The following is a 72,089-nucleotide window of genomic DNA, read 5'->3' as shown; positions in this document are numbered from 1 at the left end:
CAGAATTTCCGGAGGATGAGGCCCAGAAATCAGGATTTTAAAAAAGATTCCCAGGTGATTCTAATGTGCAGCCAAGGTTGAGAACCACTGCAGTAAACCATAGTCATGCACTTGAAAAAAACCCCGATATGGCTAGTTAGCATTGGGCAAATCACCTCTTTGTCTCATGGTCTTTGTTAAATAAAGGGGTTAAATCCATTGTGAAAAATCAAAAGATTGAATCTAACATGATCTGGCTCTGGGCTCCTTAAAAAGATTCCATCTGTTAAAGAAAGATAAAACCCACTTCCCCCTTACTTTCAAAAAACAAACGACCACAATTTGACTTACTTCCATAGTAACCTATCTCATCATATGCCTGACTGTCAGCAAGACCTTTGCCTCCACCCTGGCTTCCTCCCCTCATCCTGCAAATCGCCATTGGCTTTAATTAAATTTAATAACCCACTGGGAAGTGCCGTCAGGGAAATGGGGAGCAAAGTTTATACAGTGTAGGCTTACTCTTGCATGTTGAGTACAGCATTTCCCTGGAACTCTCATATCCCAAGGCTGGGACAATAACGAATGCCAAGCATATGGAAAGACACGCTGCTGCTGCTGCTGCTGCTGCTGCTGTCCAAATGTGAAACGTGGGTGGAGAGAATCATTTAGAAAAAGAGAGTGAGGGAAAAGAGAAAATCAACCCCAATCCCCAACAGCTGCAAAGAACGAAGCATGTGAAGCTTGTTACCTTGGATGAACTCTGCTTTCCTGCTCACAGAAGGCAGGGTCCTGTTGAGGCCCAGGATCCTGTCCAGGTGGAAGGCGAACACCTCACTCATGTCCAAGGGCTGCCTGACCAGCCCGCAGGGGCTAGAGCCGCAACCAGGCACAGAGCCAGCGGCGCTCCCCTCCAGCACCAGCAAACGCGCTTGGCTCTTAGAGGACACTGGCTGGAAGCCCACCACGGCACCATCTGCCAACAGGCGCATTCGGTGGATGTCTTCTTTGCTCAGCCACGAGGGGGCGCTCTCACTGTAGATCCTGATGTTGCTCTCCCTGGCCTGGGGCAGCTGGAAATCTGAGCCCCCAACTGGTCCTCCCGGACCCCTTATCAATCTCCAGGATCTTTCCCCAACCTTGGCCAGGTTTCCTCTCTGGACGTACCCAGGCACTTCAGCCTCAGCTGCCCCTGCTGCTCCCTGCGGCTGAAGGGATGGTCTGACCAAAGCCTCCTGTGCTGGGGCCAGGGATGCCACTGCGTACTTCTTCCTGCGCTTGGGTTTCACCGTGCCGCGGATATTGGCGGGCTTGCTTCGCTTGGAGCGTAGGGTAATGTACACCACATTGGGCAGCAGGGTGGTTCCATTGTCCTGGGACTCGGGAGGGGCCAGGGTACCATCCAAGGGTATCTCAGGGAAGGGTGCCTCGGCGGTGTCTCGGCGCCGGTGCGGCCCCTTTTCCGCTGCGGGTCTGTGCTGGAGCGATGCGCGCCCCACCTGGCTCACGAGGAAGCCCAGGTAGATGGCACAGGCAGTGCCCAGCAAGAGGTTCCTCCGGGTCCTTGGGCGCCGGCTGCTCCAGAGTTTGCGCACTCCCGGGACGCACAGGGAGCAGATGAACCAGTTTATGAGCTGCCCTGGCTTGTCTGGACAGGTCATTTCTCGGCCGCATCCGCATGGTGAACGGAGTTTAAAGTCTGCAGCTGTCTCCCGGTGACATGATGCATGGTTTCCTGAATTCTGTTGTCGCCTCCGCTTAGGTGTCTAAGTGGTCTCCAGTGGGTAGAGGTGGAAGCAAAGGGTTGGTGAGGGAGTTGGGAATGTCTGTGATACTCGCCACAACAAACCTTTTAAACTCCTATCAGCCTCCCCAAGGAGAAGTGTGGCTTGTTTCTGAGAATGAATGGAAACGAGAGTTAATTGAGTCACAACCCCATACTATCTCAGTTCCTCTACAAGAGTAAAGAAAAAAGTAACTCTTTCCTGTCATTAATATCACCACTAACATTTTTAATGAAGTTTAAAAAACAGAAACAAAATAGATGTATAGGTTTGATATTCAGTTTAAACAAGTGAGAGCAAGCCACAAAAATCCAAGAATATTTTATAATGTGTAGCTAGTCTTATAATTTGATTCTGAAGGAAAAGCATTAAAGTTTGACAAATTCAGGCTTTTCCTTTTTGAAATTCAGAAATAATTAAAAATAAGTAATAGATGGTTTTTTAAAAATATTTATCTAAATTCCATATTTATTTTTTAAATCCTGCACTAATTAGTTAACTAAATAACTAGCATTCAAATTCAAAAATATATCTTAATCTAACAGTACAGTTTTTTCTTCATAATATGTTCCATTATCTTACATTAATAGTTAATATAAAAATAGTTAACATAATATAAAGTCATAAATGCCCATATATCTTGAAAGCAGTTACATTTTTAGTCACACACACAAGGAGAAACACAGCACACAAATCTGACTACTTTTTATCCCTTTTCTTTCCACCAAAGTCAGCTGAAGGAAAATTAAAGGATCCCTAGCTCTATTTATTCACATTATTAAAAAGAAGAAGAAACTGTAAGCAACCTTACTTACACAGCTGGCCCCATGCTCAGCTCCAGGAACAATGTAATCCCTGACTCTAATGCAAAGAACTTTTAAAGGCTGAGGCATGTAAGTAGAACATATTTCATGGTCAAGAGTGTTCCACATTTCAAATACTTCAGCTCGGCTTTAAAAGCTCCCTTGCAAACTACTGGGCAAAAGAAAAAAACAATCCAGTTGGCTTGTAAACTGGCTTCTTGTAACCCGATTTTAATACAAGTAAATTTTTTTAAATGTTTAGGAAATAAGCTTTAATTTTAAATTCTGAAAGAGCAAATGCCTTAAAGAAGCAGTTTTCATTCCATAATTTCCCACGTATTTTTAACCCGTGGGCGCCCTCTAGTGTCCGGTTTGGAAACAGACTCAGAAGTGTCAGTCTTGGGAGGTTAAAACTGAGAGTATTTGCTTAGCTGCAGAATAAATGCCTTATAAAATGAGGAGTGCTATCACCTCACCCCACTGTCCGTCCCACTTAGCTAGGGACTAGGGTTCCTGGGGACTATAACTCACCTTACTATCTTGGCTTTTTGCTGAGGAACGTTGTCTCCCACCACTTCTGAGAAGTCCTGGAGGTTCAAAAAAAGGTGAGAAAGGGTTAATGCAAATGAGGAAAAAAATAGAACAGCGAGATAAGGGAACACACAGATAGGGAAAGACATTTGGAGTGTGCAGTTGCATGGAGCAACAGTTCACAAAAAGTAGCCGAGGAGTCTCTCTGATTGGAGGTTTTTTTTAAAAACCGGTTAGTAATTGGCTTAGGTTGTTTGCTTGTCCTGGCACAAAAGCAGGGGTGGATGACCTCCGGGCCTCGCTTAGGCTTATTCTTTTTGCTTCTATGGCAAATAGAATCAGAAGGCAGGAAGGAGACAGGAGTGTCCCCTGCCCCCCACCACCAGCCCCCAAAAGAAGTCTGTGATACCGGGGTGTGGGTAAGAGATCAGAGTGTGGTGTACAATCCTAAAAATACTCTTTACAAAGCAAAAGAGATTAAGGAGTTGGAATATATAGAGAAGGAAAGAATAAATTTCCAAGAGGTAAAAGTGCCAGAAGTTACAATAGAGCTGTTACTCTAGCACTCTTAAGCTCAGACCTCTCTTCCTCTGCAAACGTTCTGCGCCGTGGAGGAAAGAGACGGAGCAATTCCAACACTGACTGAGGCCTAGAAGTAAGTACCTGTTGATTCGGGACAAATGTCCTAAGAACTCAAGCACCACAGCAATTTTCTTTGTGCTCCAAAACTCTTGAAGCACACTTTCAGAAGCATGGACTTATTTTCTAGATGCTAAACGTTAACTTCTTGAAAGGAAACCAGGGCTGAGCTGTTTTATTATAACTATCTTCTTGTTTTCACATGTTGAGAAGAATAAATGACCTGACTTAGAGGGAAGAGGGGACAGGAAGAGATTAACCAAAGAGCTTGTATGCATTAGGCCTGGGGAGTGTAAGATTGGAGTCGCTCAAGGAATTAGGCAGACACAGCGAGAAAGCAGGAGGGGTTCATTAGAGGGAATGGAGCCAACCGAGGAAGGTTATGACTCGGCCTCCGCTGTCCTCGGGTTGAATTTTATGCGCCCAAATTGCAAGGGGCAGAGGCTGAGGGATGTAGGTGTTCTAGTCTGATTAGATGGAGCTTGTTGTCCTTCAAACCGATTAGTGCTGGTGGTTGAGGCTGTGGCTGTAAGCGGCGTTGTTATCATTGACCTGATGTCTGGGGCCACTTTCTCGTTGGGGACTTTCTAGTCCTCTGGGTCAAATGTCCTCTGCTGGCCTGTCAGGGAGGGGGAGGGGGTGGAAGCGGGGCGATGGGGGGACCAATGGGGGGGAAAGGAGGACATCTGTAATACTTTCAACACTAAAAGTAAATTTTTTTTTAAAGTAAGTCTTTAGCCTTAGCTAGTTTGGCTCAGTGAATAGAGTGTCAGCCTGTGGACTGAAGGGTCCCGGGCTGCAGGCTCGGTCCCCAGTGTGGGCATGAGAGAGGCAGCCAATCAATGATTCTCTCTCATCATTGATGTTTCTGTCTCTCTCTTCCTCTCCGAAATCAATAAAAATAAATATTTTTTAAAAATTATAAAAGTAAGTCTTTAGCAGAAGCCAGGTTATAAGAAGCAGAGCAGAGGCCTCTGCTATCTGTTTATAAAGCAGCTTTTTTAGTGAAGAAATGCTTAGAAAGTAGATAAGAATTGTATGACTTAGTAAATTTGGTTGACTGACTCTTCACCCTCCTCCCCCACCCCCACCTCCCCCCAAAAACTGCCTCTTTATTAAAAGACCAATACATTGCCTTCCGTTATAGCCACTAGAGAGAATAGTGGAGACTAAAGGCTGTAATATTTAGAGAAGGGCTCCAGGGGAAGAAAGCCCTGGTTTGAAGTTTTCCTCCTCCACTGCTAGCTCTGGTCCCTGTGGCAAGTAATCTGACCTTTCTGATCCTCCCTTTCCATCTCTAAGAGAAGAAGAATCTTACTACTTACCCCAAACTTTCTTGTGATGATTTAATGAGGTAGTGGTGAGGGAATGGTGATCAGGCAATGGGTTGTTATCCTGCTAGAAGCCCTGGCCTGGACAATAGACAACTAAAGTCTCTTTCAGCTGCAGATGCTGAAGGGCTCAGTACTTAGCCTCCCACCCCCGCTCCCTGACCACACACTCAGAAGCCAGGACAGACACCTGGCCCAAGTCATTCTTGGCTTAAGATAGAATAATCCCAAGCATCAGTGGTTTTCAGCCTGTGGAGAGGAGTAAAGATTGGATAAAGCTGTCTTGATTCTTAAGCTCCTTGTAGGAAACTAGTGCAGAGCTACAAAGGATCTCTTCTCCTCACCTAAGGAATAGTTTGTGTAAAAGAAATAAGCTGCAGAGTACATTTAAAGGAAGGAAGGCCCCTGGTTACATTAGAGTAAGTAGAAGTGCATCAGGATTATAAATAAACACCTTCAAAGGCCAGGAAAAGGTAGAGAGAAACTATTATTTCCTTCATATCTAGTAGTTTTGAGTAGTTCAGTTGGGTCCCCCACTGTGTTTCAGACATGTGTGGCACATCTGAGAAGTTGTTGGGGTATAGACACTGCATATGCATGTTTTATGAATTGATAGAGAACCTAGAGTAGAAAAACAGAACGTATGAGTATCACATATTCTGCCCATCCATCCATTGCCACCTCCCCAGGCCTATAGAGTCAAGCCCCAGGGAAGAACTATAGGCAAACACTGATGGAGAGATTTATGTGTATAATTCTGTGAGATACTGAGGCATGTGGATGAAAAAGGGGCCACATGCTAACCTGACAAGCTCAGGGAAGGCCTGCATGGCTGTCTTGCAAACTCAAAGACCTAAAGTAACCGCAAAAGATGGTCTAAAATTAAAACTTTAAAAGCAGTTATGGTGGGTAGTCACATCCTAGGCCGGTATCTTCCCTAACAAAGGTCAGTCTTTACTAACAAAGCCTATAGTCTTTTTGCATCTACGATAACATATCATTGGAATGTCAAAGTAACTTTTCGTTTCCCGGACCCCTCAGAGCCCAGGCACCACTCTGCGGAGACCACAAATCCCCTCATTTTATTGGGTTGATTATTGACTGTTAACTATCCTGCTCCCACCTGAATAAAAGAAGCGTGTGTCTTATCACTTTACTTTTTATCCAATCTCAGAGATGTCACCTCCCCACCCCCACTTTGCTCTCTCCCGCCTCCCTAACCTATGACCAGCTGAGTTCATGTAACCCACTTACATCTCCTCCTTTGATTGTCATGTATAAAACCAGGTAAAAAACCGCCAGTCTCCAGAGCATTACCCCAATACGTTGAGGTTCTGCTTCCCGGCAGTTGTTGACAGGTTGGCTCAAATAAACTCACAAAAATTCTTTACAGGTTTGAATGTTTTTTATGTTAACAGGCCCCAGCAGCACTCTTTGGTTTCCAGACAGGGAAATGTGATGCAGGGTCAGGGAGCATCCCATGCTCCCTGCCACTTCCAGGTGTTGGCAGTTTTGGAAGCACCGGTGGGCAGCACCCCTGGCGTGGATCGCATGGTTCTCATGGAAGCTCCAGCAGCAGCGGTGGGCTCAGCAGAGAGCTACCTTTAAGTAGCTGCACAGACAGAAAATATCCATGGAGATGCTAGTGTGTGGTAAGCAGACACTTGGCATCTGACTATGAGTGTCAAGCCCTGGCATCCCTGCGAACCAATTGAGTGCTGGAGGTCTTGTTTGTATGTAGAAGAGTCAGTGCCGTTTGAGTCACTCGCACCAAAAAGTGCTTGTTACCCACAGGCTGTGAGACTCGGGGGAAAATGTAGGTTGCACAACCACTTAACATTTCTGAAAGAGCCACCAAATGCTAGTCACTAAAGCTGGGTTCTGTGGGGGAGGGGGGGTATGCAGTGTCTGAAGCATTTATTAATGTCTCAATAAATATTGAATGATTGAATGAACAAATGAGCAAACGAATGAATATATTAAGATGATTTAGTGCAATCCCTAACCAATGGTCTGGACCAGCAGCATTAGCTGGGAATTTGTTAAAAATGCAAATCCAGCCCTAACCGGTTTGGCTCAGTGGATGGAGCGTTGGCCTGTGGACTCAAGGGTCCCAGGTTTGATTCCCGTCAAGGGCATGTACCTTGGTTGCCGGCACATCCCCAGTAGGGGGTGTGCAGGAGGCAGCTGATCAATGTTTCTCTCTCATCGATGTTCCTAACTCTCTGTCCCTCTCCCTTCCTCTCTGTAAAAAAATCAATAAAATATTTCTTTTTTAAATGCAAATCCATGAACCCCACCCTAGATTAGAAACTCTTGGAGGAGCAGCTCTGTGTTCTGTGGTAACAAGCCCTCCAGGTAGCCTGATGCATGCTAAAGGTGGAGAGCCACTGCCGTAGGGAAGGAATTTCATGAAGGATGGGGCAGGCCAGGAAGAGAAGAGGAACCTACCAACAGAGGAAGGATAGAATAAGCAGTGGTTCTCAACCTGTGGGTCGCGACCCCTTTGGTGGTCGAACGACCCCATCCTGCATATCAGATATTTACATTACGATTCATAACAGTAGCAACATTACAGTTATGAAGTAGCAATGAAAATAATTTTATGGTTGGGTCACAACATGAGGAACTGTATTTAAAGGGCCAGAAGGTTGTGAACCACTGGAATAAAGTAAAAAGTTGTAAAAAGACTCAAAACAACATTATCAATTTACACGAGACTTTTCTGTACCCTTTCCTTCTTTGAGTGTTGTATTTCCTTATCAACACTTCATTTATTGGTTGAAAAAGGGAGATGTCAATATCACATACTCTGCCAACCTCACCTACCCAGCCCAATAGATTCTACTCTAGTCCCTTCCTCAAAGCAAGTCATAGCGTGTTTATACTGGGAAAAGGAGAAAATTGAGAGAGACTACAATTTACACCCATTGGAATAAAAAACAGGAACACTGGTAGCTGAGTATGGAGGGACTGTTCAAGAAGAATTACAGGAAGAAATCAAATCCTCAACAGGCCATTCCCAGTTCTGCACCCATACAGACACATTTTATAGGAAAATCACAGTTTTCTAAAAGGCAGTCAGAGGGTACCCATGACCACGTAATGTGAAGCATAGGCAAAAACTATAAGCCAGAATGCTTTGTTGCCATGGGTTTTGAAATTAAAAAGATGAGCAGATACAAAACACTCTAACACATAAAAGAAAATAAAGTGCTTTCATAAGGATGAACATGTCGTTTCTCTAAATAGAACACACCTCAATTATTTTTCCACAGGAAATAACCAATGCTTTGGTTAAGAATGCACATTGTTTTGCAGTTCTTTGGAGAATGAAGACAACCTTGAGGAAATCACTAGCTCAAAGGCAGCACTTTTTGTTGTATCTTTGCAGCAATTGCTTAGAAATAGCCAGGCAATATAGTTTACGGTAATAAATCTGCATTTAATTCAGTTGAGTTGAAGAATTTGTAAACAAAATCTTCTTACCTCAGCTAGGTGCTTGTGGCAAGTGCTATAGATTGAATGCTTGTGTCCCTTCAAAATTCAGATGTTGAAACTCTAGTGGCCAATACGTTTTGAGATGAGGCCTTTGGGTCATGGAGTTGGAATCAGTGGCCTCGACAAAGGAAACAAAGGGAGCCTGCTTCCTCTCTCTCTGCTCTCTGTCCTGTGAGGACTCAGCAAGGAGACAGCCATCTGCAAACCAGGGAGAGGGCTCGCCCCAGAACCCTCTGTGTTGGCAGCCTGATCTCAGACTTTTCAACCTTCAGACTGTGAGAAATAAATTTTTGTTGTTTAAGCCTCCCAGTGTATGGGAATTTGCTAAGGCACCAAGATGTTTAATTTTGTTGAGTTTTCCCATCTGAAAAACCAGTATTATATCTAGTTCCCAGGGTTGTTCTAAGAACTAAATTATATGTTACCTGGGAAGCACTTAGCCCAGTGCTTGCTTGATACACAGTAAGAGGTAATGGCTCATTCACTCACTCTCTTTTCCTTGCAAGGATAATTCTAACGACTAAGCACTCTCTAGAGAGACCGTAAGAAAACACTGACGAATAAACCGTGATCAACACATAATTCCAAGTTCAAGAAATAGTTGTCAGTTGTACTAAGCTACTCAATGCCGCAAATTATTCAGCATTTGCTCGCCATCTCCTATACTTAACAAAGAACTTAAAAGATAATCAAGAGTATATTCTACATGCTACTTTGGAATCAATTTTTTAATAATTTTTCCTTTGATATTTTGAATTAGTCTACAGTAACCACTGTAAGGATATATGCGTAGTAGGGTCCTTGAATATCATTTCATTCAATGTCTTTTCACTCCAACATTGATGAGACACAGTAGGAATTTAACTCCTATTATCAGTTAGCCTATGATAAACCGGTTTTCTTATTCTTTATTTCCCATAATGTCCTAGAACTTATCTATGACCATAAGTGAGGACTTTAGATATCTATATTATTCTTTTATTTAAGATATTTTTGGAACAACTACTTTGTGCCAGGCACTATCAAGTTACTTTGGATATAGCAGTGAAAAAGACATTCAATGATCTAAGAGTCAAAGAGCATATAGGATCCTACCTTCCAGACTACTTTCTAAAACCTTCAGTTGCCACCTTCCTCTCCATCTACCATCCTTAGGACCTGCCCAAACCTATCAGATGTGCTAGTTTCAGATCTCAAGTCTTCCCATCCTGTCTTATATCAATATAGTTAAGTAGTTCATACCTACATACAGCCTCAAATATGACAATTCTAATCAGGCAAATTTGTCACCTGTCAAGTGATGGTACTAGACTGGTTTGATTAGTTTTATAGATTAGTCACTTCAGTTTGATGAATAATTTACCTACCAATCTGTCACATGTTTCAAACTAAACCAAAGCTTATTTTTACTTATTCACTTATTGAATGTTGGGGTCGGGGGGTCGGGGGGGGGGAGACATTTTTCTTTAAGTAAGAAAAAATTCTAAAGGATTAAAGGAAAGTAGTTCAATTTCAGCAAATGGATAACTTTTCCTCTAAAATATATAAATACTTAAAATAAATTAAAAATGTTTAATAAGATGGGCTTGGGATTTCTGCAGCTAAAGCTGTTAAGTGTCTAAGAAGCTTAGTTAATCTAGGGTTATCACTAAACATTCTTATTACTTTTCTAAGTTTTCCACAGAGAGCACAATTGAATATTAAAATATATAACTTATGCTCTGGCAGTCTGTCAGGCTAGATACTCTCAAAGGCCTTCTTACTTTAAAACTAGATGCTGGATAAATTCAGAAAAAAACATGTATGATCCGCACTTTGCAAGTTCTCAAAGGGAAAGGATTAATATCAAAATATCTGTTTCTATGAGGTGAATATAAGAAATCATCAAGCATACAAAGAAGAAAACAAATACCAAGAGAGAAATTTTAGAATTATCAGAATCCAAATACAAATGGTAATATACATAAAAATGTTTAAGAGAAGACAAAGTGGGCATGCAATAAAAAGCAATTAGCAATGATTGAGTACATTTTAAAAAACCAACATTCAGAAATGATTTTTTTAATTGTTGCAAAAAAATTTTAAGGGATAACATTTTCGGCCCTGGACTCAAAAGTGTACCTTATATTGAACTAAGTCTACCAAAAAAATAATTTTAAAAATTGGGAAAACATATAAACCATCCTTTGAAGGCACTGAACACAAGTAACATTGGGCAGCTAGAATCCTTGAGAAAGGGAAGCACAGAGTTACACTCCATATTCACTTCAGAATTTTCCTGAAGGAATTTCCAAATTATGGTGAAGGTAAAAAGGACCCAAAAAGAAAGCACCAGCCTCATAGCTCTGAGGGCAAAGAGTTCAGTGATGCCAAAGGAGATGGGACTTGAGGAGCAAATATTGGAGAGAAAGGAACATCAGAGAAAGTACTTAAACCTGTGCATTCAAATGTCCCTCAAACTGCTGGTCAACTTCTGAGCTGTGATGCAATTAACAACAGACACAAAGAACAAGAGTTGAGCTGGATTTCAGCAGCTGAACAGCACTGGAGTGTTAGATTGTTATTCAAGAGAGGAAACTTGCTAAATGTGGGCCTGAGACCTGGGAAGGGACATTCCCTGGGGTTACTGGTCACCTCTATGAGAAAAGCCAAAACCAAAATAGGTCAGGGACAACTAAGCTTAAAACCAAGTTGTGACTGGATCAAGGTCATTCACTGAAACTCTTTATGTCTAAAAATCTTAACACTGTGTGGAAGGCTATCATAGAGAACCTTCACAGGTTACCATCCATAATCTGAAATCAAACTGACAATGATAAAATATGCTAAAAATAGCAAAGACAAATGACCACTCTAAAGAGAAAAGGCAAGAAATGAAGCCATCCAGGTGCTATCCACAAGGCCATCAAGGAGGCAAGAGTGCTGCTGGCCGTGGCCTCCTGAGAAAGCCGCAACCAGATCTCCCTGGCCACTGCCTAGGCCTGCACATGCCCCTCAACTTCTGGGGGCTGGGCAAATGGAACTCCTGGCTCTGGTGGTTGCCACGCCCAGAGGCCACTGCCAGTCTTTTTCCTGTGCACCTGCACAAGCCACTGCCCTCTGCCCATAAAATGACCCATGTGGTGAGCTGCCAGTGGTCATCTCTCACAAAGGCAACTGGGAATTTTGTGTCAGAAGAAACCTGGCTGGATTCCCACAGCTCTATAAAGCGAGACTTGAAAACATTGCCTCTCTCTCTGACTTGCATCAATTTTGTTTGGATCGTACATTAGAAGGCGGGAGGAGGTGGCTAGCCATCACATTATTAATGCTAATGAGGCTTTCCAGCTTTAACCAGGAAATTACCTGTGCTTATAAGATTCAGACATTTTAGAAAATCATTTGTTCACTGTGAAAAAATAGATTAAAGAAATCATTAAGGAAGACAAGAAATTTCACCAAGTATAATATAGTCTTTGCAGTATCCACATGACTGTTAAAAGTATAAACGTTTATCCTAAGACTATGTAGTAGGTCAAACTGGTAAAAGACATCAATCCAAAGAGTCAAAATACTCATTAACTCAAGAAAGGACTTATACATATACATATGCATATACATATGCATATACATATAAAAGAAAATGATCAATAAACACCTTATAGCCAATTTACAACAAACAAACAAACAAACACCATAGAAACAGTTATAAAAGTGAATTTATAACCTGAAAAGATAGGTGAGAAGAAAACATCCAAACTGAAACAGTTAGGGAGATATACAGAAAAGAGCATAAGAGGCTTATCATACATGGTGAAAGGTTTAAAACAAGTATAATTTGAGGCACAGAAAGAAAGGTGAATATGACAAAAGCAATATTTGAAGAAAAAATGGCCAAGAATTTTTCAGATTCAAGAAATGCTACAAATGGCCTTAGCTGGGTAGCTCGTTGGTTAGAGTGTCATCTTAATATGCCACGGTTGTGGGTTTGATCTCCAGTCAGGGCACATATAAGCAACCAATGAATGCATAAAATAAGTGGAACAGCAAATCGATCTCTCTCTCTCTCTCTCTCTCTCTCTCTATATATATATATATATATATATATATATATATATATATATATTCTCTTTCTCCCCCATCTCAAATCAATAAATAAATAAAAATTTTAAAAAAGAATGCTACAAACCCAAGGATTAATACAAACATCTCATTTTATATAAAGGAAATAGTAGAAAGTTTGGATAATTAAAGTATAGCTGTACTTTAGTATAGAATTTTAAAACTGAAAGAGGTCTGAGAGAAAGACTAAAACACTGATTTTATAAAGGAAGCAGCTTGAGAGCTGTACAAGTAAATGACTTAAGGAAAGTCAGACACGGCACAGACAATCAGAATTCTTGAGTGCAAATTAAGTGAACTTTTTGTTATATAAGACTCTCTCTTATTTAATATGTCAGCAGCATTATCAAATAATATGGATCATTTTATCATTTTAAAGATATAGTTTTTCAGTTAAACTATTTCTAAATTTTTCTCTCTGGCTTCCATATTGCCAAACAGTTTGACAGTGTGAAAAAGTAATGTTAGGTCAATCAAGTGATCAAGATTGCTTAACGTTTGTGGTAGAGCAGAGACTAAAATTTAGGTTACTGGACTACAGTTACAGAGTGTTTTACACATCCAGTCCTTTTTTTTTTTTTAATGCTACTTGAGTACTGCAACTAAGACCACAAAACTCCTTGTTTTTCACCTTACCTTTATCCTTAGCAATTATTATGTTGGTATTCATACAATTTCTTTTTTAGTGTCCTTTTTCCACTTGTACATACTTAAAGTGCACAATGTGATGCTTTTATCTGCATATACATTGTGAAATGGTTCACACACACACACACACACACACACATACACACACACACTCACACACACACACAGCTTCTACAGTAGCTAGTCTGGTTCTGGCAAATTTCACCTGTTTTCTTCACCCTTTCAGTCTGAAGATGTGAGATACTAGATAACCAATGAAGCCTAATTCTTAGTGTGCAAGGCAGAGATGAGAGCAGGGATAAGTTCCTACCCTATCATGGGATCAAAGATAAGGTCCAGGTACTCCATGGGTCCCCTTGGCGGTTGTTAACTGGAAGGCAGAAAATATAAAAATCATGGAGATAGCCCAACCTCACCCTGCCCTCAGCCCAGAAACACCACCAGCTTTAGAGGGTGACCTTCAAACTGGGGCAGCCCAGTTGCTACTGTTCTTTCATCCCCAGAGCAAAGGATCAGTGTAAGTGAAAGGCACTTGCGCTTAAGCTTCTTAAGGTTCATGATACAGCCAACTCTGCACAGAGCCCTTAAGAGTTGTCCATTCTGCTAGTAGCCCACAGTCCTAGAGAGTTGGACAATCAGGAGCTATGTGCCAGCAGAGCTGAATTCTCTGCCTCACAATGTAGAAAACATCTTGATATTTGCTGCACTCCTTTCTCCAGGATAGCGTTAGATGTTACTTTCTCTCCCTCCCTCTGATTTATTCTTTTATCTGTACACTCATAATTCCCTCAGCTTATTTCTAACATTTCCCCTATTCTGTGGTATTATCCTTCGCAGTTAGTTGAATGCTTTTGTTGTTGTTGTTATTTTCAGGCAACAGAAAACCTGAAAACCCAATTCAAGCTGCCACAAAAACAAATGGTATTGGCTATGTCACCCAACATCAGAGGTAGTGTAGCCTTCAGCGCTGTTCAGTCACATCAGGCCATGTTTCTGTTGTTCTCCTGACTGTGCCCTTGGCCAGTGGCTGACTTCATCCTCAGGCTGACTTTCCTCCTGATCTCAGGTGGCTTCCTGAAGCAACAGACTCTACTTGATCCCTCTTTCATGTCTAGGTTAAAAAAAATGTAAGCATCTCACAACCACTAAACAAGTTTTCTGAGCTTCGTGCAGAAGCCCATCACTATAGATAAAAGAATGTCACATAGGTTTACACCTTGGTTACATGTTCAGTGCTGAAACAATAACGAGTAAATGATTTTGAATTGTCTCTGGGGCTGAATGTGATATCAATCAATCCCATACAAATCCTTGATCTACCGGCTGCTACACAGGGGAAAATGGTTAGAATGGTGTCAGGTAGATAAAACATTTATTATAATTAAGATAGATTTTTTCCTATTACTCCCATAAAACCTGGAAAGCCTGTAAAATAGACAGTACTGACTTATCTGTGTATCTTAGGTCTTACCTCAAAGCTGACATACAATCAGTATTCAGCAGTCACTTGAATAAATGAATAAAAAAGATAATAATTGATTTTCCTCAAAAATATATTCATCACCAACCATTCCTATAATTCTTAAAGCGTACTAGAGTTACAATAATATTTGCACAATACATTATTGTTCAATCCCACCCTGCATGGGTATAATTTTTACCTATCGCTTCCTATGTCTTTCACTTGACTTCAACACATTACCGGTTATTTTTAGAGCTGCTATTAACACAGACTTCAATTGCTATCCTGTTTTCCCCTTGAGCAGTGAAGCAGTTGCCATGGAAACGGAATTCAATACCTCTCTCTAGAGTCTCAATTCAATGCAATTTGATGAGAGGGACTAACATCCTACCTCCTACCTTGATTTTGTAAGTCTGAGGATCTATTACCTCAAAAGATCAAGTCATTACTGGGGTAAGGCAATACTTGATGAAATATAGGCTTGACAGCTTGTCCAAGAAAATGTATCAGAGCTCTCACCTGCAAATAATTCCCTAATCAGAGCTGGAGAAAGTTCTGAATGCTTGAATTGACGAAATCTTCCAAGTCACAGGGTAGATTTTATTTAAAGGTGGGAGGAAGGATCATTTTAATTGCTACCACTCACTCAGCACAAAGTCACAGACTTGTAGCCTTTTTTCAGAGAACCACGCATGGTGATTAGGTGGCAACTCCACCTCCACAAAGAGTGAGATTTGAAATCTAACCCAGGTACATTGATGGGGGAAGGAGGCATGTACTCTGGGTGAGGCAGCTCCCATTAGCCAAGGGCGATTCTCTGGACAAGGTTGTAGTTCTAACCTTTAAACTCTATACTCTCCACAACTGAGAGAAGGATATATTGGCTCTGCGGGGGACTGTTGGGGAACCAATGGCAGCAACTACTTATGAGTAGAAATGATCCATCACCAGGTCCGAAACTTTCAGCTGGAACAAATTTTCATAGTGTAAACCCAAGCTTTGACCTTGTTAGCATTCCAGAATCTTTTATTTCGTGGCCCAATGTGCTGTGATGAAATTTTCTAACTTGTCATAAGCTGTACAGAGTCTATCTCTGTGGGTGTATCTCTGAGGGTAATCTGGTTTAACCCAAAGATATGGTCTGGAAGAAGCCAGGATGGGATAGAAGCAAGTGATAAAGAGAAAGTGGAGGACAGATTACAATACTAGAGCCAACTGTATCAATAGATACATAAAGCCTAGAGACCAAAGTGAGCCGGTAGTGAGTAGACAAGTCGTAGCCAAGTAATCACAAAGGTATTGAATCTTAGAAACAGGCACAGAACAATGAGCTCATGGATGAGAAACAAGGCCAAAAGGTATGTGTACAGACTGGAACAGGGTCAAGAGATTAAGATCGGTACCAGAAAAAAAAGAAAAGACAGAAGATGAAGCTGGACTAACACCCTGGTTTTGTTGTGGGGTCTTTTTCTTAGTACAACCGTCCTAATTCAACTGGAGGAGCAAAAGATTTGCTTTTGGATTTCTTTTGTTTTTTATTATATGCTTGTTTGAGCTACAATCCAGACTCTATCAAGGTGATATTTTAAAGATGATACTCAGTATATTTTTTCTTGGCCCTCTGTCTCTGACGAAAAAGGAAGATTACCCATCAGCTAGAGCAAGACCAATTCTCCCATTTGCCCTCGTCGCCACTCTTCTGTTTCTGGTTGTGTTAACCCTTACCGTCATCCTAGCGCCATCCCAGCTATTCCCAAAGAACATTAAGTTCCCTTTAATATTTTTCTAGGAGAGAAGCAGGTCAATATTATTAATGGAGTTTGTTCTACATACCAGCAGGTTTGGAAATACTTTTTGTCAAGACATGCACAGGCTTCCTAACACTGCATACCTCTGCAACACAGCCAGACCACACTTGGACCATCTCTACCTAGGACTCCAGCACATTCAAGGTTGCCAGATGCTCTGCAGGTTACTCGTTGTGGCTGTTTTCTTGCCTTCTTCATACTAGGCCAGGGGTGGGCAAACTTTTTGACTCGAGGGCCACAATGGGTTCTTAAACTGGACCGGAGGGCCAGAACAAAAGCATGGATGGAGTGTTTGTGTGAACTAATATAAATTCAAAGTAAACATCATTACATAAAAGGGTACGGTCTTTTTTTTTTTTTTAGTTTTATTCATTTCAAATGGGCCGGATCCGGGCCCACGGCTGTACTAGGCCCATTTCCATGGCTGGTAACAGATCTTGTTTTTACTTGACTTGCTCTGGACAAAATTCCTGACCTGCCCCTACTCTACCTGACTCTTATGTTTTGCTCTGTATTACTTAAACCCTTCCCTCCATGCCCGCACCCATGGCATTCACTATGCCCATTCTTACTCTCTCACCCATTCTTGTTTTCACAATGCTATGAGACTCCTCTCTCTCACTCCATTATAAAGTGGCTAGAAATGCTAGACTGGACTGAGGGAGTGTCCTAGGAGAAAATGTCAGAGGGGAGTTCATAGCAGGACCAAGGTCTTGTAGGCCATTATAAAAACTTTGTTTTTGAATCCTAGGGAAATGGAGAGTCATTGTAGGGTTTTCAGCTGAAGAGTGAACATGGCCTAAAATTGATAGAAAAGGGTCACTCTAGTTGTTCTTTTAGGAACAGGCTATGGGGGAAGAGGGAAACCCCTTTGCAGGACATGAAAATAATTCAGACTGAGACCCAGGATGGTTGCAGAAGACATGGTAAGATGAGGCCAGATTCAAAGATATGTTTTTTAAATTGAAGGAAAAGGATTTCCTGACAGATTGGATGTGGGGTATGACAGAAAGAATGAAGTCAAGGCTGATTCTAAGAGTTTGGGCCTGAGCAATGATTTAAACACATACATTTCATGAAGCCATTATTGTGCCAGGTATTATTCTAAGTACTTTGCCAATCGTGACTCATTTAATCTTTACAACAATGCTATGATATAGATATTATTAGAATCCTCAGGTCATCGATGAGTCACCTGCACAGATTGCTTAAATGACTTGTGCAAGGTCCCAGTGAATGTCGTTGCCATTAACTGAGATGGATCAGTGTAGGAGTGGAACTGATTTGGAGCAGGGTTGAGAGCTTACATTTCTACTTTTTAAGGTCTAGAAACCACCAACTACCCATCTTTCCAGGTTCAGTCCATCTTTTTGAAACAGAAAAATTGAACTAGAATGTGTGGTGTTCCTCTGGGCAGGAGGGTTCCTGAATTCTTGTCCAGGTGGAGTCCAATAATGAAACCACGGGGGCGGGGGTATAGTAAAAGGTGGAATTTTATTGAAAAACAAGCACAGTCTCCCACTTGGGGAGAGGAGATGAATCCCACTAAGTTCCTTTTTTCCACAGTTTATAAAGGATGCAGTTCATTGTGCCTTGACATCCCCTGTGATTGGTTACTAACCCCTCTAATTTGGTCCCTATAGCAACTTCAGAGCTCAGAGGTATGTGAGGTATGTGAGGTTCCCTCCTTCTTCTCCCTGATTGTTTTCCTATTCCCTTTGGGCTTTCCTCTTCCCTCTCTGAATGAGGGACTTCCTTCCCTTTATTCTGTAAATGTATACCTTCTGCAGCTCCCAGCCCCTTATTCTATGGAAATGTACCTTTTGCTATTCCCGATTCCCTTATTCTATGGAAATATACCCTTTGCATCTCTGTAGTCCTGTGCTTTTTCTATGGACCTCTTAATTCCTAAAATTTCCTAAACCTGCCTATTTCACCCCTAAAAACTCCTTTCATTTTTTTTCATTGGTGTTAGTCTATGGTATACACTTTGTGTGTGTGGGGGCGGGGGGGACCTTTCCTTTATCCTCAGGATTCTTTCTGCTGGCCTAATTATTAAATATACATGAGACAGATTCATAAGACAACATAACCAAATTTAATTACATGGATATGTATGGGAACCCCACATACATGGGGAAGTCAGAGACCTTTCATATATGAGAGGTTCTAGAATAGAAGATTAAAATGAGGTATTGATGACATTCTAAGTTAAGGATGAGGTGTGATGCCTTGGGCTTCAGTGGGGACAAGGTCATTCATAGGACAATAAGAGAAAATGTTTAGTAATTGGAAGTTTGCCCTGCCCTGTAGATAGGTCATAAAGAATTATTTCTGATGATAACTCTTATTTTGGGCAAGACCCTAATTTAAATTCTTAAAGGAAGAGGTAAAAGTTTCTCATGAGCCCACAGGGTCTCACTTGCCTTTAGCTCAAAATAATCTGTATACCACAGAGGCACATCTTGGGGTGACTAAAGTTGTGGGAACCCCACAACTTCTTACCTACGGTGGTCAATCAAGTACTTGAGGCTGGCACCAGGGCTCCCACAGCTTGGTATTCTAGTGTAAATAGTGGTATGCTGTTAAATGTTTACCTTAGGGGAAAAATACAAAGTAGTACTTGCTCAGTATTTGGGGATTTCTGTGGTGAAAATATCCCTACCATAGCCAATTTCAAACAACATGATTTTGTTGGACATGGAGTTTGGAGGAGACGTATACACTCTGCCCTCAGCTGTACTATACCACTAACTGGGACCTTTAGAATAATTCTAGAGTACTTTGAACATTCATCAAGGGTACTTCAGGGCTCCTGAAGGAGAAGAAGAATTTATGGTTGGAGATGTAGCCAAATCAGTTGGGAAAAATAATTTAGACTGAAACTAGAGATTGAAATATAGATGATAAAACAAAAATAGACAAAAACTCCAAGGCTATGGGTTAATGAAGGGGCAATATAACTGTAGGAGAGTGAAATGGTTAAATAGTGATTCTTGGTTGATGGCACAAGGGTCCAGTGCATAAAAGACTAGGATACAAAACTGAAAAGACTTCAAAGTCAGGTCAGCTAATCAAAGGTCTTAGGAGTAAGTACAGGAAGAAATCCAGTCAGTGCAGAAAAGAGGCATCAGCAAACTCTGAGAGCTGGCAGTAGTAGAGGTGCTCAATGTAGTGTTTTACTAAATGACTGCTTCTACAAACCACCTGCTTCTGAATCTCCAGGAGTTATTTTTTAAGATATTTCTGGTGAGTGTGCCTGGGTTGGGTCACGAAAACATATACTTCTTCTTCTTCATCTTCTTCTTCTTGATTGATTTCAGAGAGGAAGGGAGAGGGAGAGAGAGAAACATCAATGATGATAGAGAATTATTGATCAGCTGCCTCCTGCACGCCCCACACTGGGGATCCAGCCCACAACCCAAGCATATGCCTTGACCAGGAATTGAACTATAACCTCCTGGTTCATAGTTGACACTAACCACTGAGAAACACCAGCTGGGTGAAATGTGTGCTTCTTAAAAGCTCCATAAATGATTTACATATAATACCAGGTTTGGATATCCAGGAGTCCCAAGGGCAAATAAAAGATGCCTAATTATGAGCTTAAAGTTTAGGGCCAGTACAGTAATGCCCAAAAGGAATAGGACAAAGGTAACACAGCAGCCAAGTAAATACATACATCAGAACTAATCCTGGGACCTAAAGCTCAATTGAGATCAAGTTAAAAGCTGAGACAAGCAGAGATGGAGATGAAAAAAAAAAGGAGTGACCTAGCAGTTCTGAAGTCTCAATTCCAGACATTAATAGAGGCCTGGTTAATACAGCTATTTCTTTGATCATATTAGCATCTTCAATATCCTTCCTAAACATCTATATATATAAAAGCCTAAGCGACCAGCCAACCGGCTGACCGGCCGGTAGCTATGTTGCACACTGACCACCAGGGTGCAGATGCTCAACACAGGAGTGGAAACCACAGGCATGGAAACATAAAACAGACTGATGAATCTCAGAGGGAAGGAGGAAGGGGGGAGGGCGGGAAGAGATTAACCAAAGATCTTATATGCATACTGGAGGCCCAGTGCACAAATCCCTAGGTCTGGCCTGCACCCTCTCGCAATCCGGGACCCCTCAGGGGATGTCGAAGAGCCAGTTTCGGCCCTATCCCTGCAGGCCAGCTGAGGGTCCCCACCAATGCACAAATCCATGCACCGGGCTTCTAGTATAAGAAATAAGTTCCATTTTCTCTCTAAGGATAGTTAGCAACAGGTCTCTGTAATATAAAATATAAGATTCTTTCTTAATACCTGCTAAACATCTGGACCTCAGGAAAAACTCTATCCAGGCAATGGAATGTCACCAGAATCTAGTACTCCACTTTTCATCTGTACCTTTCCCTGAATACTGGTTTTATTCTCTCTAACCAAAAACTACTTTTTTTACTTAGTTGGAAATGTGGCTACTGACAATGCCCTTGTCTTATTTCTCCATTGGTTCTATCTTTAATTTTGAACTTGGTTCTATATTTTTGCACTTAGAAGCACAGTTAGATGAACTCTATGCTTTGTACTCTTTGTGCTCCACATTCAAAATTCTAAGGAAGGCTTCTGATTGGACTCACCTTGTATCATACAATAAACTGATCAATTGTGAGTTGGGTTGTGACATACTCTGATTGTCTGAGCTTGGGCCAAGTTGACATCCCTGAACCAATCAAACAAGGTCAGTGGGGTGGACTCATGTAAGAAAATAGCAATGCTCAAGGAAATCATAAAGTTAAAGGAGGGAGAGGAATAGTTCCAAGAAGAGTAGAAGTACTATTCCCAAGAAAAAGGGCAAACATAACTATAGGTTTAATGTTTTAAACATGTTGAATTTCAGGCCCTGTAATAGGCCAAAAAGAAGCCAAGAAAATGTGGCCAGTTAAAAATATTACTCACGTGTAAGAGACAATTTGTGTACATAACTGATTCTGATGAAACACATCATCTAACTTGAAATGTAAACTGTAAATTGTATATCATTTTACCCAAGATTACCTAGAACTCTAGTTTTCCAAACAATTCCGCACACTTCAAAATGTTTTTGTCCTATAGTAGAACGAACATTGTGAAATAAAACAAAAGAAAGGGTTGTGAATCACAGTTGCACTACCTTAAGAACAAAAAGCTTGATCTATATTTCTCTCCCATTGGACAAGAGACCAGGTTATGGACTAGCAGGGCCTAAGGACCCCAAGATTTTTGGTCTCAGCAACTGAAATAATGGGGTTGCCACTAACTAAGCCGGGGAAGATAATGAGTTGGGCATGTTTGGGGTAAATTTGAGTTTTCTCTCAGACATTTAGGTGAAGACTTTCAGTAAGCTATTAGAAATGTGGGACCGGATTTCAAAAAAGCAATCTGGCATTTCAGTGTTAAGGGGTCCAGAATTAAAGGAAGAACCATCTGTAGTGTAGGCCCTGGTAGTTGGTATTTCTTTTTTGTAAAACAAGTGCCTGACTTCAGCTTTGGTTGCCTAGGCATCCACTTCTATGATGGCTATCTCAAATAAACAGGACAAGATAAAGAGCCAGGACAAGACTAGATAAAGAGCCAGCCACCTCCCCACCCTGCAGGTCTTTGTTAATTTTAATAACTGACCATTTGGGCCACTTTTTTTCTCTTTTATCACTTTAAATTCCCTCTATTATGTTTTAAATCACCAATGCAAGTGAGGCCTCAAGACCCTAGACCCCAGCCTTTACTCCAATAAAAGCAGGCCCCCAGACTCAGCCCCCTCTCTCTCTATCTGTGACCTCACTGGTGGCCCCAGGTGTGCCATGTCATTTCCAAAACCTATAAGTAATAAACTTTTTTCCCCAAGTTCCCTGATGGTTATTCTGAGGGTCGCTTGCAGTCATAATATGAAGCACAGGGCTGGTCCAGCCACAACAGCAGATATCAATAGATTGAGACGGATGCAAAATACCACCCAAGGAGGCTGATGAAGGAGCCTTCAGAGTGTAGGAGGAAAACGAAGAGAATGTGGTATTCTGAAAGGCGTTTGCATGGAAAACATCAACTAGAAGGGGAGAATCAGCTGTGACAGATGCGACTAAAGGGTCACATAAATAATAACAGAGAATTAGCCATTGAATTTAGCAAAGCGGCTGCCATTGATAATCTCAACAGTTTCCATGGAGTGATAGGAACCAAAGACAAGAGATACACTTTAGCCATAAATCCCAACAGGAAAGACAGAAATTAAGTGGGACACTGTTCTGGAAATTAGGGGATGCATAAAACATAGCATGTTAGGACTCTGAATCATTCACCTTCATAATGTCCCATAAGCCACACCCCATCTCCCATACACAGCTACGACACCTGAGTGAGATAATCAGAGGTTGGGAAGTTGAGGGCTTGATAGACTGAGTATTAAATAAAGCTTACATTGAAATGAACAGATCGGACTAATAGATGTGTTACTTTAGTTACTTTTTGTGCATGTGTGACGAGATCATGTAAGATCTACTCTTTTAGCAAATTTCATATATACAATGCAGTATTACTAACTATGGTCACCGTGCTGTGCATTAGATCCCCAGAACTTTGCAAATGAGACATCCACCCAAAAAGTATAACAATCATGGGAATAGAGTCAAAATAGGAGGACTTAGTAGCCAGAAACAAGAAAATCAAATTGTAGTTGATTGGCAGTGGATAAAGCAGAATTAAGAATTCTAGTTACATAGATACAGTTCTTCTGCTGCTTCAGATACTTGCTTTTGTGTCCAATTAAGATCTACTTAAAGAGATCAGATGAGGTTTATATCTCACAATATTTTGGAAAGTACATTAAGTATTAATAACCCAAGCACTGAAATCAGAGAGATTTTGGCTTGAGAACTAGCCCTACCACTTAATCAGCTCTGTGAATCTGAGCCAGTTACTCTTTGAACCTTGTTTTGTATCCTCATCTGTACAGTAAAGATAAGAATAGCATGTAACTTACTACAGTGTTCTAGGAATTCAACAAGACAATGCAGATAAGGGTCTGTGTGCAGTGATTGCCCAGAGTAAATGCTCAATAGTTATTAGTTGTTATCATACACCATCCAGAGGCGTCCCTTTACAGCCCCATCAGTGTCTTTCTTTCCTCAGTTATTTCTGCACCCCACTTAGAGCCCTCCCTAGATCTCATCAATGGTTCTCTCATCAGCACCCTCAGTGGCCTGTGTCCTCTGTCCTTCCACCAGAGGTATTATGTTGACTCTCATTCTGAATTCATTGACTAGAAATACTGTTGAAGAAAAATCACATGATCATGCCAACAACAAGTCAAGTATGAGAAGCCATGTGTGTTCATTGGAGGGTTTTTTAAAGGTTACTTATGCAATAGGATACCTGGACTCAAGAGATTTAATTTTTTTGATGAGTAAAATCAAGTAAAAATTTTAAACTACATGTGGTATCTTGAGAACTTTTTGGTCTCTAATGGTGGAGACTTTAAAATAACTTGTTTTTAGAAAATCAATAGATGTGCCCTATGACTATACACACTGAAAGCTAGTTCTTTGTTCTTAACAAAATTGTGATGACCTGGAGACCAAGGTTAAGTATTGTGGTTTGATCATCATTGTAAGGTAGAATCATAGCTAGATCTCTGAGAATATTGACTTCATTTCTTGGTTGGATTTTTGTTGTTGTTTTTTGTTTGTTTGTTTTAAGTTTTGAGGGTTGCTTGCAGAAGATAAGGCACAGGAGACAGGCAACTTTTCTGAGCAGGACTGCTTCAAGGCCCAGAAGACATAGTGAAGAGAGACTTTCTCTGAGGTTCTTATAGAATCCAACAATGCCCTGCCCCCACTTTGGGAGCTGCAGTTATAAAAACGTGGGTATAATGCACCACACCCATCAATCATAGCAACAGGAGGTCTTCCTCAGACAACTTTGATGTCTGTAGTTGTTAGCAGGGGAAGCGACAACAAGAAAGAAGAATGTGAAGATGTCACACTGGGAAAGTGACAGTGTGGAAACTAGCAGACATAATTGTGGAATACTTTGATGCTAAGGTCTTGTAAACATATGCAAGGGGCTCTGTAATTCCGGCGCTAATGTAAGAACTCTAATTTTATATAAATAGGAGGGTGAGGACTTCTTCCAACCTTCTTATATTACAAATTTAAAATATGATTCAGCTCTGGCCAGTGTTTCTCAGTGGTTAGAGCGTCACCCTACATACAGAAGGCTTGAGGGTTCAATTTCCTGTCAAGGGAACATACCTGGGTTGCAGGTTTGATCTCTGCCCAGGTCCAGGTGCGTGTGGGAGGCAACCAGTGGACGTGTCTCTCTCACTTTGATGTTTCTCTCTCTCTCTTTCTCCACTCTCTTTAAAATGCAATGGAAAAAATATCCTCAGGTGAGGATTAACAAAAAAATAAATATAAATAAATAAAATATGATACATACTCTTTAGGTGTCTTGATCAAGATTATTAAGGGAAAGTGACTTATGGATCAATATTTTAAACTATAATATTTAAACTAAATCAATATTTATCGATTTTTATCCATTTTAAGTTTATGTTGGTATATGATAATGGCATATGGATCCAATATTTTTTTCAATTTGACCCAACCACCATCTATTGAAATATCCTTTTTTTAAAAAAAAAATTTCTTGATTTCAGAGAGGACGGAAAAGGGAGAGAGATAGAAACATCAATGATGAGAGAAACACATTGATTGGTTGCCTCCTACATGCACCCTGACCAGGACTTGGGATTGAGCCTGCATCCTAGGTACATGCCCTTGACTGGAATCAAACCTGGGACCCTTCAGTCCACAGTGCAACACTCTATCCACTGAGCAAAACTGGTTAGGACATCTTGATTTTGTTTCCAAGAAAGCAGAATCATGGGTCCATTTCACAGTCTAGAACCAATGTTGACCCCTTTACATACAACTCTATTTTGCTTTGAGCCCATCAAAACACTTCATTTACACTGCACCTAACTCCACTTTTTTGCAAAGTCCTACAACAGCTCTCTTCCTTTCTTTGGTGAAACACCCCACAGTGAGTCAGTAAACCTGACTTAGTTCTATAGGTTTGTCTTTCATAGTCTCAGGCTGATTGGGCTAGGAAAAGATCATGTCTTATATTTTAAATGTCCCTTTAAGCACACTTAATTATGTGTATTATATTCTCTTCCATAGGCAGAAGTAACAGACTAATCTAATTACACACCAAAGGATGTTTATAGCATAAAAGTTTCCATCCTACAAATATAGAAAGTTCTTGAGACCAAAGAGGAAAAAAACACTCTTTAAATTAAAAAAACCACACACAGATGGTTTTCTTCCACTTTACGACGACTCAGGCTGTACCTCTTATAATAAATACAACAGTGATCAAAAAGAGGGCTTTTTTTCTCCTTAGTAATATAACCAAGCAAGCAACATGACAATGACCACTGCATCACTTGAGAGAGACTGAAAAACTTGAAATATTTATGAACCTCCAAAACCTCCTTCCAGGGCCTCATTCTTGACCTATGACCTTCTTTTCTGTTTCACAGAGAAGCTGCTACTGCACCAATATACTGTGACTATTGATGACCTCTGCATCTAACAAGGGCTATTCTCTCTCCTGTTGCCCTAGATCAGGGGTGGGCAACCTTGTGAGTGCGTGCCAAAACCTGCAAAATCTCTGACTCAAAATTCTTCTGCGTGCCAACCCTAATTTTTTGAGAACACGTTACGCCTACTTGATATCTCTTAAGGTGTACGTATGTGAAGAACCTTGAAGAAATAATAAAATTCATTCGAGCGAGAAAAACACAGTATATGATGATGAAAAATACATTTATTTTTTAATGTATACATGTACACTGATAGTCCGACAGAAAACTTTATGACTCCATTTGATATTATCAGTGGGACTTTTGCTGCTGCATCACTGATGACAGAGAATTTACATCAGGTTTATATTTTGTGACCTTCAGAGATATGCACGAGCTATTACTTTCATCCTATGGAGTCGGGCTACTCCTATTATGAGACTTAACAAAATTCATCACTGAGAACAAAGATTCACAAGCATATATGGATGAAAACATGGAGAGTAATGCTGTTGCAAAGTTTTTTAAACAGAAAAAATTTTCTGGAATGACATTCTAAGTCCTCAGTAGTTCGTTTTCGACACTATTGAAATTGCTCTTCCCCTCTCTTGTCAATCCATGTCTATGGTTTTTAAGATAACTTGTTATGAAAAATTATTTATTGATCTAAGATGCACCTACACTGAATTTATCTGAAAAATAAAAAAAGTTGATATTAAAAAAAATTGTAAATGGAAGATTATAAGAGAGGGTTTCACGTGCCAGCAAAAGTTACTGGCGTGCCATGTCTGGCATGCCTGCCAGGGGTTGTCCACCGCTGCCCTAGATCCTATCTGTTTGCACTCACAGGAGGACATCACTCTAGTAATTCTCCTTTTTTTTCCTGCTAGACAGCATCCAAGACAGCTCACAATGATCCTCAGCTCCTGGTAGCCACGCCATTATATAATCTCTTCTCACACTAAATCAGGGGTTAACTGCATAACCAATAGAATATGGCAGAAGTGATGGTGTGTGACCTCAGATGCTAAGTCATAAAAGAGAATGACACTTCCACCTTCTTGGATTTCTCACTCTGGGGAAATCCACACCATGTCATAACACTCAAGCAGTCCCCTGGAAAGGACCCCCTGAAGAGGAACTGAGGTCTCCCATCAGCAGCTACAGCCAACTTGCCAGCCATGTGAGTAAGCCGCCTAGGCCCAGACACATCCTTCCTTCAGATGATTAGAACTGCAGCCAGCTTTCTGAGAGACTCTGAGAACCCCTACCCCAATTGCTCTCAAATTCTTGACTCACAGAAACTGTGTGAGAGAGTAATTTTTAAGCCACTACATTTTGGGATCATCTTCTTCAGTATTGTGTTGGTTATTTTGGGTCTTTTGCCTTTCCATGTAAACTTTAGAATCAGTTTGTCAATATTCACAAAGTAACTTGTTAGGATGATAATTGAGATTGCATTGAATCTACAGATCAAGTTGGAAAGAAGTGACATCTTAATACTGCCTTGTAGCTATGAACATAGAATATCTATTTAGTTATTTAATTTTGTTTATCACAACTTTATAGTTTTCCTCAGATACATCTTGTACATAGGTTTCCCCATTTAAAGGTAGAGCATCCCTATGAAAACTTTCATAAGCCTAAACGGCATAAAGTGAAGAGTACCCCTCACTTTTTGAAAGTTTGCTTTACACCACTTTGTTTTTCAAAAGGCCTATAATAGTCTCTGTCTTACTAACCAAAAGAAATTCAAAGAGGATTTTTACTGTTACAAGAAAAGCCATTACCATACTAATTAGGACTTTTGTAAAAGCAAAGTGCCATAATGTGTATTTTGTTAAATTTATACCTGAATATTTCATTGTTTAATGCTAATGTAAATGTTACTGTGCTTTGAATTTCTAACTTCATTGTTTATTGCTGGTATAGAGGGAAAAAACAGTCTGTTATGTACTAACCTTGTATCCTGCAGACTTGCTATAATTGCTTATTAGTTCCAGGAGTTATTTTTGGCAATTGTTTGGGATTTACTATATGGACAATCATATCACTTGTTAAGTAAGACATTTTTATTACTTTCTTGCCAATTTGTATTCCTTTTATTACTTTTTCTTGTCTTACTATATTAGTTAGTACTTCTAATATGTTGTTGAAAAGCAGTGGTGAGAGGGGCCATCTTTGTCATGCTCCTGATCTTAGTTGCTTACCATTAAATAGGAGGTTAGGTGTAGATTTTTTTTGCTAGATATTCTTTATCAAGTTGAGGAAGTTCCCCTGTATTCTAGTTTGTTGAGCATTTTTTAACATTATGAGTGGATGTTGGATTTTGTCGAATGCTTTCTCTGCATCTATTGATATAATTGTGTGATTTTTCTTTAATATATTTTTATGTATTTCATAAAGGAAGGGAGAGGGAGGGAGAGATAGAAACATCAATGATGAGAGAGAATCATTGATTGGCTGTCTCCTGCATGCCTCCCACTAGGGTTCGAGCCCACAACCCGAACATGTATCCTGACTGGGAACTGAAAAATGACTTCCTAGTTCATAGATCGATGCTCAACCTCTGATTGAGGCAGATTGTGTGATTTTTCTATTTTAGCCTGTTGATGTGATGGATTGCATTCATTGATTTCTTCAGTATTGAACCAGCCTTCCATCTCGGGGATAAATCTTATTGGTCATTGTGTACAATTCTTTATTTTTTAAATTCATCTTTATTGTTGAAAGTACCACAGATGAACCCTTTTTTACCCCCATTGACCCCTTCCTTCCCATTCCTGCCCCCTCCCCAGGCCTTCACCACACTATTGTCTATGTCCATGGGTTATGCATATATGCATGTAAATTCTTTAATCTCTTCCCACCCCAACCCCTCTTCCCTCTGAGAGTCATCAGTCTGTTCCATGCTTTCATGTCTCTGGATCTATTTTGTTTGTCAGTTTATTTTGTTCATTAGATTCCACATATATGTAAGATCACATGATATTTGTCTCTCTCTCTGACTGGTTTATTTAGCTTATCATAATAATCTCCAGGTCCCTTCATGTTGTTTCAAAGGATAATAGATCTTTCCTTCTTTTTTACAGCTACATAGTATTTCATTGTGTAAATTATCTACTCATTTACTGATGGGTACTTGGGCTGTTTCCAGATATTAGCTATGTACAATTCTTTTTATACATAGTTGGCTTCTTTTTGCTAATATTTTGTTGAGAAATTCAGCATCAATGTTCTTCATTTTTCCCCTGTAATATCTTTATCTAGTTTTAATGTTAGGCTACTGCTGGCCTCATGGAATGAGTTAGGAAGTGTTTGTTTTTTGGGAGAGATTACAGATAATTGGTATAATTTCTTCCTTAAATATTTGATAGAATTTGCCAGTGAATTTACCTGGGCCTGGTACTTTCTGTTTCAGAAGGCTATTAATTATCAATTAAATTTTTTAAATATAAAAAAGACAAACTTTTCAGATTGTCTATTTTTCATTGGGTGAGTTTTGGCTTACTATTTCTTTCAAGCTATAATCACCTAATACACTGCTGCTAGAATTGGTTCATTTTATATAGGTTAGCATGTGTGGGCATAGCTTTGTTTGTAACATGCCTTTATTATTCTTTTGATATCCATAGTGTCAGTAGCTCTTTGATTTCTAATATTTGTGTTATCCTTTTTTTTTAAGTTAGCCTGGCTAGAAGTTTATCAATTTTATTGAACTTTTCAGATAAGGAGTTTTTTTGTTTCATTAATTTTCTGTATTGATTTTTTGTTTTTAATTTCCTTGATTTCTACCTTAACTTTTGTTATTTTGTTCCACTTATTTTGGATTTAATTTGGGATTTTTTGTTGTTGTTGTTTCTAGTTTTTTACATGGAAACTTCTATTACTGATTTTAGAGCTTTATTTTCTAATATGTGCATTCTATGCTATAAATTTTCTCTAAGCACTGATTCACTGCATCTCATAAATTTGATTAAATAGTATTTTCATTTTCATTTACTTTGAAATATATTTTGTCTTAAGAACTCTTCTTTGATCCATGAGTTATTTAGTGGTGTGTTTTTAAAATTTCCAATAGTTTGGGATTTTTCAGATGTCTTTCTGTTATTTCTAGTTTAATTTCATTGTGGTCTAAGAGCATACTTTGTATGATGTTGATTTTTTTTTAATTTTTAAAGATGTGTTTTATAGCCAGAATGTAGTCTATCTTGGCTAATGTTCTATGTGAGTTGGGGAGAATGTTTAGTCACCTGTGGTTGGATGAAGTATTATATAACTGCCAATTAGATCCAGATGATGATGGTGCTAGTCAGTTTAGCTAGATCCCTACTGATTTTCTGCCTGCTCATCTGTCAATTACTAACAAGAGGGGACTGAAGACTCCAACTATGGTCATGGATTTGTGTCTCTTTCTCCTTAAAGTTTTATCTGTTTTGTCTCATGTATTTTGATACTCTGTGTGAGGTACATACACAGGATTATAATGTCTTCTTGGAGAGTTGACATCTTTATCATTATGTAATGCCCCTCTTTATCCCTGATGATTTCCCGTTCTGAGTCTGAGAGAAAATCAGCTTTGCCTAAAATTAAAATAGCTATTCCAGCTTTCTTTTGATTAATAGTAGCATGGTATATCTTTCTCCATCCCTTTTAATCTGTCTTAAAAATTAAACTGAATTTTTTTAGACAAAATGCCCTTGGGTTCTATCTTTTATTAACCCTGTCAGTCTTTATCTTTTAATTGGTATATTTAGACCATTCACATTTAAAGTGATTCTTGATAGAACTGGATTAATATCTACCACCTACTGATTTCTATTCATTACCTTTGTTCTTTGTTTCCTTTTTTGCCTTCTATTTTTCTGCTTTCTCTTGTTTTAATTAATATTTTATATCATTCTCTTTTCTCTTAGCATATCACTTATAATTCTCTTAAATTTTTATTTTTGATTTTTAGGAATTACCCTAGAGTTTGCAGTATATATTTAAATCCACTTTCAATAACATGATACCTTTCATAGGTAGTTCAGGTAATTTATAATAGGCTATTCCCAATTCTTCTTCCTCCTGTCCCTTATAACATTGCTGTCACTCATTTCACTATTTAAGCTATAATCGCCTAACACACTGCTACTAATTATTTATAGTTCTCCATTAGATCAATTAAGAATAGAAAAGTTGTTTACTTTCATTTATTATTTTCTAGTGTTCTTTTCTTCATGTAGATCCAAGTTTCTGACCTGCACCATTTTCCTTTCTCTGTTAAGAACTTCTTTTAACATTTCTTCCAACACACGTCTACTGGTGAATAATTTCCTCAGTTTGTTTGCCTGAAAAGTCTTTATTTCCCATTCACTTTAAAATAATAATTACACTGGATACAGAATTCTAACAGCGGATTTTCTTTCAACACTCTAAATATTTCTCTCCATTCTCTCTTGCTTGCATGGTTCCCAAAGAAAAGTCTGATGTAATTCTTCTCTCTGCTACTCTATAGGTAAGGTGTCTTTTTCCTCAGGCTTATTTCAGTATTTTTCTTTGTTTGATTTTCTGAAATTTGAATATGATGGGCCTTCATGTAGATTTTTTTTATCCTATTTGGGTTCTAAGAGCTTCCTGGAACTGTGGTTTGGTATGCCATTAATTTTTTAAAATTGCCAGCCATTATTACTTCAAATATTTCTTCTCCTTTCTCTCTTTTTCCCCCCTGGCATTCCCATTACCTATGTGTTACACTTTTTTAATTTTTTCATAATTCTTGAATATTCTATTTCTCTTATTTTAAATTCTATTTTCTCTTTACATTTAAATTTAGCAAGTTTTTATTGACATATTTAAGCTCACTGATTAAGTTTCAGTTGTGAAAGGCATTCTTCATTTCTGGTGCAGTGTTTTATGTGTTTTAGCATTTTCTTTTGATTTTTAGAGTTTCCAACTCTCTGTTAATATTATACATCTGTTCTTAAATGCTGTCCATTTTTTTCCCAATAGAGCTCTTAGCGTGTTAATTATAGGTATTTTAAATTCCCAGCATAATAATTCCAAAGTCTCTACCATCTCTGAGTCTGGTTCTGATGTTTGCTTTATCTCATCAGACTGCATTTTTTTTTCTTGCCTTTTATTACACCTTGTAATTTTTTTGTTGAAAGCCAGACATGATATATTGGATAATAGGAACTAAGATAAATAGGCCTCTAGTGTGAGGTTTTATGTGTATCTGGCAAGGAGCTTGACTGTGCCTAATGTTTGCTCTAGCTGTAGGCGTCACAGGCTTCAGTTTCCTTTCATGTCCTTTCCTTAGAAACTTCTTTTAAACAGTGTGTCTTGCAGACCTCTCCGTTGTAATCCACTGTTATTATCCCGGAGCCCCTTTACTATGGTCATAAAGTTTTGGGGAATTTTATGATCAAATCTCCATTTTTAGTGAGCTGGCATTAGTGGGCTGTGACCTTTAGAAGAGTTTCTTAACCATGCCAGGTAGAAAGGCAAAAGGGGGCTCCAGTTGTCTAATTGCTCTTCCTCTAGGTCAGATGACACTTTCATAAAGAAGTTTCCCTGAGGGCTCGCCTTTGTTTCAGAAAACTGAAGGCACTGGATGGATTTCAAAATGATTGCCCTTTCCCTCCCCTCGCCTGAAGCAAGAGGGCGTTTTTCTCTGATCTTCACTGTGAGAACCTCAAGTGGCTTCTGAAGGTAAGACCCATGAGAGGGTGGATGCTCCCCTAAGACTGGGTGCTGCTTCCCCAGGTTTTCAATGCTTGATTTGGTCCACATTCAGTCTCCAGCAATTCACCAGTTGCTGTTTAAGTGCCCTCTACCCATTACTGGCTCCTAGGAAGCTGGGATTCTTTGCATTCACCTATGTCTTCAGTATTCAGGACAGTGATTTGTCCTGTGACCCTAATTCTCTGATGGATGTAATAAAATGTTGATTTTCAGTTTGTTTAGCTTTTCTTCTTACTGAGATGACAGAAGTGACAACTTTCAAGATCTTCAAATGTTAGAACAGAAACCAGAAGTCTTCATAATATTTTTATATACATTACATCTTTTTGACTACATAAAAGGGGGAGGTATACAGATCTTAATGATTGACATTTTACATATAAAGAAACTGAGGTGAAACTAACCTTGATCTTCTAGTGCCTGCTAAGAGTCTTCCAATAAAGATCATTATGTTTAGGCATTAATGCATATGAAGCAACTTGAAAGAAAGTTTTCAGTTTAAGTAGCATGATATGAAACAGACTGAACTGGAATATCCTGTTATAAATATCCTCAAGCCTGACTTAGCCCCCAGTTCACTTTTAGGTTTTAAGAAACTCACAACAATGGGAGCCTCAATTTCTCAATGTGAATCCGAAGCAAGAACAAACCACATGATCACTGAGGTCTCTTATAATCACAAAGTGAAACCATTGTATTTAGGCCCTATATTTTTTGGAAGAGAGTTTGCATATGTGCGTATCTGGAGTATGCATGTGTGGAAAGGGAAACTTCAGATTTCTTTCTGAACTGCTTAATTAATCCCTTCCCTTAAATGAAAAGCCTTCGCATCTTTAATTCTTTAAAGGACATGGCACTGTAGCTTCTCCTGTTTCAAGCAGGACTTCCTTCCAGGACACCTCATCTTTGGGCAGTCCTTATGTTTTCTCCTTCTTGCAACTCTACCACCATTACTAACCACGGATTGTCTCAGTTAAATGTCACTTCCTCAGAGAGACTTTCTTTGAACCCTTAACCAGTGGTTCTCAACCTTCCTAATGCCACGACCCTTAATACAGTTCCTCATGTTGTGGTGACCCCCAATTTCATTGTTACAAATTGAACATAATTAAAGCATAGTAATTAATCACAAAAACAATATGTAATTATATATGTGTTTTCCGATGGTCTTAGGCGACCCCTGTGAAAGGGTCGTTCGACCCCCAAAGGCAGCGGTTCTCAACCTGTGGGTCGCGACCCCTTTGGCGGTCAAAGGACCCTTTCACAGGGGTCGCCTAAGACCATCCTGCATATCGATATTTACATTACGATTCATAACAGTAGCAACATTACAGGTATGAAGTAGCAACGAAAATAATTTTATGGTTGGGTCACAACATGAGGAACTGTATTTAAAGGCCAGAAGGTCGAGAACCACTGCCCAAAGGGTCTCGATCCACAGATTGAGAACTGCTGCGACTAAGGCAGGATGCAGCACTTTCCCTTTCTGAACTTATTTGCTCATACCTGCGTCCCTTGTTATTCTGGAACCTACATGAAAGGTAGGAACCTGTGGCGGTCACTGCTGCACTCAGAGCTAACAATCTACAACAGTGCTGTTCGCCAGAACTCTGCAATGGTAGGAATCTGTAATCTGTACAGGTGGATTGTGTCCAGGACAAGTGTCTAGGACAAGTGAACAACTACCTCTCGGTGCATGGGATGATGTTCAACCACCTGAGCCACACCGGCCAGGGTGAACTACTGAGTTTTTAATTCTAATATAAATTTAAATAGTCATATGCAGTCTGTGGCTACATATCAGAAAATGAGAAACTAGAGGAATATTTCTTAAAGTCTAAACCAAGATGTCAGGAATCTGCATTTCAACCCACTCCCCCTCAATATATTGATTCTTACTATCAATATCATCTGACAACTATTAATTTAGAATGTGATTCTCACAGAGGAGGTTTGAAAAGAAAATGATTCTTGAGCCACACCCCTAGAGATTCTATTGCAGTGGGTCTGGTGTGGGGTCCAGGTATCAATATTTTAAAAACAAATAAACAAATAAATAAATAAAACAAAAAAACCTCCCCAGCAATTGTAATGTTCAGTCAGGTTTGAGAAGCCTAGTATATATGTTCTCCTGTGGCACTCAGCACATAGTAGATAAATGCATGGGTAACTGGTCTGGTGCACTGATAAAGGATTAGTGATTGCCAGTGAAATCTTACAAGAGAGGTCAGTGACATTAGCCGTTCAGATGAATTTCTGGATATTCAGTGGGGAAAAAAAATTCAGCTTCAGATAATCTTTCACAACTGTGTGAAATTCCTTGGCCTTTGGTTTTATCCATACATAGTACAAATAATACCTAGTTCTGTGATGTTTAGAGAGAGTGACATGCTCAGAGTTCCCCGAAAAATCACCTCTTCAAATACACAAAAGCCTTTCTAATTTGCTGGTGGACTGGCAAAGGGCTTGAGGACTCACCTGAGTCACATGACCACGCACTCTGGCACAGACGCTGAAGGAGGGTGCTCCCTACCCTGCTGCTCTCAGGCAAGACCTTTGGATCACCTCTGATAGAGCCTCCCTCCCCCTCCAGCCAGGTGTTTAGGTGGTTGTCCCCGCAGGAAGCAAAGGCTGGCCAGGCCACCAGGAGAGCCTAAGGAACAGGGTCTCCAGTGTAAGAGCCTTCCCCTCTCCTCCCCACCCCTCCCCACCCCGCTCCTCTACCCCTGCCCTGTGCTTACTAGTAGGTAACTGTCCGGGAAGGAAGTGGAGGCTGGCGAGGTGCCTGGAGGGCAGAAGGCATGAGGTTGGCGCAGGCTCCGCACCAGCAGCCAGCAGCTGTGGAGGCGGATCACGGGTTGCTGAGCAGGTGGGAGTTCAGCCACTAGCCCTGAGCGCAGTGAGTACAGCAACTCAAAGGAAATCCAAGTAACTTTGCAAGGGAGTTGTCTCATGGTGTTTCAAAATGTGCCCATGAGTAAAAAGAAAAATCAACGCTCAGAATAAATATGTTGAAGCCCTGCTAATTTTAGCCAAGACACTGGCAGAAGTTAGCAGATTAGAGGAAATTAACATGAAACTAAAACTAAAATGTTAGTTGAAGTGGAACAAACAGTATGGATCAGACCATAGCAAATACCAACCAAAGGTCTGCATAGAAGTTAAAATTGCTAGGAGAAATGTAGAGGAAAAGTATTTACCAATAAATGAAACAAAAGTACTAGAACAAAAATGAATGAATATAGTTTAATAGAATAGCAGTGGACATTTAAAAGTAAAAATTAAATCAGATGCTTAAACCTCAGACAGAAGGTAGGGGAGGGTGGGCGGTAAGGGAGAGAGATCAACCAAAGGACTTGTATGCATGCATATAAGCATAACTAATGGATATGGGGGGGGGTATGAGTGGGGGATTGGGAGACAATAGGGGATAAGGACTCATTTGTAATACCTTAATCAATAAAGGAAAAAATGTTAAAATAAAAAAGTCTTTACAATAAAAAACTACTTTAAAGTATATTAATTTAATTTAAAGTTTATTTAAAAGTAATTTGAGATTTATTGACTCAACAGGTTTGCACTGAAAAAGAATTGAGTGATGTTGCTAGATAAAATAATATTGCTATTCTTTTCCACAAAAATTTCATGGATTTAAAAAGAGGTAGACTCTTCCTTAGAGTATTGCCAACCCGCACTGAAAACACATCACATGCTTTCCAAAAAGTACCAGAGCCGTGTGCAATAAACTTCACTTATCTGCAGGAAACAACTTTAAGTGAAGTAACATTGATTAATGTTCATTCAACAGTCAAAATACAGCTCTTGTACTCTGATTAGCATTTCAGATTATTCCTTCAATGGAGTGAGAACTGGGAGGTTTAGGTCTGTCAATAGCCATCTTTTCACTAAAATAATTTGCCACTTTTGAAGGTTTGACATTCTCCTATCAATGAATGTGCTTATAAAGGTTTTATTTCACTTTGCTTGTTTTAACTAAAATAAAAAGTGGCTTCTTCGCCAAAACCTAATCTTGTATCTTTTTTAGTCCCATGGCATTCTTCCCAGGCACCTCCTACACCTGTGACCTATTGTAACTGTTTTATCTTAGCAAAAGTTCACCTCTGCTTGAAACTTGAGCAGTAGCCCATATAAGCCTTTGCAGGGGTGAAACTTTCTTTTTGCCTAACATTAAAACTACTCTTTTATTGGAATAGTGTTACTCTGTCAGAATTTAAATCTTCCTCAACTTCATCCCCGTGGAGGATGCTGTCTTACCAGCTGTGTTTGTTTTTGTTGTTGTTGTTTTAAGAAAGCACACACAATTTCAAATAGCTATTTTTCTTGCTAAAATTCACTCAGAAACTTAGAAGTTATCCTTGTTTTCAGTTAAATTATCCATAATAATGCCTAGGAACAGGTATTATAGGTAGCTGTATATTTAATGTTCTCTGTGCGAACATGTAAGAAGCAATACCTGGAAAAATTAAATATAAATAAAAGAGTAATATAAAAATCAACCGAATGGCGGAACGACCAGAACGACTGCCCAACCAGCTGCTATGAGGCGCACTGACCACCCCCCAGTCCCTTCCCCTTGGCCCCCCTCCTTCGGCCAGCAGGCTCTGATCGCCCAATGGTGAACAGGGAACTGGGGGTGGGTGGCAGCGGGGGGCAGGGCTGGCTGCCAGCAGCCAGGGAAGATGGCCCTGATCACAGGCCAGGCCTAGGGACTGTACCCGTGCACAAATTTCATGTGCCGGGCCCCTAGTTTTAAAATAACTAAAAATGTGGTTTCAGATGTACTTTATTCAATACATATCCACAAGAAGTTATTACTATAACATTACATTTGGAGGGGGAAAAGGACTGGATTATCCTCAGTTCCATTTCAGACAGCTTACATGGTGAAGTGAACCAAAAAGTCAGTGTACCACATATAAACTCAAGATGGCATTGTGGGAAGACTCTGGTTTCCTCCTGTGATAAAATGACTCCTTGTGTTATTTTTTTTCCCCTCATGTAGCTTGTACAACTAAAAAGATGAATTATGTTTATTAGCCTTTTCCAAATGTTACCTTATGAAAAATGCCTGATTCTTCGCTCTTTATGGTTTGAGGTCTTTTCTTCATAGGAGGACCAGAACTTTTTAATAAGCTTAGCAATGTTATCCAATCGAACTTATGTAATGAGGGAATGTTTTGTATCTACACTGTCCTGTGTAGTAGTTCCTGGCTATATGTGGCTACTGAGAATGTGGTTAGCATGACTGAGGAACTGAAATTTTTTAAACTTAATTTTAATTATTTTAAATGAAATTTAGTTATTCATATGTGACTAGTGGCTACCAGATTATACAGAGAACTGCCAGCTGCCTCACATTGTCCTGGACTGACTGATAATATTGTACAACACACCACTGCTAAACCTATACTTGTGGATATTCCTGAAGAGTGACTCTTCAAGGACCTAAATCTTGAGATTTAGGAGATTCTTGAAGAGATCTTTAGAAGATTATTCTATCTGTTCAGTTTATTTCTTAAGCCATAAAGATATAAGGGTTTATGAACTATTTAAATTACTAGACACTGGGGGTACTACTGATGAAGAAAAGTGCATTTATCTGTAGCGGATCCTGAGTATGTAATAGTGATTCAACCTACGCATGCCTAGAAGCTGTGTCGGAAATATAACAGGCTTTTGCTTGTTAAGGCACTAGTAGTTCTGAAAGTCTTCAGACATGCTCTCTCATTTGCTTATCGCAACAACCAGTTGAAGTAAACAGAGTCCTAGTCTACAATTTGTTTATTTTACCCATCTACCTACAAGAAGAATTTTTTATAATATAATAAAACTGTATCTAAATCTTAGAAGAAGTGAGGCTTTCAAGCTCTGAAGACAGTTGTTTTTTTTAATTGTAGATTAGAGATCAAAAAGGCTTTTTTTTATTTCAAAAAATGAATAAATGACCATGGAGTATGAACATAATATCTAATTTCATAATATCCTAACTCTATATCTGGAAGAAGGAATCTGCGCATACTTTTAAAAAACTCAATAAATAGCATCTATTGATCAACATTTGTTCACAGATTCACAACTTCTTCATTGTTTAATTTTTATATCTTCTATTTCAGAAGCTCTTGAAAATTGCATCAAGTCTAAAGTGAACCAGCTCACTCTCAGGCAGAACTATAACCATGAGCAACAATGGAACAGACCTAACCCTTGGTTTCATCTCCTCTTCTGTAGCCATCCTTTTGTTTGGCTCAAACTATGTACCACTTAAAAAATATGATACTGGTGATGGTAACTATTTTTCCTTCGTTGTTTACTTTAAATTATTTTTAAATACAAAGTTCTCTATTTGGGTCTTTTAAAAAATGATGGCTACAAAAATAAATTTTGTTTATGCTGGCACCAAATGAATAAAGCTTAAACTAAATCATTTAATAATGCCAAGCCAGTTATCTGAGAGTTAGTATAAGATAACCTTAAGGTTGTGTTTCATAGTAAAGCTAGGATGGATACTGTCAGGAAAGCTTTTTAGCCATATCTGTTATGTTTACAAAAGAAGAAAGTCCATTCTATGAATAACACGGGTTTTGAAAACACAAATTTCCAAAGCAATTGAGAGAATAGAGAGCAATTTGAGCATAACATGAATTTTGTGTTTGCTTATGTGCAATTTTGAATCTAACAAAACACGGTGAACAGAGAACACTGCATCTAGATGGATAAAGATGCATAGTAATGCGCTCACACACACACCCCTTAAACATCCACCAGCTCCCCCAGCACCACAACCATCCTCATCTAGTGTTAGAACATTCCATCCACCCACTGCACACTAACTTACAAGCTGTAACACTTCCGATGTCCACTTCCATAAGCAAACTTCAGGTCTTTTTCAAGTTGAGCCACATTTATGGTAGCATTTATGAATTTCTTAACCACATACCCAGTGCAAAACTGTACTATCATTTTTATCAGGTTCCTATCTTTTTTTTCTAATATGTTGATGAAGTTTTTGTGTTGTACCCTAGCCCCAATTTCCCCATTAGCTCTGAGATTTCTATTACATGATTTTGCATAGTGCAGTGATTTTTAGGAATGTAATGTCACATTATAGTAGAACTGACTATAATGTGAATTTTAGGGAAGAAGCAACAGTTGTTTTTATCTACCTGCCTTTTATATTAAAGCCAGAAGAAGGAATTGGAGAAGTGATGGTGAACACCTGTTAGAAAGCAGATGCGTTATCTCCCAGATTCTTTATGTCTTGTCACAACTTAGACCATAAAATTAAAAATCTTTTCCCTCCACAGCCGTTCTTTTCCTTTGGAGTTAAGATAGGAATGGAAACTACTAAAAGAGGAACAAAAACCATACTGAGGGATCGAGGACCTAGGTTTTAGGTATTTCACAACTGTATGATCCTGGGCAAGTTTCATCAGCTCTTTTGTTCTCAGTTTCTCATTTATAAAATGAAGAACTTGTAAAATGATGTTCCCTTTCATCTTTATGATCCTACTTTTTTTTTTTTGTCTGAGAGGTTAACGGCCATTTTTTTCTTTCCTCCACAGAAATAGGCAAAAATCTTCCAAAGTTTAGAGTCAGAAGTGTTACATTGAGTTATCAGTGGCTTAGTATTTCTTCCAATGTTGACTCTTTCTTTATCCTTTTAATCTCGAAACCTTGATGCAGAAGCCTCAGAAAGGTACAGGTTTACCCACATCACCATGCGCTGTTCCGATAACTGGCAAATGGCAACCCAGAGCCTAGAAAGGAGAGTAGCCCTGACCTACAAGGCCAATGCTCAGGCTTGTGATGTCTGACTCATCATACTCTAAATGTAACAAGGTCTACATGTGACCATAAATGACTTTATTTTAATCCCAAAGGTGACATAAATGATCCTCAAACGTTTAAATCACTGCTGTACTATTCTGAAGTTCTTAAGGCCATGTTTTTGATGATGGACAGCACTAGGTGTGGCATCTGAATAAAAATATAGAGACTCAGTCTTGCCAGTACTCTGGTAGAAAAGATTTGATTTGTCGAATAGATGGGAAAGGGTATTAAGCAGAAATACACTGCTTAGTAAGCTTTCGAGTCAAACAACCTAGGTTTGAATTCTAGTTCTACAAACTTCTAGCTGTTTGTACAAGTTACTTCATTTCAAATTCGTTTTCTCTGTCTTTGAACTAGGGTTAATTATGATGGACAGTAATTGTAAGAATTACATTAAATGTGCAAAGTTCCTGGCAAATAGGCATTCAGTAAATTGTGGCCATTCCTATAATAATATCTCATTGGTATTCCTAAGCCTTAATTTACTCAAATCAGTTTGAACCACTGACACCAATTTCTTTTATTTCCAGGAATGTTTCTCCAGTGGGTACTTTGTGCTGCTATATGGTTGGTTGCTTTGGTGGCCAATCTGGTATTACATTGCCCTAAGTTTTGGCCTTTTGCAATGGTGGGGGGCTGCATTTGGGCAACTGGTAAAGTATGATATAATTTATCATTTAATACTTTAATCAATTTATACTATGCTCATAATAACTCTGGTTCATAGAAGGGCACAAATTGTAATTCTGAGTAATTCTTAGTCATGGATACTAGAAATTGACAATTTAATTTCTTTCATTCAGATGCTCCATAAATCTTTTTGGTGCATTTCCTAACTAACTCCTCTTAATGATTTCTTTTGTAGTCCCTGATAGATAATTATAGCAATTATTACCAATTGTTCTCTGTCCAAGTATAACTCATATATGAGTTTACATGATCTCACCTTTCTTTCTCTAGCATGTTTATCAGAAAATATTTATTAAATAGTAGTCTCTACTAATATCATTTTTAGGGCTTGTATTTTTAAAACATATATTTTTATTAATTTCAGAGAGGCAGGGAGAGGGAGAGAGATAGAAACAACAATGATGAGAATCACTGATCCACTGCCTCCTGCATGCCCCCTACTGGGGATCCAGCCTGCAAGGGCAACTGGGGCATGTGCCCTTGACCGGAATCAAACCCAGAATCCTTCAGTCCACAGGTGGACACTTTATCCACTGAGCCAAACTGGTGAGGGCAGGACTTGTCTTTTAAAGTAGCCAAGCACAGATACATTATAATTTCAAAAGCACTGGCAGGAAATAAAACAAAAGCTTCGCTCTGTTGCCTTATCAATACCTGAAATTATATAACTAGAATTTATGCCCTTTTTTGGCCAATCAAGAATGTATAAGTACACCTCTGGAGAGCTTTCTTCTTTTTAGCTAAGAGAATTTCAAGTATCAAGGATCTTTAGAGGTAATTTTATTAAAAGCAAATAAATTTTAAAATGTTAAAAATCTATTGGGTACTCACTTAATTTGAATGTCTGCAGAATAAATGATTTAATGAAGTTTATGAGTTGGAGGACAAAAACGTTAACTTTTAAATTTCTACTAGAATTTAAATTATTATCCCTCACTTATACCTTAATGTGATTGTGTTTATCATATCTAATTGGGATAGGAGAACACAGAATGCATCCATTTATCCTGCAGAACTTGATAACCACCCCATAGTATTTATATTCACCCAGTAGGTTCCACTGGGAGTCAATAGGAGAATGGTCTAATTTTAGATATTTGCAGATGTGGATGCTATAGGTCCTAGTAACTGATTTGATATGGGTAGTGGACAAAACGGAAGAGCCTATGGTGATGTCGGGATTTTATCACAGGCGATTAGGAAGGTGGTGGTATCAATGACAAGGATGCGGATAATAAGGGGGAAAACATGTTTGAAATGGAAAATGATGAGTTCAGCTTGGGACTGCCTGAGTTTGAAGTCCCTGATGTTTCCTCAGTGGGGAACATCTGGTTGGAGATCCCTTATTGACAGTTTGAAGCATAAAACTGTAGAGAAGGTCCAGGCTAGACCTATATAGCTGGGAGTAGGTCTCTCTAGTTGATAGCTGAAATCATGGCATTAGCCAAGTACCCAAAGTAGAATATAGCAATAGGTGGAAATGTATTTTAGGGGAAATATTTATCAGGTACCTAAATCTTGAGAGAATGCACTGCAGAGAAGAACAGGAGGGAATCAGGAAATGAGAGCATCTTAGAAGTCAAGAGAGGAAAGCTTTCAAGAAAACATTGCTAGAGCTGAGGGGCTAAGAACTATTTAAAATGATCATGGATTTGGCCCTAAGTGAGCCTCAAGAGGACAAAGCAATGAATGAAACAAGATAGTGAGGATGGAAGAGCAAAGTCTAGGGTCATAGAGGGCCAACAACTTCTATCAGTGGTTGGCTCTGGTTCGAGTCTAAGAGGATGGTCACCACTAATTTAATTGTTGATAGTTATTGCAAAACTTCAGAACAGAGACCTAAGTTAAGGTTGAAGAGTATTAGTGTAGTTAGACAAGGACCTATTCAATATTTTTTGTATGATTTTGCTCTAAGCCTCATTTTTTAGCAATCATAATCATGGGTTTAAATGCAAAAAATGTGGTTATTTTATTTTTAAAAAATGAGGAATTGTGCTTCACTAAATTTGTCCAAATCCCATAAATTTCCATTGAAGTTAAAATAAAAATTAATTCCATTTATAAATGTATTTTCTGTATTGAAAAATAATACCTTTCTTCTGTGTGTTACATCTACAGGGAACATTGCTGTTGTCCCAGTGATGAAAACCATTGGTTTGGGTCTTGGACTCTTAATCTGGGGATCATTTAATGCCTTAACTGGTTGGACAAGCTCAAGGTAACACAAAGCTAACTGTTTCAACTAAGATTCTCTGAGTTCATACTCTATGGAAGGCTAGTGTTAGTGATTGGTCTAGCAAGGAATAACATATGATTCTTATCATTTTAGAGATTATAGCCAAGATATATGCATAAAATATGCTTCCTTTAATTATTATTTACCCAAAGTTCTAAAGAAGTGATCTAGATATTTGATCAGGATATAGTAAAAAATTATCTCTAGGGGGGAAAAACACTAGGGAGAGAGAAAGGGAACTGATGTTTATCTTCCCCTTTCTATTGTGTGGCAATTTGTTAGACATGTTGTATGTATGCATTATTCTTGGCTCATTTTCACAAATATATGAGGTAAGCACTATCTTATAAGAGAACTGATACGCAAAGAAGTTGAGTAACTTGCTGAAGGTCACAGAGCTAATAAGCCAGATTCAGCCCAGGTCGTCTAGTTCTAAAGCATATATTCTTCCCTAGAGTCTGGGCCAGGGACAACAGACTAGGGCCCCGCTTCCCAGACATTTTTGTCAAGAAGGAGTTATTGGAACACAGCCAAGCTGATCTATTTAAGTGTTGTCTGTGGCTGCTGTTAGACTACAATGACAGAGTTGAGTAGTTGCAAGGTACCATCTGGCCCACAAAGCCTAAAATATTAACTCTCTGCTTCTTTAAAGAAGAGTTTGCCAAGCCCAGTTCTAGAGCTGGGCTGTTCAATATAGTTGCCACAGGCCACATGTGACCATTTATATTTAAAGTTACAACAGTATGGTGGTTACCAATGGGAGGAGGTTGGGAAGTAGTCAAGGTTATAGAGGGTCAAATATTTGGTGATGGAAGATTTGACTTTGGGTGGTAAACACAATGCAGTACACATAGATGATGTATCTTAGAACTGCACATAATTCGATTTTAAACAAACAAATAAATAATAAAAAGCTAAAACTATAAATTTAAATTAATTAAAATTGGGAAAATTAAACATTCAGTTCCTCAGTTGTACTAGCCACATTGCAAATGCTCAATAGCCCTATCTGCCTAGAAGCTCCCCACTTGTACAGTGCAGCTGTAGAACAGGCCCCTGATCACAGAAAGTGCTAGTGGGCTGCACTGCACTGCTCATGGTCAGTATTGAGATTAACATTCAAGTAGAGTTTGGGAAATGAATAAAACGGAGGCTCTTACTCTGACCTTACTTTTTGATCTGGTCTTCCCACTTAAGCACTACAACACCTTCAAAACACACTCACCTCCCATACATTCTTTTCCGTCCTTTCCCCATTTCCTACCCTGCTTTTTACATGGACTATTTTCTCTTTTCTTCTTGCCTCCTTTTCTCTCCCCGCTAGATGTTTCACAGTGATTGTTGGTAATGACCATTGCAACGTCAAGGCATGAAAACAAAAAGAACTTGCAGTTATTTATGAGTCTGTTTCAAATGTTATGGGAAATTGCCACCAACCAGTTAGCATTCAGTTACCCGCTCAATTCATTTATTGTCTTTCTTCTTCCTTAGTCTTAGTAAGAAAGGGACATTCACAAATACTTTTACATATATTCACTCATTTAATCCTCATAAGAAACCTATAAGGTGGGTGTAATTGCCCTCATTTATAGATGGGAAATTGAGGCACAGTGAAGATAGTTATCCAAGTCCCATTCAGTGAGGAACCTATGATTGGAATCCAGGAATCTGTCCCTGAGTCCATGCCCTGAATCACTATGATGAACACTTTTTAACAGCATTGACGTTGATGTGATTTCCTCAATTTCCAGGTTTGGCTGGTTTGGAATGGACGCAGAAGAAGTAGCAAAACCACTGCTAAATTACTTGGGCGCTGGGCTATCAGTAGTCAGGTACATAGCTATTTCTAATGATTTATCTCTTCTTTTAAACATTTAGAGTACTTGTTAAAGATCCTGGCTTGTTGACATTTTTTAAACCTCATTTTTTCATACATTGACATGCTTTCCCTCAGATTCTTCATTTACGCAGACAGACTTGGCTTGAGAGGACAAAAAAATGCCAGCTCTGAGGCCAGGGGGCCAAGCCCTAGCTCTCAAAAGCCTTGAGACCCTGGGGAAGTCACTTAGCTTCTTTCAAGCTCACTCTCATTATCTGTAATATTTAAAAAACCATAATAATTGGTTCAAAATTAGAATTAAGTAGCACATTCAAGTAGTTTGCAAGCTAACAAATGCCATGTAAATAAATGTTATGCTGGCTTCCTGAGGCTCCGAGAATAACCACTGATTCTCTTATTATTACTCACTTACTCTGTGCCACCCAGTTTCTACTTCCCTGTCACTTCACTCAACTCTTCTTAACCTGGTTAGGTAACCAACTCTATCACCTATGCAAACATACACCCATTGAACATTTTTAGATGTATCTGTGCCTAGTTGTACATTCTATATGAATGAGGATGAAAATGACTTGGAATCTCTATATGGCCATGTTCAGTCAATAGAACTCTAACAGAAATTAGGTCACCTTACATGCAGTGCCCTTTCCTCTCTAGATGCCATTTATATTCCCTGTCAGTGCTTCACATAATGGATAGCCCTGCCTGGGAAGATTTTAGTGCTTTTTTTATTCTTCAAGGGAAGAATGCTATATTTCCCTTCCTCCGGCAATGATAGCTTTTCCCCAGCCACACTCCAGAAGCAATCTCTTTGTCATTGAAATGTTGCCTTAGAGAGTGGTTCCAGGCCAATTGGAGAAGAAATAACATAGATTCTTCTAAAATAGCGGATTCCTGACATTTTTGGTTGGAGGCAATTTTATGAATTCTGCATAATTCATACAGCTTTGAATAGCTCTCTCAAAAACAGTTTCTTTGCACCCGAAAATTGTAATGTTAGCATGCTTTCGTTTTAATGGTAAATAAGGCCATTTATCCAGTCCATCCGGCATTCTTTTTCTCCATAGTTCTTCTTTCTGCAGAAAGTGCACATTCTCTAAAATTACAAATTATTCATGTTCTACCACCTCTACCTGTGTGACACTGGAAAAATCACTTAGTTTCTCCAAAGCTTTGGTTTCTTCCTCTGGGGATAAATTTGTGATAATAATTGCACCAGCCTTGTAATATATTTTGAGAATTAAATGAAATAAAATATATTAAGTGGTTTATATGGTACTAGACACGTTGCTCTATGTATTGGGTAATTTTTATCGTAATAGTCATTTTTATTAACAACTTTCATGTTTATTTGCTGTTTCCCCTTTGGATATGTGTTGTCCAACTCTATGGTAAGCTAATCAGTGCACCCGGGGACTCATGTAGCTTGGTTTGAAGCTTGTCTGAGGCAGGAAAATGCGATGAGCTTTTTCTGTGGTGCTCCCTTCTGTGCTTCTTTACTGACAGGAATTTCTTGGACCTTTCATTTCATTATTTTAACTTAGTTAAATCAGTTTGAAGGGCATTCATTGAATAAGCTTGGAGTTTCATGGTCAGTATAAAAAAACTTGGAATAAGGTTACATTGGTTTAGGATGTTGCTCTTCTTTTTTTAAATTGAAATTATTGCTTCTCTTCTCCACACAATCCAGTTTTTAAAGGATTGGGTAGGTCATTTCTAGCCTTACATTTGTCCTATATCATATCTGCCACAACCTTCGCGGCAGGGTTCAGGATCTGAAGGAGGGGCCAACGCACGAATGAAAATGCTATACAAGAAATATGAATTTAGAAGGCATGGCGGGCCAGGTGGAGACCTTTTTCTTGAAGAGGTACCCCCGAGACTGGGTCCTCTCTGCTTTTTATTCAGTTTTAGATACACATCTTGCCCTCTAGCAATGCATACAGACATATCAAAGGTAAAGTTTGGTAAACAGTAAAAGGATTATCAGGTTAAGGAATTGCCTTGAGCCACCACTATCTCAACAATCAATGCTTAGCATCAGCCCTGCTAACGCCCAAGGTCCATCAGCCTTCCGTGTTCCTTGGTGCACTGACAGTATTGACAAGCAGTGACTTCCTACAAGTATCAGTCTGTCTTTACAATCAGTGGTGCTGTTTAAGTATTTTAAACAGCAGAGGATTTAACACAGGGGATTGTTTACAAAGTGTTATAAGGCCCAATGGAGCCGGAGAAGGAAGATGGTACCATCATACACCCAGAGCACACATCTGGCCAGTACTGCTGAACAGCTGCCTCTGCCCTGAGCGACCTACCGCTGCTGCTGAAATTTCTGGAGCCATCACCAAAACCAAATGGTGTCTCCCAACTTTTAATCTTGTGCATGTGCCTTCGCTATCAATACAGTTTGAGAAAATGTAGATTTCAGTTTTCTAAGCCTCATATTTAGGAGAGAATCTATGAGGGTGGGAGTAGAGCTGACACCAAGAAACAGTGTCCAGCACACTCTCTTAAACATGTCTTAATGAAGATCCAGGAGTCAGAGTTCATACAAAAGCAGATTTTCTTTTCAATTAAAATTAATGCTCTGGATTTCCCCAGGGTCTATTCTGTATTCTTTTCTCTTCTCACTTAATTGGTCTTCTCATGAGAGTTGTGTTGTGACGAAACCCAAATCTTTGTTTTTAGCCATTACCTTTTCAGGGCCACAGTCCTTACATCTATCTATAGACCAGGATAGACATCTCTACATAGCTGCCTCCCAGGCTTCTCCTACTCAATTTGAAGTAAAATAAATTGTGCATGAGGACTCTGCTAAGTCAGCACTCTACAAACACTAGACGTTTAGTTCCTTGCTCTTTGCCGTCAGCATTTTCCAATCAGAATTACTTTTCTCATTTTACCCTTCCCTGCAACCTGGTTCCTCTTCCTGAATTCCCTCTTTTCATAAAAGGTATTAGCCACAATCTTTCAAAATCAAAACCTGTCACCTTAATTTTTTTTATTTTACGCACCACCCTTTATCTAATGTTATAAACGTCTGAATATTTCACAGGTTTTCCATTACTTTGGGTCCTTACTACCTACCCATCTATATACCTCACATTTAATTTCCCTAGTTCCATTCTTTCCTTTTGCCAGTTTGACTTGCTTGTATGTGCTATCAAATCTGGTCATCACTCTTCTATTTGAGAACCTCTTCAGTCTCCCCCTTGGATTCAGAATAAATTTGACTCCTTAATCTGGCATATCCTTCACAGTGTTAGCTTCAACCCTTCTTCCTAGTGCATCTTTCTCCCTGCATAGTTGTCCCTCAGTATCATGGGGCATTGGTTTCAGGACCCCCTGCAGATATCAAAATCACAGATACTCAAGTCCCTTATATAACACAACCCTCCCATATACTTTAAATAGTTTCTAGATTACACGTAATACCTAATACAATGTAAATGCTACTTTATTGTTTAGATCAGGAGTGGACACACCTGTGGCTTTGGTAGATGGCCTCACTCTCCTCCATGGGAGTTGCACAGTTCTGTTGCACAGTTCTGCACTCCCAATCAGGGGTACCTGTTTCCAACTGAGATGCTATTAAAATTTGGAGGGGGGGGTCAATATAATAGTAAAAAAATATTATTTCAAGGTATTTTTTATTTGTATTATTTTACCATGTAATTCCAGGGTTAAGCAGGAATGAAAACAAAGATGGAGCCATGAACTGAAACAAAATCAAGAGAAAGATCTGATTTAGGGGGAAAGCCTATGAGTTTAGCTTTTAACCTGTTGCAGTTAAGGACCATGAGAGACACCAAAGAGAATGGCAGTCCTGGAGAAATGGCAGAACCACTGAAGGGGCAGTTTGGAAGTGATCATCATGCCATTAGAATTTTATTTAAGCTGTGTTTTACTTGAACCAGGGTTCAAGAAAAATATCACTAAAATTTATTTTCTTTACAGTACTTTCATATTTTTCTTCATCAAAAGTGAAATACCAAAGAACACGTGTTCTATGGATACCACACCATTAATGACAGAGCATGTAAGTCTAGCCTGAGAGACGACTTTATTTGAAACATAAAATTAAGATAAAAGGAAAATGCATTGATTCGAAACTAAGATGAGAAGGTGGTGGTTTTCATGTTTTGTTTTGTTTTTTCCAGTCAGGGCTAAGATATCTTATTTATTACAACTAAGTCTATGTAGCAATATTTCCCCAGGAAAGCTTCTCAGCAAACACATGAGCCTATTTATTTTTGTTAACAGTAGATTGCTACTAGGAGATGTATATATACTATATCAGCCCACATTTTGGGATGATTTAAGGATTTCTACACTAGGAGAACCCTGAGTGTTGTAGAGAAATATGAAATTTACTTTAGAAAGAAAGAGGAAGGAGGTTTTAAAGTAGGCTCAGGGAGGCCAGGGGGCATAGGTCAGAGGAAGCCAATGAAAGTGTAGGTCGAGGCATTCAAAAGTAGGAATTGGACTTTATTTTCATCCTATTTCTCTTTTCTGCCATATCTTATTCCACTCAAAGGCAAAGACAGGAAATATGCAAGAAGTGACTGTTTGACTTTGATGAACCTAAATTAACCTGGAATAGCAAATCTAGATTAAATAGGAGTAACCTTTAGGAGAGATCTGACACAGCAGAAGTGCCAGGACTACTTATGCAAAAGTGATTTCCGGGTAACCCCTCATTGCTGTGAGCCCCGACTCTAGTCCTTCCTATTCCAAGATTCTCTTCTACAGGCAGTGCCTGGTGCACAATAAGTGCCCCCTGGCTGCCCTCTGAGTCTGCCGTTTCACACCTGCACTGAGGTAGTGCCTCCCTGGAAGGTGCTGCCTCTACTCCTTACTTCAAAATCAGTCCTATCTTCTCTCTTTCTTCTTCTCTTATCAAAACACTTATCAGTTAAGGTGACTGAAACCTCAGTTAAACTGACACTAAAGTTAAATAAAATTAGCTTAAGTGTAAGAGAAAAGAGATTTATTAATCCAGAAGCATCTCTAATCAGGGAAATGTTTTCAGGAGAATGGAGGAGTTAGGGGGTGAGAGAAGGTGTCTGGTATTCCTTGTCCACTTTAGGGATCCAGATATATCTCCTAACCAACCACCCTTCCAGCAAAGGAACAAAAATAAAAAATAACATAAATGCAACCTGGTAATAGATACATAGTAGGCAAGATTTTTCTAGGCAAAATGGAAGGATACAAGTAAACCAAGTTTAAAGGTGCATAAACAGCATAATCGGTTAGTACGCAAGCACACACCATGAGCTCCTCAGTTATGGCCAAAGGAAAATGTGACTTAGTACATGGAAAAGAATGCAAATCTACTTTCTTATCTCTTACAAAAGCAGGAGTATGACACCAAGAAACTTCAGCTAAGAGGCAGGGATGATTACAATAGTAGAAATTCTATGAATTTGCTCATAATTTTTTTCTGACTTAGAATATTAGCCTAATTTTGAAACATGGCTAGAAATGTCTTATTAACTAATTTCAATATTAAAAATTTTTGAATAAAATGCCTATTGATCTAAGGCAGTCCAGAGTAGAAGGATCTTTGAGTTTTCCTTGGTTTTAATTTAACAGATTACCAAAATATGCAAATGAAACAAGCAATAATCACTTTTATTAATTTTGATAGGTGTCTCAAAATTGACCTATGTTAAAACTGTAAAAAAAAGCCCTAGCCAGCTTGGCTCAGTGGATAGAGCGTCAGCCTGCGGACCGATGGGTCCCAGGTTCGATTCCGGCCAAGGGCACATGCCTGGGTTGTGGGCTTGATCCCCAGTAGGGGGTGTGCAGGAGGCAGCCGATCAATGATTCTCTCTCATCATTGATGTTTCTATCTCTCTCTCCTTCTCCCTTCCTCTCTGAAATCAATAAAGAAATATATTTAAAAAAAAACTGTAAAAAAAAAATTTACACGGACAACTTACCAATTACCCACCCACCAGTTCCAAATTAAAAGAGGATCAGAATCAGAAACATTTGAGTCTAGGAATATCCACAGAATCAGAACACATAGTATAAAATGTTCATATTTTAAAGTATGTTTGAATAGAGAAAAACACTGAAAATCTTTTTGTCACCAAAGTGATTATCAAGTGACTGCTGTTCTTGTTTTGGTTTGTGCCTATGCTTTTAATAGGTGACCAACAAAACTCAAGACCCCTGTCCTGGCTCCTCCTGGGTGGATAAACTTTCTCCAGTGCAGTCCCGAATGGTGTAAGAAGAGGGTCTCGTATTCTGTTTTCTATTTGATTAAAGCAAAGATGACCAGAGTGAAGTGGTAGTGGTCTGAGTTCGAGAAGAAAATGGTAACACGAGCTCTGACTTTTTTTAGCTCCATGATGGAGAGACTCTCTTATTCCCTGCTGAATTTTTGGATGCAGAGGGCCTTTGTCTCAGTGCTTCAAGGAATTCCTGAGCCGCTGCAGTATCCTTAGCCAAAAAGTAGCTGATAAAAAGCAATCTCATTTTGCAAGACCTTTGTACCGAAAGTAAAAGAGGTCGTACAGGCCACAGCATGCGAACAGCAATCCCAGTTGAATTAGGCAACTCACTTCCCTAGTACTGCCTTGCTCAGGATGTGCACCTTCCATAGGAGATCTCTCTACTGTTGTTAGGTTTGTAATCCCAAGATATTCCTTGTCAGATATAGGAGAATATTTGTTTCTGTATGGGTCCTACCTTCCTTCCCCACATGACTTCATAAGAACTGAAAGACTTAGGCTCAACATCAGCCCCTGTATTTTAAGGGTTTAGGGGCTAACAAAGAATTATGAAACTCTGTAATAGTATACTGCTTGCATTTTACAACTGATGGCTGTTTTGGACTTTATGTAGTGACATCTTCTTTTGCCTCAAGAATATAAAGCATTTCTTCTGTGAGCATATACAATATTCTCTCAATGAGAAAGAGGTAGTGTCTGGCGCATAGAAAATGCTCAGTAAACATTTGAATAAATAGAACAAATGAAAGACATAAACAAGCTTTGGAAGAATTGAATACGTTGCTCTTTTTGTTTCAGAATAAAACAGATCTCTCAAACAAAATATTTTTTTCACAAAGCATCTCCTTGATTAAGGAAATGTTTGTTCAGAAAAATATGTTTAGTTGTCTCACAATTAGCCAGACCTGGTCTATTAGCCTGGTCTGTGTTGGGGACATGCCTCCAGGACTGTGAGGTCCAGGCTTCACCATGACATAGGATTTCTAATGTGAATAGAGATCAATGCTGAGTTGGCCCTCTGAGCTTTCACAATTTTATATTCCTTAAAGCTCTATTAAAATAGACTTCAAGAATTTCTTTTTAAGTTTGGGAAGGATGGTTTTTGCCTAAAACTCTTTCCTGTTTCATGCCATTGTCCTTTTGTATTAAGTTAAAGGGATTCTTAAAAAAACTAGTCATCTACCCCCAAAATCATTGGAAACACTTGCTTCATGTAGATAGCAAGTCTGAGGAGTCAACATAACTCTAGGACTTAAAAAGAAACATTTCCTTCTTACAAAAAGCAATAGTTTTACGTTGACTACCTAGATTGTTCTATTACATTAGCACTTCCTCTTGACCATGCCACCGTCAATAAGACACAGGCAAATCGGTGGATCTCCATAGTTGTTTTGAACAAACCTGGGTTTAGTACTTAGTATGCCCTAGCCCTGTGCTGGATATTATACAGTGGTTTTTGTGTGTGTGTGTTTTTTAAAGCAGAGGGCATAGTGTCAGTCCACAAATACTTCATAATTTAATTTGAGAGCCAAGTTTATTTATGGAGACTGTATAATATGATAGCAATCTTCTCAACTATGTAATGACAATTTATAATGATAATCCAAATATAATTTCTGTAAATCATGCATTTCCAGAATTAGACAGTGGAAGACCTAAGCTGCACTCTTAGTCCTGATGGCATTCTGACCCTGCAGGGTACTTCCTTGACTTCTGCCCAGTCATAGAGCTTGAGATAGATGGGCGATTTCTGCATAATTGCTTGTGATTTGCATTTTGAAGCATGCTTTAATTATGATTCCATTTGTGTGTTTGACAGAAATATTGCTTTCGACCAAGATTAATAGCAATTGTTTGTTTTTTTAAGGGGCTGCAGTCTTGCAGTGATATCTGGAATACTCTATGGATCCACATTTGTGCCAATCATTTATATCAAGGACCACAGCAAAAGAAATGATAGTATATATGCAGGGGCAAGCCAGTATGGTAAGAGTAAAAAGTTGTTTTACTTTATCAATAAACTTAATACCTGATTTTCTACTTAAGAAAGGTAAAGGGATTAAGCAAAACAACAAAAAACCACAAAACTCATAAACACAGACAACAGTATGGTGCTTACCAGAGGGAAAAGGAGAGGGGGCGGCGTGGAGAGATAGAACAGGGTAAAAAGGGATAAATGGTGATGGAAGGAGGCTTGACTTGGGGTGGTGAACACACAATACAGTATTGATATGATGTATTATTCAACTGTACACCTGAAACCTATATAATTTTATTAAGCAATGTCACCCCAATAAATTTAATTAAAAAAAGAATGTGATCATAGTAAATACTGGTACATACATTTGATCTTACTTTTTCATTGCAAGTGGTGAATTAGGCACTAAAGATTAAAAGTAATAAAAGGCTGTTTGAGTATTTTCATGTGATCTTTAAAATAAAAATATAATCAACTTTACTCTAGTCAGCATTCAATTCCTTGGATCTTAACACATGGTTTCCAGCTTTACACTAAGCTTTGGAGATTATTTTCTGTTAGATGATCTGTGAGAAAATATGTGTTCTCTTTAAAAAAACACAAACACACACACACACACACACACACACACACACACCCCTAAAATCCAGTACAAAGTACTTTAAAATCAAGTAATGATCTAAGTATAAGCTTCCTAAAGGTCATGGTAGAGCCTATTTAATCAGAGGATATTACTTTCTAAGCACAGAGTGGTACATTGAAAGGCCCAACATAATGCTCCCTAATAATCTGCTTGTAGTGATAGAATTAATTTCTTAGGCATAAATTTAACACTGCGTGCAATAGCCTTGTGGAGGCTCACAAGGAGATGAAAGGGTGTTGGAACATGGCTTACACCCACGAAGTGATAAAAGAATGAGATCATGGGTAATAAAATTCTAAATGAGATGGTACAGAAAATTAATATGGTTGATGTTCAAATAAGGGAGAAGTTCGGAGGGCCATGGTCATGGGGGAAAGCCTGATGGAAAGGCTAGGATTTTAACTTTAGATGCGCGGATAGACTTTGAATAGGTACCATAGTTGCTTTGTCCCTTTTTATACTCAGCCCCATGAACAGTATTCAAACCTTTAACTTCTCCCTTTTCTTTTAGATTTTATACAAACACTTCTCATATTTTTACTCTTTTCATTTTTGAAGGATAAAAACGATTAAAGATAGAATAACACGTGGGATAAATTAAAAGAGAAAGAAAAACAAGAGTGAAAAAATCAAATGGGACCAGAAATTACTGTACTACACTTGTACACTTGAGAGAAATGAACCACAAGTCTGGCTCTAAGATTTCTTACAGCCACAGTGGAAATCAGATCAGTCCCACGATTTAGCGAACACTAGATATAAAACAACTAATTGTTGAGGAGTACAGTTGTCCTTGGTACTGGGACATAATAAACAATGTCCTTGGCAATTTCTTTTCATAAATAGTGCAGTCAGTTCTCGGGGATCTTTCTTATGACAACTCAAATACTAGTATAGCCTGAAAGGAACACAGCTTATTACAAAATAATTCTAGGGGGTGGGCATAATTTTTATTTCACTTACTTAACAAACACATAAGTAGTGCATGCTCTGCTAGGCACTGTTCTAAGCTCATTACAATAATAACTCATTTGTAGCAATGTTATTGGTTGAATTCCACTATAACAACATTACTGGTTGAACACTGCTAATTATTCTTTTTTTAAAATATATTTTTATTGATTTTAGAGAGGAAGGGAGAGGGAGAGAGACAGAAACATCAATGATGAAAAAGAATCATTGATTGGCTGCCTCCTGCACAACCCACACTGGGGATCGAGCCCACAATCCCGGGCATGTGCCCTTGACTGGAATCAAACCTGGGTGGGTCCCTTCAGTCCCCAGGCCGATGCTCTATCCACTGAGCCAAACCAGCTAGGGCCTGTTAATTATTCTTGTTTTATCATTGAAAAATTAAGACAGAAAGAGATTAGGTAATTTACTCAAGTCTCTAAATTAGCAAGTAGTGGATTGAGGATTACCACCCAGCTGGCCTGTGCTTTTCATTGTTATGATATGCTGCTATTTGCGGTAGTGCACAGATGGGTGGGTGTGGTGTTCTTATGTGATCCAGAAGTAGCACTTAATGTTTTTGAAGAATAGACAAACTCTTTGATCTTCAAACTTTCCTCCCTAAATATGACCATTTATCTTAAGTCAGAATTTTAGTTGAGAGAACCATTGAGTCCAATGTGGCTTCCCAGCCGGGACCTTAAGACACTCATCTTTATGGTCAAAGTACCATTCTCTTAAACAGTCAGTGGAGTTGGGGTTTCTCAGACCATCATGTGTTAAATCCCTCGTGTAATTAGGTTTATAATAATCAAATGAATAAAACTCTCTTTGGGGTAACTTCCTAATATTCTTCTATATAGATGTCATCTGCAACAGCGATACTGGTCTCCAGATTGATCACTAGACCATATGAAATTAGCAGTCCCCCAAAATTTTACACACACCCCTCCCACTACAGCCTACTGGAAATTTGCTACAATTGCTGCAGCCATTAGAGAAATTAGGTCTGAATACTATTCTTAAAAAGGAGATATTAACATTGTATTCACATGGTGCTTCTTATTTAGCTTTCCAAAGATGATCATAAAAGCGAGCCTTTTAGATTTAATTATGGTAATTAATTTACTACTTACTATTTTCTGGTTTTAAATATGTTAATTATAACTCTGTGTAAAGGGCATGCAGAAAACTAGGGTGATAAAATATAATTAATGGTGCCTTTATGTTTACGATTCATTTTGGTAAGTTTGTTTTGTTTTAGAACTCTACATTTGATGTGACTGAAATGATACACTTGAGAGCTTTATAATCTATTTTCAGATTTAGACTATGTTTTTGCACACGCCAGTGGCATCTTTCTTACGAGTACCATCTACTTTCTGGCTTACTGTATAGCCATGAAAAATAATCCTAAACTATATCCTGAAGCAGTCTTGCCAGGTAAGAATATTTACTACAGAAAATCTTCTCACTCTGTAAAAATGTCATTCTTTACTCATCTATATATATAAAAGCCTAAGTGACCAGCCGACCAGCCAGTAGCTATGATATGCACTGACCACCAGGGGGCAGATGCTCAACGCAGGAGCAGAAACCACAGGCATGGAAACAGAACAGACTGATGAATCTCAGAGGGAAGAGGGGAGGGCGGAGAGCGGGAAGAGATTAAGCAAAGATCTTATATGCATACTAGAGGCCTGATGCATGGATTCGTGCACCAGTGGGGTCCCTTGGCCTGGCCTGTGCCCTCTCACAATCTGAGGCCCCTTGGGGGATATCGGAGAGCCAGTTTAAGCCTGATCCCTGCAGGCCAGGCCGAGGGACCCCACTGGTTCACGAATCTGTGCACCAGGCCTCTAGTTTAACATAAATAATCATCTTATGGAAATCAAGACATTCTGTGTGTGTGTGTGTGTGTGTGTGTGTGTGTGTGTTTTCATTCGCTTATTGCTTTAGCCCAGTTCACCACCAAATATGAAGGATTTATAAGCCATGAAACTGAATGTAAAATGCTAGTCATTATTATAGATCTTAAAATTTGAACAATGAATCTAAGATCATTTCCTATGTCAAAACATCTTGACCATCAGACTTTATTAATTCTTCTTTACTATCTAAGGATTCCCATTAAAAGTCAGAGTCCTATGACTTTGATTTTTAAAAGTATCAATGAATAGGAATCTGCAGTTACTTGGGAAAGCAAACATTTTTTCCCAAAAAGTAAGGAGAAATTGATTGAGAGCTCAAAAAGAGTGTTAAATGCACATGCTTTTGGACGTAATCCATTAGGCATTGATGATAAAAAATATACATAAATAATTTCTCACTTATGATTTTTCTACAGTCAATTTGGAATAAAGGTCCACAAGTAAAATTTTTATAGAACAAAATAAAAGCATATGTCAGAGACTCATTTTTTTTTGAGTGCCTGATTGATTTAAGCCAAAGTGTGCCACTATACCACTAGACCATTATAGAAAACTAGAGGCCCCGTGAACAAAATTTGTCCACTTGGGGGGGGGGGGGGTTGTCCCTCAGCCCAGCCTGCACCCTCTCACAGTCCAGGAGCCCTCAGGGGATATCTGGGCTAAGCTAGCAGTCGTACATCCTTAGCACTGTCACAGAGGCGGGAGAGGCTCCGGCCACCACCGCTGCACTCGCCAGTGTGAGCCTGGCTTCTGGCTGAGCAGTGCTCCCCCTGTGGAAGCGCACTGACCACCAGGGGTCAGCTCCTGCATGAGCATTGGCCCCCTGGTGGTCAGTGCACATCATAGAGAACAGTTGAGCTGCCTTAACATATCATTAGCATATTACACTTTGATTGGTTGAACAGACAACTGGACAACTGGACACTTAGCATATTAGGCTTTCATTATATAGGATGATAGAAGGCTTAGTTAAATTATCATGAAATTTTTAGCTGGTATTTTCATATAAATTCTAGGTTTTTTTCCTTAGCTACAAGCAACATTCAGAATTTCACATATTGTTATGTTCATGGTTTAGAGTGAATGGTGATTGCAGAGCATGTTCAGATCCAGTGTCTTTCCCAAGCCCCTCTCCAATACCCAATCTTTACTCAGTTACTACTTTGGGTACTTTATTTCATGTCAATAAGTTGAGAGGATTGATAATGGTACCCACAGCGGTCAGGAGCAATCAGTTGGTTTCCAAAATGATCATAAAGCATACACAAGTTGGCCAACAGTGTGTATAGGACTGCATTGATATGTGTACTTTCATATTCCTGCTAACTCTAGAGCATGAATTTTTCAGGAGGGGAATGTGTCTTGTAAATGTGCGATGTTTGCGTGTGTTTCAGGATTTCTGTCGGGAATACTTTGGGCAATAGCCACCTGCTGCTGGTTCATCGCTAATCACTCTCTCAGCGCTGTGGTCAGTTTTCCCATCATCACTGCTGTGAGTAGCCGAACTGTTTCTCCACATTTCTGTTTTTCAAATGTAAATCTAATTTTTTTGAAGCATTCTTAGTGAATCACTAAGACTGTTATGGAGTTTGATTTTTTTAGGAGGACAATTCGTATAATAGAGATTCATGTACATTAGGGGTGGGGAACCTTTTTTCTGCCAAGGGCCATTTGGATATTTATAATTTCATTTAATGAGTCAAACAAAATTATCAATTTAAAAATTAGCCTGCTATATTTGGTCAAACATTTTTTAAAAATATATTTTATTGGTTTTTTACAGAGAGGAAGGGAGAGGGATAGAGAGCTAGAAACATCGATGAGAGAGAAACATCGATCAGCTGCCTCCTGCACACCTCTCACTGGGGATGTGCCCGCAACCAAGGTACATGCCCCTGACCGGAATCGAACCTGGGACCTCTCAGTCTGCAGGCCAACGCTCTATCCACTGAGCCAAACCAGCCAGTGCTGGTCAAACATTTAATTAACCCACCCCTAATGCCTTGGCAGGGCCAGACCAAATGATTTTCCGGGCCCCTAATGTAGATAAACTGATACCCTCTATGTCATGTCCTTGAGTGCTAAGGGAACAATGGGTCACTTCACTTTAGCAGGTTTGTTCAATTTTTATATCCTTGCAGTGTTTGTCGGGTCCTTTTACCTACTGTCATTTTGGATACATTATATCTTGCTACTTATAACAATATTCACCTCTCTATATAAAAGTTTATAAATGTAAAAATGCTTTGGTATTATCACACTTGAATCACATGACAACCTTGTGAAACAGAAAGCATTTCCTACTCCTCTTCATAGGGAACTTCAGTATTTTTAAGGAAGGCTTACAGAAAATGCTAAAGGAAAGTACTGTGTCTGGACAGTACCATTCATCATGGCAGACATATTACAATTTGCTTCATCTGACTTTTTTTAGGTGCCAATTATGTACAATATAGCTAGGTAACAGAAAAGCAAAACCACTTCCTTTGACATAGGCAGGACAAGTAGTAATAAGATTGTCCCCATTTTGCAGATGAGAAAATTGAGGCAATCTCTCAGAGCGTTGTTGGAGTGAGAAAACAAGTGGAAATCTCAAGCCTTCTCCATTCAGAGTTTCCAGTACACAGTGCTACTTTTTGCCATCAGTATAGGATCCAATTTAGAGTTTGTTTCAGGTTCATTATGGTAATAGGACTGACATATATACACACGGCAGCCCCTGCTTTTAAATCATCGTCATAAAATTTGCCTGAAACATTTCATCAGCACACCTGTGCAAACCTAGAAAACCAATTTTTAAAAACATATTGTCTAATCTAAAACACATTGCATTAAAGTTTGAAACATCCTTAAATTGTAATATAAATTCTGGATTTCAAACAGTATATTTTTCACAATTCTATTATGTTCATAAAATAGTTAGCTTTAAAGTGCAACTAAATAAAATAAAAACTAGTTGTGTTTTGTTTTGTTTTTTAATTTAAAGAACCCACATTGTGACATTTATAATCTCTGCTGAGGGGAAATGTTATCGAAATCGAATATGTTATAAGGAATATTTTTAGGTTTAAGTCCTCATAATTGGAATGGCAAAGAACCCAAAGTCTTTCCACAAAAGGGTTTGTTTCTCATCATATCAAGGATATTTAATGTTAGAAGTGACCATATGATATGGGAAATATAATGGGCAAGTAAATTTGCATGGAAAAGTATACAGTATGATATTCTCCTTGACTGGAGATATAAATATTATATTCTTGAACAAATGTGGGTTCTCTAAAAAGGGTTTGAAGCAATTTCATATAAAAGACACAGATACATCCTGGCCAGTTTTGCTAAGTGATTAGAGTATCGGCCCATAGACTAAAGGGTCTCAGGTTTGATTCCTGGTCAAGGACACGTACCTAGGTTGCAGGCTCACTTGATCCCTGGCCCTGGGTGGGGGTGTGTGCGGGAGGTAACTAATCCATGTGTCTCTCTCTCACATCGATAACTCTCTCTCTCTCTCTCTCCCTCTTCTCACCTTCCCTCCACTCTCTCTAAAAAAAAAAAAAAAATCAATGGAAAAAAATATCCTTGGGTGAGGATAATTTAAAAACAACAACAACACACAGATACAATCAAGCCACAAAAGACAAATAGAAACACAAATCGAATATTAAAACTATAATAAAAATGAGAAAGGAAGCAAATAGCACAAAGGGTAAATATTTATGCAACTAAAAATTAAGTTTTGCTTTCCACGTGTAGAAGTGGGTAATACAATGAGGTAGCTAATTATTTTTAACTGATAACATTTTCTCAGCAAAGATAACTTATCTTCTAGCATTACCTTTTAAACAGAATTTATCATATGGGGCCTTTTGCAAGGGACATTAACATTGAGTAATATTCTTTACAAAAGAATGTTTTGATAGAGAGATGGTTTTCCAAACAGTTTCTTGTATTAAATTATGGTAAAGATATACAGCGGAACATTAAAGCTGAGGTCAGTAGAAATGATTTGCTGAGATAGGTGAAGTGTGGGCAGATGGGCCAGTGGGAGTGGTCATGTTAGCTTCAACTGATCTAAGCACAGTCATCCCACCCGCAGGTATAGCTTCCTGTGGTGCTTGAGGACTACTACCTGGAAGGACAGTATTGCTGGGGGACGAGGAATAGGTCCCATTGCCACTAGGCTCTCGCTTGATTTGACTTTTGTTGTCTATTAAGACAACCTTATCCACATGCAGAAAAGATTTAGTCCCTACCCTCAAGGATCTCACACTCTAATTTTATTTTCTTAGCAGAATAGATTTTTTTTTTACTTAAACTTTTTCTAATGGAAAATTTCAAATATACCCATACCCAGTTTTAATAATTATAAATATAGTCATTCTTATTTTATCAAAAAAGTACATTTATTAATCCCAGCAGTTCTGTTTTTCCAGGTACAGATATTTCCATTGTGACGTATCTATTGGAGAGTAGGCTATGAGTTTCTTGAAAGTGTATCTGCATTGCTTAATGGCAAATAACATTCAATTAAAAAGCAAGAAGAAGGAGGAGGAGGAGGGGGAGAAGGAGAAGAAGAAGGAAGGAAGGAAGGAAGGAAGGAAGGAAGGAAGGAAGGAAGGAAGGAAGGAAGGAAGGAAGGAAGGAAGGGAGGGAGGAAAACCAAACCTATATAGCCCAACATAGGCCGAGAAAGAGCTTGTTACCTCTGCTCCATGCCTTCCCCCTGAGCCTAAAAGTTTATCCAGAGAGTTGAGCTTCTCAAGATGGCTCAAGCTCACCTCGTTTTGAAAGATTGATACAAATATATTTTGTATAAATGCACAAAAGGAAAAAATACAACCCAACTGCCAAAGCAGGTGTGTGTCTTATCTAGGAATGCCCTTCCTGTTTGGCTCTCCTTTGCCTGAATCAAAGCATCTGTACACACTGTGACTTCAGCTTGCATTTAGCAAAGCACTTCTTCCTACAGTCGCATTACTCGTCACAATACCCTTTAGGCGCTAAGCAAATATTTAGAAAATCATCAGCCTAAAAGTCTCAAAGGTCAATGATACCTTTTGGTATTATCTTCCACCATGTACTCTGAGGGAAATTCATTTCCTGATTAAAGAGGATAAAATTCTTAAGCAAATAGCAAGATAACATGAATGTTATGTTCTTATTCTATTGTCCGAAGCCAGGATAGAATTGCCTAAAGGACCCGGATGAGTCTTGTTTGGTTTGGGTTTTGAGGCTTAGGACCTTACGTCATTGATAACAGACAGTTCCTTTGACCTATTGCTCTGGCTCTTTTGATGTAGGCTTTTCCAGATGCTGACAGAGAGTGATGTATTTTTATTACTTCTCTTACATGCCAGAGTGGAGTCAGACTTTGTTGACCCAGCCATGTGGACAGTTGGAGTAGTGGGAGAGGGAAAACATGTTGGAATTGTTTATTTGAAACTTCCAGAGTTTGTGCAGGCTTGAAATGGAATCATAAACATGCTAACACAACATACCTTCTCCACAAAAACCATGCTTAATTCAAATTCCTAGTATAGAGTGTGCAGGAGGCAGCTGATCAATGATTCTCTCTCATCATTGATGTTTCTCTTTCTTTCCCTTTCCCTTTCTCTCTGAAATCTATATATATATATATATATATATATATATATATATATATATATATATCCATTTTTTACCTAATGCTACTTAGTTTAACTGAGTTAGGGTTGAGATTATTTCCCTGTCAATATTGTTATATTGTATTGCTTTTACAATAGAAAGTTATTTGATTATCAAGTGTCAAATCAGCTCTCCAATTTACTGTATTTACATAGAGTATAGTCACAGGAAAATAACTAATTTAATTAAAGTTCTTTTTTCTTAAGGGTCCAGGATTTGTAGCTGCAATGTGGGGTGTCTTCATGTTTAAAGAAATACAGGTATGTACAAGAAAGGGCAGAGTTATAAAACGGGTAGATCCATGTATAAAGGGTATATAAGACTATGTTTGTGTTATTTTCTGAAAACTGCATTTAACTACTAAACCCAGTGCAGAAAACACATGAATTGAGTTGACAGGTCAGATGTTAAAAATGTGTTTTCATCCCTAACTAGCAAAGAAAATAACAAAAATATGAAAATTATTATAAAACATGTTTCTCTCCACCCCAACCCCCAGTAGAAAAATGCTTTAGTTGATTTTAGATTTCTGAAAGAGATTTGGTTAAATAATCCAATAAAATCGGGTATAGGGAAATTTTATTTTGTGTAAAATATGGTCGATTAACAAAGAAAAGATTCCTTTTATCCCAAAGATTAAACTATCCCCAAGGCACGTCGGTTTTGAGAAAAGATACCCATGTGGGTTCTCCTGCCTCCCAAAGGTCTCCACATAAAAACAGCAACGTTAGCCCTGGCCGGTTTTCTCAGTGGTTAGAGTCAGCCTGCAGACCAAAGGGACACAGGTTCAGTTACTGGCCCAGGGCATGTACCTCGGTGGCAGGTTTGCCCCTGGCCCTGGTCAGGGTGCATGCAGGAGGCAACCAATCAATGTGTGTGTGTCTCTCTCACCCTCTTCTCCCTTTCCCTCCCTCCAAGAATCAATGGAAAAAAATATCCTTAGGTGAGGATTAAAAAATTAAATAAATAAAACATGCAATTTTACAGGAAAACAGTATGGTAACAGGTGACCTCTACCTCTTCCCTCTCACGTGTACTTGATGGTGGTCTAGACACTCTCGCAAGCCATCATAGACATCATAGCTTCTGTCTTAATATGCAGCCGTAATAGCAAGTAATTCCTGGGTCTAAGAAGATCTGATGCTGCTAATCTCTGGGAACCACGAAGTGAACTGTGTCCCTGGCTAATCCTTAAAGTGATTCTTTGATTTGAGATTTAAGAAATCATTTCATTCATTCTAAATGAAACATTTTTATTTAGAAAGCCATAATTTGATAATATGAGTAAAATTCTCAGATGAAATACACATGTTTAGAAGATATTTGGACCATGAGCTTAGTTTTTTTTTTTTAAATACACAAGACAACTGAAAACATTTGTAGATTCATAAGTTACTTTTATGCACGTGTTTCTCATTTATTTTAGTTAGAATTGCTTTCCACAAAAATAATTCTATGCCTGTAACACGCTATAAATCTCTTTGCAAATGTTTCATCTGCCTCACAAAGGATGATTTCTACTTAAGAATTATTATTCAGTGTAACATGCTGAAGCCTTAGAAAATCACAAGTTAGTGACCAGAGCTTATTTGCAGTTAACATATAAAGAAACACAAACTAAGAATAGATTTATTTTAAGCTTTTGAAAATTATTTTGCTTAATACTACAGTAATAATGATACTGAATTTAAAATATTTTTTCTAGATATAAGAACTCTCTTGACAGAATCTCTAACCATTAAGCCTCGTGTTAATTCCTTGGAGCCCTCTAAAAGATACTAAAAGGCATTCAAAGAGGGTTTTCCAAAAATATCAGCTGAAAGTCTTCTGACCCAATAAGACCATTGAGTAAGGCACTGAAATATAGTATAAATATAAAATAAATATCCTTCCAATATGCCGCTAATTATCAATTAAAAAGTGTAAAATAAATGCTATTAATAACTACAAAGATTATTAAAATATTTTAAAAAATCAACAAGAAGTATGCTAGATTTCTAAGATCTTTTACTTTACTACAAAAGGACATAAAAGAAAATCAGAAGAAATGGGGAGACTCACCATATTCCTGATGGGACAACTCACTATGGTTCCTAGGCAGTTCTTTCCAGTAACATTCATTGAGATCCCTATAAAATCCCAACGGGATCCTTTCTGGAATTTGAGAGAATGTTGAAGTTTAGCCAAGTGTGTATATGAAAATAAAAAGAGGGAGGGCCAAGCTGAAAGCAAAGAGTGAGTTTTGTTGACCTTCCTAGAGTTAAAAAATCTTATGAATCTTGTCTACAAACAAAGCTTAAAGGGAGTCCAGTGATACTTATCATTCACTGCAGATGCCTACCTGCCTCTTGACAACTGAGTTAAAAGAGTTTCAAATACTTTACATGCCAACGAGTTTAACTTATCAACTAAACACTAAGCCCAAAATCCTATCAGAATTTTAAAACAATTGTTTCTTCTTAGAAACAACACAAAATCCTAGAGTGAAACAAAAGCAAAACATTTATCTTTCTGACTTTTAGGTCCTGTCAGTTATGTCTTGAATCAGTCCTCAAAGACATATTTTAAAGTCTACAAGTTACAGCAGTAAGAACTTAACAGACACAAGCACTTGTTGTGTGAAAGAATTTAATGCTTTTATTTCATTTTAATGCCATCCACGCTCCATTTGGAGGTTGTGCACGTCTACGGTTCTTTTGTATCTGATATCTGTTCCTCTTTGGGAAGTTTGTTGTATAATTTTATATTTAGCTATTTTAAATTAAACATTCACTATATTTTTAGCAACACACTTTTTTAGTCAAAGTGATACCAATGATTATCGCCACAACAATTTATAGGTCAGTAGCTACCCCCAGATAAAGGATGAGAGGATATATTTTTTTAATCTCAATAGCTGTTTCAAAAATTCAAGTTCAAAACCTTTTGCTTTGGGGAGAATGTTAGCGTGATCTTTCTAAGAGCTAACATTCACCTTTGACCAAGGAAAACTATGACCCAAATATAATCAGGTTTTTTTTTTCTCTCTCCCTCTTAGGAGACTAGGAAGTTTAGACAGATTCGTAAACTTAAAGGGGAAAAATATTTTATTCCCTGAGAACATTATTCTTCTGTCTACAGAGACAATAAAATAGAGAGCTTACCAAAGTATTCACATAATTAGTTGTAAAATGTTAGTTGAGGCCCCATATATTGTTTTTTTTCTTATTTAAGTAATCACATTGTCGAATTTAAAGTAAATTTAGCAATCATTTGAGTGTATTAATTTTTGAACAAATATTTATTGAATACCTATTTTGCACCAGTACTGGTATCTAGGTATAGGTTACTGTCTTTAAAACCAAGAAAAAGATGTCAGGAACTTTAATGCCTTAATGCAGTGTGTGTGTGTGTGTGTGTGTGTGTGTGTGTGTGTGTGCACGCTCTGTACTTGGCAAGGCTTTGTGTTGCTGTCTTGCACTTGAAGAGCTTGTGTTACAGCGACTTCTGATAGTGTTGATGCTCACAGTGAATCAGACAGTACAGCTGGCTCCCACCCAATTTACAAAGACCTCTTTCTGGTAATCAAACAAATTAATCCACTCCAATCCAATTCTCTATTAAGTTGTAAAAAAATAAAAAGGAATACGCATTGTATTGTGTTTGGACTCTGTATTAATTGGCATTAATCTTGATAAGAGCTAAAAATAGAATTATATGGTTTGACTGTCAGGAGATCTCGGTGTAATTTTAGACCATATATCTAAAAGGAGAGAGGCACTGATCCTCTTTTACTTTGCGATATTCAAACTTTCCCTTAGGATAATGGGAACTATATTTAAAGAGGAATATAGACAACCTGGCAATCAATCATTCAGAGGGAACCTGCCAGGATAGTGGGGGAGCTTGAAACTATTCCATATAAAAAAAATGGTCAAAGGAATTAAAATATTGACCAGGAAAGCAGATGCTTCAGGGATATGAGTTATTTTTCAATGTTTGAGAGTTTTTTCTTGTGGGAAAGAGATTAGAAATCAATCTATCTGTACCCCTAGAGATAGAACTTGCAGGAAATAAAATATTTCTAGTTAACACAGGAAGATATTCTTTGTTAATGTAAACATAGACTGTCTACATTGGAAGGGGAGTCTCAGTGTTTCCCATCTCTGCGACCAGTGCACCCATATACAGCTGGACAAGCCAGATTAGTCTGTTTCTTCCTAACCCTTTAGATTGTTCTCTGTCTGTTTACCTGAACTTTATCATCTCTCCCCAGGAGGACTGTAGGTACCTCCTTATTGGTCTCCTTCCATCCATCTGGCCTCCTCCAATCTGTTCACCATTATAAAAAAAAGTGCGAGCTTTATCAAATGCAACTCCTATCTTTTCACCACATCTAGCTGTGTTTGTTCCTTTAATATACTTTCATTGCTCAGAAAAATAAAACTCAAAGGTATGACATGACCTATTAGATCCCTTTATGATCAGGCCCACAGCCTTCCAACCTCACCTTGCCTTTACCTAACTCTCATTGCTCTAGTCACACTGACCTTTCAGCACCTAGCAAGTATCATGCTTTCTCTTACAACAGAGCTTTACACGTAAAGCTCTGAATTTCTACTAGAATTTCAACCTGATACCCTCTTTCCCAGCCCAGTTCATTGATCTTATGGGTTTTCAAGGGAATCTGGATGATTACTTAGAGAAATAACAAAAAAACATGTAGGTGGCTAAGGAAGATGGTTAGTAATGTCCTAGTAGTCTTAAGAATCTGTGCGTTTTTGTGTGTTTGATTCAAGTGTTCTTAATTACAGTTACTCTTTTTTATTATTCAGGGTCAACAAAACTACCTATTAATGATATTTGCATTTTGCATCATCTTGACTGGAGCATTGTGCACTGCTTTTTCTAAAACCTAGCAACCACATGACCAGCAGGTGGCAGCAGTGATTAAGAGAAGGCCTCTACTGGACACTAGACAGATAATGCTGAGAACAGAGATCATTTTCATACCGCAAATGGATCTCAACTCATCTTGGAGTGGGTAAATGATTTTTTTTCATAAGTGTGAGAATAAAGGAAAACATTTTCAGTCAAGTAAAAAAATGAAAAATTATTCTGATGAACTTTTTTGAAGGTAGGACTTTAGGGAGTGACTAGAATGTCTACATTCTTACAGTATCCTATCTAAGGGTGCTCTTTATTCTTTTCAGTACTTTTAAAAATTTCAAAATAAGCATGCACACACAAATAAAAAAGACATAGTTGGGAAATTTTCCAACTCAAGAGTTTCCTCTCCTACAGATAGAAGCCAGAAACTCACTCTCCTAGCCTTCCTTGCGGTAGGATGTGCTGCTCCTGACGGTGTAGCCTCCAAGCCCAATGTTGTGGTCCTGCTGGGGATTCTGTGAGCTACCTAATCAAGTTGTATGATAAACTTAGCCTCATTAAAAACAAACTCAGAAATATATTTATAGCCTATTTTAATCAACTTTAATGAAGTGTAATTTCTATCCAATGAAATTCTCCCATTTTAAGTGGACAGTGCTCTGAGCTCCAGCAAATGCACACGTATATGAACACCACTACAATCTAGAGACAGAACATTTCCAGGAACCCCAAATGTTCCCTTCTGCCCCTTTGTAGTTAACCCCCAAGACAAGGCCACCAATGATCTGTTTTCTGCCTTTCTAGATTACGTTGGTCTGTTCTAAAGTTTTATGTACAAGGAATCACATCAGTATGTACCCTTCTGTGTTTGATTTCTTTCACCTTATAGCCATTTTATATATTTTTTTACTGTGCACAGATGATGTGTTGTAGAATTGTGCACCTGAAACCTGTATAAATTTGTTAACCAGTATCACCCCAATACATTTATAAAAAGGGAAAAAACATTTTTGCTTCTCTGAAACAATTATAATTCTCAATTATTTTTGCTAGTGTATATTCAAAATAACAACTAACACAAAAATAATTAACATTTGGAATCATATTTCAGTGTGTGATATGTCATGTTCCAGGAATTCACTGTTTTAAATTAATAGTGTAGTTAATAATTCTTAGCTACCCTTTGAGTCCATCTCCATTCTATGATATTCTGTTTTGAGAGACTGTAAAACATTAAATTGCTTAAACTATATCACCTCCATTGTCTACAAGTTGAAAAAAGTGCATATTCTTGGGTTTTCTACAACGACCTAATGGATTATGATATCTGGGCTAGAAAGTATGAATATGCATTTTTTAAAAGTGTTCTTAATTATTCTTCTTACACTTGTACTCTAAATTGTATTTGTGACTTATACTTTGATATTTAAAAGATTTCAATGAACTAGAAAAATAAAAAAAGAATATTCTGTCTTCCACTCCTAGAAGAAGAGAGAGAAAATAAAATAAGTTATCTATTTAATTTTATGAAGAATTTTTTAGGAGAAAAAAAATGAAATGCTTAAAACCAATTGTTCAAATGAAATTTTGCCAAAAATAAAAACAATAATAATAACTGTGTATCATACTCTTTTTTTTGGCTCAAACCACTTGACTTTCTCCAAGAGGTCAGTGACCAAATCTGTTTTTACTTTAAACCCTGCAGAAAATTACTCTTTCTCCAGCAATAAAATCTCTAACACAATTCTCCCTGACAAGATCCCATGAAAACAAACAAAAATTCTCATTTATAAACGGAGATTGTCCAACAAAACCTAATGAAATAGGCTAAAAATTAGAACCTAACTTTCTAAAGCATTCCTCATGATTTTCTTAAGTACCTCATAGGTCCTCATAAGACACTGACTGCATTCTTTCATTGTCTCTTTCCAACAAGGTACTTGTAAGCACTGTTTCTAACTCATTCATACCTACATAATTAGAGAGTTTATAAATCTACCTTTCACATATACCATAAAGTTTTGATTTATAAAACTCACCTCAAATATTTTTTTCCAACAGAAAAGGCTGTATTGTCTCCCTTTCATCCAAAAATATTTGAGCATTATATTGGCTTTATATATATGTGGCAAATTTATTGTGAGCTCTTTGGGAGTAGAAGTTGTTTTATTCAGCTTTATATCTCAAAACCTAGCACAGCACATGGCATTAAAAAAAAACAAAAAAGACCTTTATTTTCCTGCCATTTCCCTGAAGAACATCTGAAAGTTACAATCCAAAATTTATTAGCCAATGATACTTTAAAAACTGATTCTTAGTAATTCACTGAATCACACATTAAATATTTATTAAGTGGTTTCTTTATACTTATTTATGATATATTATCAGCCTTTCTGTATGTTATTGAATTTAACTTTCTAAAATTTTGCTAAAAAGTTTTGGTTTTGTGTTCATAAATGATATTGGGTTATAATATCAGGGTAGTACTTGCTCCAAAACATTTGTTAAAAATTGATATTATTTTTCTTAACTGTTTGGTAGAATTCAAAAGTGAAGCTATATAGGCCTCATTTTTTTTAAACAAATATGGAGTAATACAAGTTATCTATTTCTTCTTGAGTGAGCTTTCCTAATTTATGTCTTTCAGGGAATTTGCTAATTTTGTGTACATTGTAGAAATTATTGGCATAATATTGTTTATAATATTTCTTTTCCTTTCATAATTGCAGGATTTGTTGTGATGTCCACTTTCTTATTTCTAACATTGGTAATTTGTTTCTTCTCTTTCTGAACATTATAGTAAAAATTTATCAACTTTCTTAATTTACTCAACAAATTAACTCTAGTTTCCTTGTTTTCTCTTTTATTTTATTGGTTTGTGCTCTTCTATATTACTTATAGTTTCATTTAGGTTCTTAAATAACTTACTCTTATTTCTCATCCCTTCTCCTTCTTCCAAAATTCTAATTTGAATTCAATCTAGTTTGAATTTTCCCCACATCTCATTGATTCTCTGTTCTTTTTTTTTTACTCAGTTCTGTTCTGTTTCATTTTGAATAGTGTCTATTGCTCTGTCTTCAAGTTCACTAATCTTTCCTTCTTCATTGTCCAATCTACTATGAATACCACTCTGTATACTTTTTATCTTAGATATGTTCATCACTAGGTAGGAATTACATAAGAAAAACAATAGGATTTTTAAAAAAATATATTTTATTGATTTTTTACAGAGAAAGGGAGAGGGATAGAGAGTTAGAAACATCAATCAGTTGCCTCCTGCACACTTCCCACTGGGTATGTGCCCACAACCAAGGTACTTGCCCTTGACCGGAATCGAACCTGGGACCCTTGAGTCTACAGGCCGACGCTCTATCCACTGAGCCAAACTGGTTAGGGCAACACTAGGATTTTTAAAAAGTGTCTTGATATTGACAATAAGATTCTTCTAGCAAACAGGGACATCAGAGTTAATTTGATTGGTTTTTAGCTACTGAAGTCCTCATCTGGGAACTTAAGTCATTTTTTTTTTTACATTGAAGACCAACTATCTCTCTAGAAGACTAGTATACTTCTATCTTTTTAAAGATCCTGAGGAAAGTGAAAAATAAAACACAGAATTTTAGTATGTGTGTTGTTATTTACTTGTCATTTTTTGTATTGATGCTGGCGTAACCTTCCTATGTATAATTGACTCATATGATATTGGAGGCTAAGAAGTCCCAAGTTCTGCAGTTGGCAAGCTGGAGACAGACCTAAGAGAACTCAATGGCATAGTTACAGTCTGAGTCCCAAAGCCTGAGAAGCAAAAGGGTTGGTGGTGTGAATTCCCATCTGAGTGTGAAGGCCCAAGAACCAGGAGAGCAATGCTCTAAGTTTTAGTCTAAATCTGAGTTCTCCAAAGGCAGGAAAAGACCCATGCCCAGCTCAAAGACAGGCAGAGAGAGAGTGAATCTCTTACTCAGGCTTTATGTTCTTTTCCAGCCATCAAGGGAATAGATAAGGCCCACCACCTTGGGAAGGGCAATCTGTTTTACTCAGTCTACCTATTCAAATGTTAATCTAATCCAGATACACCGGGAATAATGTTTAACTAAATATCTGTGCACACAATGGCCCAGGCAAGGTGACACATAAAATGAACCATCCCACATATAGTAAACCATTTTATGGTATTTAGCTCTTCAACCATAAAAATATTTTGAGTTTAAACTCTTGATATTACACTGTTTGGTAATACAATTGACCCTTAAACAATGCAGGGGTTAGGGGTTA

At 38.4% G+C, this 72,089-nt stretch overlaps 2 protein-coding genes across 8 annotated transcripts in view; one reads left to right on the top strand and one right to left on the bottom strand.

Moving 5' to 3' along the window:
* Positions 1-3,266, bottom strand: part of FAM198B (family with sequence similarity 198 member B) — a 47,681-nt gene extending 44,415 nt beyond the window's left edge. The window contains exons 1-3 of one of the 5 annotated variants that reach the window (XM_023755428.1): positions 3,098-3,266; positions 731-1,874; positions 502-609 (exon numbers count right to left, since the gene is read on the bottom strand). In XM_023755428.1, the coding sequence (XP_023611196.1) occupies positions 502-609; positions 731-1,640 (1,018 nt within the window). In that variant the 5' untranslated portion in view covers positions 1,641-1,874; positions 3,098-3,266. Of the gene's footprint in view, positions 1-501; positions 610-730; positions 1,875-2,569; positions 2,714-3,097 lie in introns of those variants that run through there. The other 4 variants (XM_023755417.1, XM_023755435.1, XM_023755444.1 and 1 more) reach the window with 4 other exon arrangements.
* Positions 3,267-32,602: 29,336 nt separating this feature from the next.
* TMEM144 (transmembrane protein 144) lies at positions 32,603-68,890 on the top strand. 3 transcript variants are annotated; one of them, XM_006081857.3, is made up of 12 exons: positions 32,603-32,889; positions 39,057-39,228; positions 41,304-41,426; positions 43,582-43,681; positions 45,451-45,531; positions 49,497-49,578; positions 51,700-51,776; positions 53,652-53,770; positions 56,680-56,799; positions 58,682-58,779; positions 63,155-63,208; positions 67,763-68,890. In XM_006081857.3, exons 2-12 carry the CDS (start codon positions 39,120-39,122, stop codon positions 67,844-67,846), a joined length of 1,047 nt encoding a protein of 348 aa, XP_006081919.1. In that variant the 5' UTR covers positions 32,603-32,889; positions 39,057-39,119; the 3' UTR covers positions 67,847-68,890. The 3 variants fall into 3 exon arrangements, with proteins under 3 accessions (XP_006081919.1, XP_023611179.1, XP_023611178.1); XM_023755410.1 differs by lacking the exon at positions 32,603-32,889 and adding an exon at positions 35,752-35,821 and having other exon boundaries at positions 39,060-39,228; XM_023755411.1 differs by lacking the exon at positions 56,680-56,799.
* The last annotated feature ends 3,199 nt before the right edge of the window (positions 68,891-72,089 follow it).

This window comes from Myotis lucifugus, unplaced genomic scaffold (assembly GCF_000147115.1).
Source record: "Myotis lucifugus unplaced genomic scaffold, Myoluc2.0 scaffold_1, whole genome shotgun sequence".
Lineage (NCBI taxonomy): Eukaryota > Metazoa > Chordata > Mammalia > Chiroptera > Vespertilionidae > Myotis > Myotis lucifugus.
Note: the sequence above shows the minus strand (reverse complement) of the source record. Positions and strands in the feature narration are given on the sequence as shown.

What these genes read in the sequence shown, in the direction of transcription:
- TMEM144 (XM_006081857.3), top strand. Translation starts at nt 39,120, where the DNA reads ATGAGCAACAATGGAACAGACCTAACCCTTGGTTTCATCTCCTCTTCT. An exon ending in ACTGGTTGGACAAGCTCAAG is followed by an intron (nt 43,682 to 45,450) that starts GTAACACAAAGC and finishes CTCAATTTCCAG; the next exon opens with GTTTGGCTGGTTTGGAATGG. An exon ending in CACCATTAATGACAGAGCAT is followed by an intron (nt 49,579 to 51,699) that starts GTAAGTCTAGCC and finishes TGCTTTTAATAG; the next exon opens with GTGACCAACAAAACTCAAGA.